Source organism: Camellia sinensis, chromosome 11, assembly GCF_055761805.1.
Source record: "Camellia sinensis isolate YWXY chromosome 11, ASM5576180v1, whole genome shotgun sequence".
NCBI classification, from domain to species: domain Eukaryota; kingdom Viridiplantae; phylum Streptophyta; class Magnoliopsida; order Ericales; family Theaceae; genus Camellia; species Camellia sinensis.
Genome location: NC_138971.1, coordinates 97,871,202 through 97,943,290, shown reverse-complemented (window position 1 = coordinate 97,943,290; position 72,089 = coordinate 97,871,202). Strand labels below are relative to the sequence as shown.

At 36.7% G+C, this 72,089-nt stretch overlaps 2 protein-coding genes, 1 long non-coding RNA gene and 2 pseudogenes across 8 annotated transcripts; 3 read left to right on the top strand and 2 right to left on the bottom strand.

Moving 5' to 3' along the window:
* The first annotated feature begins 21,988 nt into the window (after positions 1–21,988).
* Positions 21,989–31,559, top strand: LOC114282081 (uncharacterized). Its single transcript, XM_082894377.1, has 4 exons — positions 21,989–22,139; positions 25,418–25,534; positions 29,776–30,203; positions 30,661–31,559. Exons 1-4 carry the CDS (start codon positions 22,001–22,003, stop codon positions 31,336–31,338), a joined length of 1,362 nt encoding a protein of 453 aa, XP_082750503.1. The 5' UTR covers positions 21,989–22,000; the 3' UTR covers positions 31,339–31,559.
* Positions 31,560–34,800: 3,241 nt separating this feature from the next.
* LOC114282072 (transcription termination factor MTEF1, chloroplastic pseudogene) lies at positions 34,801–42,488 on the bottom strand (annotated as a pseudogene). Its single transcript, XR_014344262.1, has 2 exons — positions 41,533–42,488; positions 34,801–35,638 (listed from the first exon to the last, which is right to left on the bottom strand). The product of XR_014344262.1 is annotated as a transcription termination factor MTEF1, chloroplastic pseudogene (transcript).
* A 510-nt stretch (positions 42,489–42,998) lies between these two features.
* Positions 42,999–45,158, bottom strand: LOC145802495 (transcription termination factor MTEF1, chloroplastic pseudogene; annotated as a pseudogene).
* A 9,632-nt stretch (positions 45,159–54,790) lies between these two features.
* On the top strand, positions 54,791–58,987 carry LOC145802043 (uncharacterized). 2 transcript variants are annotated; one of them, XR_014344261.1, is made up of 5 exons: positions 54,791–54,894; positions 55,008–55,125; positions 56,765–56,810; positions 58,416–58,602; positions 58,912–58,987. It is a non-coding gene; the product is annotated as an uncharacterized LOC145802043 (long non-coding RNA). The 2 variants fall into 2 exon arrangements; XR_014344260.1 differs by lacking the exon at positions 58,912–58,987 and having other exon boundaries at positions 58,416–58,810.
* LOC145802042 (uncharacterized) lies at positions 58,986–62,705 on the top strand. Of its 4 annotated transcripts, none has more exons than XR_014344259.1 (4): positions 58,986–59,728; positions 60,329–60,442; positions 61,061–61,156; positions 62,355–62,705. XR_014344259.1 is itself a non-coding variant. In XM_082894375.1 (4 exons), the coding sequence occupies exons 2-4, from the start codon at positions 60,380–60,382 to the stop codon at positions 61,804–61,806; spliced, it is 351 nt and encodes a 116-aa protein (XP_082750501.1). In that variant the 5' UTR covers positions 58,986–59,728; positions 60,329–60,379; the 3' UTR covers positions 61,807–62,348. The 4 variants fall into 4 exon arrangements, 3 of the variants coding, with proteins under 3 accessions (XP_082750501.1, XP_082750500.1, XP_082750502.1); XM_082894375.1 differs by lacking the exon at positions 62,355–62,705 and adding an exon at positions 61,615–62,348; XM_082894374.1 differs by lacking the exon at positions 62,355–62,705 and adding an exon at positions 61,615–62,348 and having other exon boundaries at positions 60,309–60,442.
* The last annotated feature ends 9,384 nt before the right edge of the window (positions 62,706–72,089 follow it).

Sequence of the window (72,089 nt, the reverse complement as noted above, 5' to 3'; positions counted from 1 at the left end):
CGGACTGGCTTTGTTCAAATCCCTGAAGTCCACACATACCCGAATTCTGCCATCTTTCTTCGGCACTGGAACGATGTTGGCCAGCCAAGTTGGGTACTCATATGCTAGCAGGAACCCTGCGTCAATTTGCTTGGTGATCACTTCTTTAATCTTGAGAGCCCAGTCTGGGCGAATCCTTCTGAGTTTCTGTTTAACAGGCCGGGCCTCTAGGTCAAGTGGGATCCGGTGCTGTATAATCTCAGGATCGATTCCAGGCATGTCTTCGTAGGACCACGCGAAAACATCTTTGAAATCTTTTAATAAAGTGACTAAGCGCTCGCGCTCCTCCGAAGACAATGTGGACCCGAACTAGACCAGCCGCGGGTCCTTCTCAGTACCAACATTAACTGTAATGATTTCATCAACCAAGGGTTTAACAAATCTTTCCTGCTCTTGATCAATTAATCATTGTAAAACCGGAGGAATTTCTTCCTCGTCGTTCTCATCAAAATTTTGAAAGTCCTGATTAATACAATAAATCAAATGCACAGAAAAGTACTCAGAAACCACAACTATTCCATTCTCATTAATCACTTCCAAATCATCCGATTCCTCTGTTACAACAGACTCAAAAGAGAAAGAAAAAGACGACCTAGACAGGACTGTGGCATCCGGGTTGTCACCCCCAGGAATACCAGACTCAGACTCAGACGAGTTGGAACCTGATTTCGACTCGATAAACTCGGTGGAATCAGATTTCGGCTCATTACCTGACCCGGTGTGGCTTGATAAAAATCCCTCCTCGTACTACCAGATGAGGGAGGGTGCGATGGATGCATCCAAAATGTTTGGAGGTGGGCTCGCAGCCGTTTCATTCCCAATCATGGACACCGAGAAGTTATCCCCCAAGCACTTCTGTATAATCGGAGGATCTGAAAGTAGACAAGCCAGTGTTACCCCCACTTCAATCTCGGTGCTCTCGGAATCCACTTCCTTATACCGTTCAACTTTAGCTAATGGGTCTGTTTGCTCCTCGGCAATGTCATCGCCGGATAACTGCAGGTCAAAGAAGATTTCAAACCCTGGCAAACGACACTTCTCTACATTCAACCATGGTTCTGGGAAGCCGCAGAATGGAAAATCCTCCCCCTCTTGGACAAAGCGTCCGTTTAGGGTACCCTGGATGGGTCGGTGCAATAACTCATAAGGCTTCCCCGCCTGCTTTGCTCTGGCTCTCCCAGCCATCTCCTTGCCTTTCCTCACCCAGTCCTCTTTGGTGGGCAGATAACCCAAGCCAAAGGTATGCGGGTTGTGCGGCACTTCGGCCGATACTGCAATGCCTTTCCGGCCACTCTTCCCCAATCCCATCCCGGGGATGTGTTAGAGCTTGTTCATGAGGTACACTGACTGTGCACTAACATACAACCCTTCATCAACAGCTAAGATATTTTGTATGACCCAGGCCTCGGCTAGGGTAAAACCCGATAGGAACACATCCTCCATGCCATGCTCGATTTCCAAAACCGATGTAGACACTTTTGGCGGCAGATGGATTGACAAATTCCCAAAAACAATAGCCACCCCCTTCCCGTGAAGGTACTTCAACATCTGATGCAGGGTGGAAGAGACTGCCTTCACCTGGTGCAGCCACGACTGCCCTAGGAGTAGATTGAAGGTTGCGGGAACGTCCAAGATATGAAAGTCAATCTCGTGTTGTCCTGGACCAACCTGAGTCTGAATTTTCACAGTCCCCATCACCTCTCTGCTTGTGTTATCATATGCCCTTATCACCTGGGCTGTTGGCACAAAGTCCGCGGGCTTCAACCTGATTGCATATGCCGTCATTGACGGGCACACGTTAATAGCGGGTCCCGTGTCAACAAGAACCACCGGTACCCACTTGTTTCTACACTCCACAGAGATGTAGAGCAGTTTGTTATGATTCGCGCCCTCAGGTGGTAGTTCCTTGTCGGAAAAGGTCAACATCGGGGAAGCCCCACCCAGAAAAACCAATCCCACCAGCTATTCAAGCGTGGTGTCTATTGAGAGTTTGGCCTTGTCCATTGCCGATAGGACAACTTGTCTATGAACACGTGAAGCCATAAGCAGTCCCCAGATGGAGATGTCTGCTTGTATCTTTTTCAACTGCTTCAGCACGGCCTCTTCTTCAAGTAGCTTCTCTTTCTGCTTCTCCGACTCCTTGTCCTTCCCGGACACCTTTAGTTGATCTAGGTGCGGGGGCTTGAAATACCGCCCACTCCTAGTCATATGGTCAACTTCACCAATATACCAGGTATCATCTAGTTGATTGCTCGCCCAGTCCTCATCGGTGTGGGCGAGACATAGATCATCGTCTTCCCACCATATTCCATCAGCAGCTGACAGACACCTGTCCAGCTTCGTTACAACTGCCCTCGTACCCACAGCACCTTCCGTCCATGTGCTCGCAGCACGCTCTGTTCTTGTGCACACAGCACGTTCAGTCCCCATAGGGGCTTTGGCCTTTCTGGCTCTCTCAGAATCTTTGATCCCTTCCCGTTCAAACTGCTTCAGTGCAGCCTGCTGTTCAACATCTCTTTGACTCAAAATACCCAAATCCTGAGCGAAATTCTTGGTACCGGCGCTCTCTGGCGATGCATTCTGATTCCCGGCCCTTTCGGCCACAACTGATGTCCTTATCCCTGGCGGGCCCTGTTCTGGCTGAGATTCTTCAACAACATCTAGTTGGTCATCAAGCCACCCTGTAGCCTCTGTTGACCCATCAAAATCATACCAGTTGACTGTTATGTCTCCTAGATCTTGTTCGTTGAAAAACTGAAGGTTAGCAATGTCCTCTTCCAGATCCACTAAGTCATCTAGCCTCTGATCAAGTCCATCTTCCTGTACTACGCAAATCTCTGCCCCCATTGGCAATTCCACATTCGGCCTAACCTGGCCCACTGACATAATGTAGCCACCCGGATTGTATACCTCCTCAGCAGAGCTCCCAAATTCCTTAGACCTTGAATCACTAGTCCCACTTTCCTCTGAAGTCAACCCCGTTCTATCTTCGATAGTCACCACCACTGGTTCAGGTTGGGTTCGGGAGATGTCCAACATGCACAAGTCAGTGTTGTCAGGAATGAACACCTCTTGCTTGGGTAGGTGAGATGGGGTGATGTATATGCTAGGGTCATATGACACAACCCCAGTTTGGATTGAGTTGATGCGTTTGGGAGGTGGAGCTTGGTTGTGTGGTGGGAGAGGGTTGGTTGTGACATTCGGTTTCTCCGGAGGCACGATCACTCTGTTGTTAACGAGATCCTGAATCTCATGACGCAATCTATAGCACTGGTCGGTGCCATGACCATGCTGTTGGTGAAACGTGCAGTATTTAGCTAGGTTGTGGGAGGGGGGAAGTTTTTCTGGCAACTGCCGCAGCTCTAGGGGCTTCAAGTGCCCTTTCCTGATCAAAACCCCCAAAGCCTTGGACAAAGACATGTATAGTGGGGTGAAGGTTCTTTGGCCTCGAGGTGGGTACTTGGTTGTTTGTGAGTTACTTCCGGACACGCCGGTGAATGGTGTAGCTGCTAGGGTTCTTGGGGTGGTGGTGGTGACCATGCTCACATCTGAAGCTTTGGCAGCTGCAGCACTGCTTGTGCCTGCATTCGTACCGCGGTTGAAAATCCTCCTGGGCTGCTCTCTATCATTGTCAATCAGGCCTTGCTTCAAGGCGTCCTCGATCTGCACCCCAATCTCATGTAGATCTGCAAAAGTGAGGAGGGGGAGGATGATCATCTTCTGCATAAGCTTAGGCTGGAGGTTGCGCACAACCATCCGTATTTGATCTTTGTCAGTCGACCTAATGGTCATCATTGAGGCTTTGGCCCTCCAGCGGGTTACGAAGTCGGAAAAGCTCTCCTTCGGCTCCTGTCTAGTCGTCTCGAGATCACGAGTTGTGATCTCGATCTGTGTATTGTAAGAGTATTGAGCCACGAAAGCCTCGGCCATCTCCTCCCAGTTCCTCTTGACGGAATCTTTTAATTTTGCATATCAAATGGCCGCTTCACCCGACAGGGTCCGGCCGAACAAAGAAAGCTTCTATAATCTGGTGAGGCCCATCGGCCTTAGTATGTCCGAAAACAGCCGCAAATGCACCATGGGATCCCCAAATCCATCAAAGCGGTCAATATGTGGCATCTTAAACCGGTCTGGCAGCGTCACGGCCGAGTCGGTGTACCCGTCCTCAATATCTGGAATGGACTTCACACCCTGAGATTTCTTGAACATCTTTTCAAGCTTGCTCACTTTCAATGTTGTAGGGTCCACTTCGAACTCAAAGGGAGAATCTGGTAGCTTGGTAGGCGTTTTGGATAGCTGGGGTAGGATTGGGGGCGGGGCTGGCCCTGTCGAAATGTCTGTATCTTCCTGGGCATTTGGTGTCTCCCCGGGTATTGGAACCCGTGGTGGGGGAGGAGCTTGGTGTGAAGCAGATGCTCTGGTTTGCTGTTGTAGCTTGGTAATTAGCTCTGCCTATTGGGCCATGATCTCAGCCTGCTGTTTGGCAAATTCTGCTTGACGAGCAGCGTCCTGCTATATGGTTTTCATGCTCTCCTAGACCTGACGCATCATTTCTTCCATTCCTGCCATATTGCCCTGATCTAGCTGAACTACTGGTATATCTATATCTGCAGTAGACTCAGAAATCTCAGCCTGACTACTCAAAGACCACTGATCTGGCAACTGCGGTACCGATACACTGCGCCTTATCGACCTCCGTCTGGCAACCAGGGGTAAAGAGTGGAACACTGGTTGTCCGTCTATCAGATCCTCAGATCGATGAAGTCTACGACCTCTAGTCCAAAGTGCTTGGGGAATATTTGCTTAGTCGGAAGTAATTGTGCTAAACTACCTAGCAAAATGATAAATAAAGCATAATAAGGAAATAATGAACAGAAAAATGGACAGCATAATAACTAAAGTAAAGACAACACACAGCTGGCAAACATATGCTGAATGAACCGTTCTTAACCACTGATCACTGTTCCTGAATCACTGCCCCGAATCTGAATTTGATACCCACAGATATAACTGATTCTTAAAACACTGATGCCCGCAGGCCTGATACCCAGATTTGCAGACTGATACATGCATTCCTGTAGAGACGCACTCTAAAAGCACATAGCAAGCAAATGAGAGCCAAAACACCCCTATGGAGGGGTAGGGTTTCCCTGTCCTATTTTGTCAGGAGCTAGGGTTTCACTACGCACACAGCAGTTTCAAACAACCTACAATCGGCTAAGCAACCTGTCCTAGTTTGGAATGGTCATTATGGATTCCGATATGCACTAGGTCGAATGATCAAAAAGGGTATCCCGGTAAAAACCGGGGTTTGTGTTCCCATCGTGGCAGAGCCCGTAACCGGTCGACCTTATGGCACGCCGCCTCCAGCAAACCGGTCAGGAATAGTAGATGGCAAACACGATGTCCTAGGCGCACCGATGCAAATGCAATGGAAAAAAACACATAAGTGTAGTCAAAACAAGATATCCTGAGTTCGAGTCAAGTTCTCTAACTCCCTGGCAGAGTTGCCAGAAACTGTAGGCGAGCCCGAATGTCTTGGGAAAATCCCGTTTCGTTCATTGGGCTTACTACAGTTCAGATTCAATGTCACGGTTCTGAATCTGATCTCGCAAAGTACAATGCAAGATCAATAAATCACCAAAGAGTCCAAATCCGGCAAATCATTTTGGAAGACTGATTTTTATAAAGAAGTGTCAAACATGGACTGCTTTGCCTAATACAGAGTCGCCACCTAAATATTTTATTTGGGAAAATTTAGGAAACCCTGACTTATGCCCAAGGCCACGTGTCCGTCATTACCAAAGTTGCCTCGGCTTGGGAACTTGGGTACGAGCGAGGAAGGTCATGCGATGAGCACCCCCGCTCGCCCGATCAAAGATCGGCCTTTACTAACATGATATCTTGTTTTTGAAAATACATGTGTTCTTATTCCGGTTATTAGCCTAGAATTACTATGTGATGCGCACAACACACAAGGATAGACTAGATCGCCTAAGTTGGAACAAAACATCTCATGTTCGTTTATTTGAAAATGGTTTGAAGATGCTACTCGCAAGTAGGCTAAGACGTGGATTTGCCACCCTCAAGTGGGCTTAGAACTCGCAATCAATGAATTGTCCCAATTCAAGTAATCTAACCTTCACCCACAGGCATTCAAGCAGTTATATCACATAAGCAAATAGCCTCATGGCAAGCATGCTATCATGGCAGTCACTCACACACATGCAAGGATCTTAAAGCATAAATACTCACTGAGTACTCCGAGCCAAAACAGAAACCAGTTAGTGTAGACACCCCATTTTTGACCGACCTTAAGACTCAGACGTCACCAATTGAGCGCTTGGTGATGTTGCATATCGTGCTCGTTCAGAAGTCTCAGAGTCGCGGCCGTGAGCCCTGCCTCCGGATTTCCGAACCTTCTTCTGTGTCTTGTCTCAGTTTGCGAACCAGACTCAATTTTCTCTGTTTCTTTTCCTGTAGACCATCTCTCAGTGGCCGTGGGCTACATTTGGTGGCCATAGGCCATTTTGCCCATTTCGGAGTCTAGTTTCCGGTTTTTCGGGACCGTTGGCCGTGTGCCTCGGTTCGGGACCGCCTAACCATCTCCGTTTGCTCTAAATTTTGGCATGCATCTTATTTGCTCCCTTTTAAGGGACACTGGGGTCTGAGAAACCCACTTCGTGGCCGAATGCCACTTTCGGTGCTTGGCAGCCCATTTTTCGGGACCCCGAACTGCGCGTTTTGGCTCCCGAACGTTCGTTTTGCAACGGTTTTCGTTCGTTTTTGGCAGGTACCTCTGTTTTATCACTGGGAAGGTCACTGAAGGGTGGGAGGCCAGTAATTGTTGCAGCAACCAGTTATATATCCTCCGACGCCCGTTTTTCACACTTCCGGGCTAATGTTGAACACCTTGGGCCCATTTTCTTGAACTTTGAACCACATATTTGTGATGTACACACATGGGAGGACCCTAAAAGTTGGTGGCCGGCCACTAATGTTGCTTGACCCTTTTGAACCCCTCCTTCCGGGCTAATGTTGAACACCTTGGGCCCACTTTCTTGAACTTTGAACCACATATTTGTGATGTACACACATGGGAGGACCCTAAAAGTTGGTGGCCGGCCACTAATGTTGCATGACCCTTTTGAACCCCTCCTTTCGGGCTAATGTTGAACACCCTTGAGCCACTTTCTTGGACTTTTAACCACAGGGTTGTGTTGTACACACATGGGAGGACACCATCATGTGGTGGCCGGCCACTAAAACAGCTTGACCCTTTTGACCCCTAGCCGGCCGGCTAGGGGATGTGGCCGGCCGGCCACCTGCAACAAAAATACTTGGCCGGCCATGATCCTCACACTGTTCACTTTACAGCTGTATAGCTTTATCCCCCAGAAAATATCTTTATCCGGGGGATATTTTGTGGGGGAAAGTTTGCCTCCTTTTTTCCCCACCTTTACACCCTGTTTTGTTCCATATAACCAAGGGCCAACACTTATTTTGGGGGTTAGAAAAATTGCTTACAAGCCTTGTATTGCTTCCCCTCTCCTTCTCTCATTTTCTACCCTAAAACAACCAAGTGCTACACTTCATTCCTTCATCACCACCAAGCACCACCACCACCACTCCATTTCCAGAAACAAGGAGGGTTTCTCAGAGGTTAAAGGTGCTGCAATTTGGTCCAAGAAGCAACAAAAGACTTGTCTCCAAGGGTGAGTTGCCATTTCCCCTTTTTTAAGCTTTTCTTTGCAACATTTCTTAGCCATCTATGCTTTTTCATTTGAGCTCCAGCCATAACTGAAAGTGGCCCTCTTTTGAGCTCATTTTCACTTTTTCTTAAGGGCTAAACCCTGTTTGAGCCCTCCATCTTGCACCTGCTTCATTATCCCTCTAAAATGTCATTTTCTTGCATGATATTTTTAGCTTGTGTGTGATTTTTTTTGGAGCATGTTTTAAACTGATAATAGGATTATTTTGAGCCCCTCTTCAACATTGAAGAAGGGCTCAACACTGTTTGGGACTTCCATGTTGCACTTCCCTTTATATCCTCTTTTTGGTCCCATTTTTGCATGCCTTGGCAGCCCCTGATGTTGCTGTTTTTGGACCTTGGTCCGAACTAAAAACAGCTTTATTTTGACCTCCTTAACATGTTTTATTAAGGGTATTTTCTTTTTTGATGAATGTTTTGTATACCTCATGTTATAGCCACTTTTGAGCCTCATTCTTGCATTGCATTTCTAGCATATTTGTATACTGTTTTTGGGGCTGCCATAAACTGTAAAACATCTTATTTTGGGTCCCTCTTCAACATTGTTGAAGGACCCTAACCTGTTTGGGTCCAGCATCTATGAGCTTCTTCTTAATCTCATGTTTAGGGCCATTTCTTGCATGCTATTTTTGCCCTATCTTGGTTTACTGTTTGGCCATGATTTGTACTGGTAAAATGATAATTTTGGGACTGCCTAGCTTCTGTCTTTACACTTCATGTCCATATTGTGCATGCATTGCATAGCTATAGGCCATTTCGGGTGCCAAAATTCATATTTCGGGACTATTCCATGCATCGGGTGTACTTTCGCCTCGTTTCGGGGCTGTTTTCCCCACATTTCATTGCTGAAAATCCATTAGCATGCTTGCATACCATTTTTGCCACATTTGCATTGCATATGCCATTGCCTCGGTTTGCGTGCCCGTGTGCACGCATTTCGAGGCACTTCATTTTCATCCATCGGCATCCTATGTGAGTGTGGCTAAGGCTCCCTCATGTTGGTATAAGCCCATATCATGTTTTCATGTCATTTGCATTGCGTATGCCATTGCCTCGGTTTGCGTGCCCGTGTGCACGCATTTCGAGGTACTTCATTTTCATCCATCGGCATCCTATGTGAGTGTGGCTGAGGCTCCCTCATGTTGGTATAAGCCCATATCATGTTTTCATGTCATTTGCATTGCGTATGCCATTGCCTCGGTTTGCGTGCCCGTGTGCACGCATGTCGAGGCACTTCATTTTCATCCATCGGCATCCTATGTGAGTGTGGCTGAGGCTCCCTCATGTTGGTATAAGCCCATATCATGTTTTCATGTCATTTGCATTGCGTATGCCATTGCCTCGGTTTGCGTGCCCGTGTGCACGCATTTCGAGGCACTTCATTTTCATCCATCGGCCTCTTATGTGAGTGTGGCTGAGGCTCTCTCATGTTAGTATAAGTCCATGTTGCATTCCATACCACATTTTCATGTCATTTGCATTGCATATACCATTACCTCGGTTTGCGTGCCCGTGTGCACGCATTTCGAGGCACTTCATTTTCATCTATCGGCCTCTTATGTGAGTGTGGCTGAGGCTCTCTCATGTTAGTATAAGTCCATGTTGCATTCTATATGCCATTTCCATGCCATTGCATTGCGTATGCCTTTGTCTCGGTTTGCGTGCCCGTGTGCACGCATTTCGAGGCACTTCATTTTCATCCATCGGCATCTTATGTGAGTATGGCTGAGGCTCTCTCATGTTAGTATAAGTCCATTTTGCATTTCATATGCCATTTTAGCCGTATTGCATTGCGTATGCCATTGCCTCGGTTTGCGTGCCCGTGTGCATGCATTTCGAGGCACTTCATTTTCATTCATCGGCCTCTTATGTGAGTGTGGCTGAGGCTCTCTCATGTTAGTGTAAGCCCATATCACATTTCCATGTCATTTGCATTGTGAATGTCATTGCCTCGGTTTGCGTGCCCGTGTGCACGCATTTCGAGGCATCTTTTTTTTTATAGCATAGTGCATACTAGGTTGTATCTTAGATTGCATTACATATGCCATTGCCTCAGTTTGCGTGCCCGTGTGCACACATTTTGAGGCATCTCATTTTCATAGCATTGAGCATGCTAGGCTGCATCTTAGTTGCATTCATGCATATCATGCATATCGCATCGTGTTCGGAATAGGAGTTAGCCCGGGCACGGGAAACGAGGTGCATATCGTACTCCGAGTGACGGAATGTGTCTCAATTCCCCAGTCACCGACACTCCGGATTATCCATGATGGAGTTAGGTTTTGTTGTGTTTATACGTGCATTCATCCTATATTGAATTGTGCATTTCGACTCCTCGGCCATCATGCCTCGATATGCGTGATTGGTGGCACGAGGATCGAGGCATGCATATATCTGTGAAAATACATTGCTATGCTCCTTTCCTGCTCTCTGTTGCCGCAAAATGAAGAATCAACAACTTTTCGGAGCTCGGCACGCTTTCCAAGAATAACTGCTAAACAGAGGCTAATTGGGGCATCCCAGTGGATTTCCGCGCAAGGCAGCCCAGACATGCATCATCCATCAGGAGCAAGGCAGTCCTTGGCTTGCATGCCAGTTTTACAGTTTTCTTAGTTAATTTGTTAATTAATTAGGAATTTGTATATTATTCGGACTGTAATATTTGGACTGTAATATTCTTTCATTCGGGACTGTATATTTATTCGGACCCTCTGCGTGAGGGCATAACTGTAATAAGTTTGCGTGTGTGTGTTGTATGTCTTCCAACCCCACGTCTTTCTCCCTTTTATTTACCTGCTTATGATGATTATATTAGGGTATATTTCAATTAGCATACAGTATGATAGCATGTTTGCATTCATTCATCTGTTTTGCATGCACCGGGCTCGGCGCATCATACTAACTGCATTGTATTTTCAATTCCAAGATTGAATACATGTTAGCTGTAGCATTCCATATGCCATGTTTAGAATAGCCGAGCCTGCTATAGTTGCATTTTTGCATGTGTTGCATTAGGCATTTTTGTATACTTAGGATCATGCATGATTTCTAATGTAGTTTCTATTTTTGCTTGGAGTACTCGGTAAGTTCTATGCTTTAGCATCCTTGCATGCTTGTGAGTGACTGCCATGAATAGCATGCTTGCCATGAGGCTATTTGCTTATGTGATATATCTGCCTGAATGCCTGTGGGTGAAGGTTGGGTTATTTGGATTGGAACAAATCATTGACTGTGAGTTTTAAGCCCCCTAGATAGTGGCAAAACCATCTTTCCTAAGCCCACTTGCGGGTGGCAAAATCTGCATTTTAAAGCCTACTTGCGAGTAGCAAACCATCTTTCAAATAAACAAGCATGAAATGTTTTGTTCCAATTCGGGTGATCCAGTCTATACTTGTATGCTGTGTGCATCACATAGTAACCTAGGCTAATAACCGGAATAAGGACATACAAAGTTTTCAAAAATAGATATCATGGTTAGTAGAGGCCGATCTTTGATCGGGCGAGCGGGGGTGCTCACGAAGTGACCTTCCCCAATCGTACCCAAGTTCCCGAGCCGAGGCAACTTTGGTGATGACGGACACGTGGCCTTTGGCACCGAGTTAGGGTTTCCTAAATTTCCCATTTAAAAACATTTAGGTGGCGACTCTGTATCTGGCAAAGCAGTCCATGTTTGGCACTTCTTTCAAAATCTGTTTTCTCAAAACGATTTGCCGGATTTGGACTCTTTGGTTCAGATTTAGAACCGTGACAAATTTGAGAGTCCTGAACTGTAGTGACCCCAAAATGAACAGAACGGAAGCTCGTTCCTCCCGGGGCGTTCGGGGACGTCTACAGTTTCTGGCGACTCTGCTGGGGACTTAGAGAACTTGACTCAAACTCATGATATCTGTTTTTGACTACACTTCTGTGTTTCTTTGCATTGCATTTGCATCGGTGCGCCTAGGACACCATGTTTGCCATCTGCTATTCCTGAACGGTTTGCCGGAGGCTTGTCTTGTCAAGGCATGACCATAAGGCTGACCGGTTGTGGGCTCTGCCAGTATGGGAACACGAACCCCGGTTTTACCGGGGCACCCTCTTTGACCATTCGACCTAGTGCATATTCGGATCCATAGTGACCATTCCAAACTAGGACAGGTTGCTTACCCGATTATAGGTTGTTTGAAACCGCTGCGTGCGTAGTGAAACCCTAGCTCCTGACAAAATAGGACAAGGAAACCCTACCCCAACATAGGGGTGTTTTGGCTCTCACTTGTCTGCTATGTGCTTTTAGAGTGCGTCTCTACAAGAATGCATGTATCAGTTTACAAGTTTGGACATCAGGCCTGCGGGCATCAATCAGTATTTGGGAGTCAGCTTTACCTGTGGGTATCAGACTCAGATTTTGAGGCCGAATTTTGGGGCAGAATTCAGTAGAGGGCACACTCATTCAACTATGCTCGTATCTGTTCAGATGGAATCAGGCTGAGATGCTGTCTGTTTTCTCTTTTGCTAGGTAGTCTGGGAACCATAGCTTCAGAAGGCTCCGATATCCCCCAAGGTTCATCGGACTTGTGCTGATAGACTTTGTCAGGTCAGAGATTCAGTTCAAGGGTAATCAGTGTTCCTTTACCAGAGGCAGGGTAAAAAGGGCTAGTCGGGCACAAATCACCGGTCAGCAGTTACCAGGTCAACGGCCCTTATCCACCCCACCAGTGAACAGTCAGGCTGAGGTCTCAGTTTCTACTGCAGGGACAGATACCAACCAGTCAGATGGATCAGCAGAACACGTCAGGGATGGAGGCAATGATGCGCCAGATGCAAGAAAGTATGAAACTCATGCAGCAGGATGCTGCCCGTCAGGAGGAATTTGCCAAACAGCAGGCTACGATCATGGCTCAGCAGGCCGAGCTTATCATCAAGCTGCAACAGCAAAGCGGTGCGTCCGCTTCACAACAAGTTCCTCCCCCAGCAGGAGCTCCAGCACCTGGGGAGACGCCGAACGTCCAGGATGATGCGGACATTCCAGGCGGGCCGGCTCCGCTCCCAATTTTACCTCAACTATCCAAAACACCTACCAATCTACCAGACTCTCCCTCCGAGTTCGAGATTGATCATACAGCTCTGAAATTGAGCAAGCTTGAGAAGCTCTTCAAGAAATCCCAGGGGGTAAAGTCCATCCCGGGCATTGAGGACGGATACACCGACGCAGCTGTAACTCTGCCGGACAGGTTCAAGATGCCTCACATCGACTGTTTTGATGGGTCAGGAGATCCCATGGTCCACTTGAGCTTGTTTTCAGATGTTTTGCACCCGATGGGCTTGACAAGATTGCAGAAGCTCTCCCTTTTTGGCAGGACCCTGTCGGGTATTGCGGTCACCTGGTACGCCAAATTGGAGGATTCAGTAAAACGAAGCTGTGAAGAGATGGCCAAGGCCTTCGTCGCACAATATTCATACAATACCCAAATCGAGATTACGACCCGTGATCTTGAGACGATGAGGCAGGAGCCGAAGGAGAGCTTCTCAGAATTCGTGACCCGCTGGAGGACCAAGGCTTCAATGATGACCCTTAGGCCCACTGACAAAGATCAAATTCGGATGATTGTGCGCAATCTCCAGCCCAAGCTAATGCAGAAAATGATCGTGATCCCCTTCCCTACCTTTTCAGATTTGCATGAGATGGGAGTGCAGATCGAGGATGCTATGAAGCAGGGCCTCTTTGACCAGGAGAAGGAGCAGCCCAGGAGGGCGTTTTCCCGCAGTTCGAATGCAACCACCAGTGGTGATGCAGCTGCAAGATCTTCTAATGTGGGCATGGTTACTACCACCGTATCAAAAACAGCTACCCCATTCACCGGTGCGTCCGGAAGTAGCTCACAAGGAACCAAATATCCACCCCGAGTCAAGAGGGTTTTCACCCCGCTTTATATGCCTTTGTCAAAAGCTTTAGAGGCCTTAATCCGAAAAGGACATCTGAAGCCATTGGAACAACGGCCTTTACCTGATCCTATCCCTGCAAAGCATGATCAGACTAAATACTGCGCATACCATCAACAAACCGGTCATGGCACCGACAGTTGCTTTCGTCTGCGCCATGATGTACAAGATCTGTTTGACAACGGGGTCATCCCCGCACCAGGTCCCGCGAAGTCTATCGGCACTTGATCAGTGAACTTGGGGGATAATGTGATGTGATTGGGGGGGTGAACCACCTGCGGGCAGCGCTCAGTTTACTCCAGATATGGTGGATGGCATGCACTGTTTTGAACATTTGCGAATGTTAGCTTTTGTGCTTTCTGACTCGGGTATTGAGGCAGTCTTGTCGTTTTGTTTCGAGTTTGTCGTTTTATTTTGAGTCAGTCTCTTTTGTTTTGGGTCTGTCTTGTTGCATCGAGTCAGTCCTGTTGTATAGGAGTCAGGTGATTCCAGGGGGTGTTGCCTCGGGCATCACCATTTTGTTTTGTGTTTGTCTTTTCATTTTGTTTTGAGTCTGTTTCTGTCAGGGAGCCAGTTATGCCAACAGATTCTGAACGAAATAGCAGTGGTTTTTCACGCTCTTGTGTTTGCCTCGGCCGTGTGCCAATTATGCCAGAAAGTTTGAATGAAACGGCGGTACTTTTCGCCTACTCTTCTGCACCCCAAAATCATTGCATTGACCTAAGTTTTTCGAAACTTTTTTTTTTTAAAACACTGCGGTGAAAACGAAGAGAAAGGAATTCCTTGGGATTTACAAAACTTTGATCATTTGAGAGAAAGAGAGGCGTGCTAAGCCCCTTTATGAATGAAATCATGCTTGTTAGCGTGAGTACTGGGAAGGATCCTGGCTTGATCCAGATTGGTTCTACACTATCTTCAGCGCGAGCGATTTGTCGCTTTCTTAAAATTTTCAAAAACAAAATGTTTTGCGCAGTCCTGCGAAGACTTGTGCGGAATCGCTCTTGAGATTGTGCAGCTTAGGATCGCTCTCAGCCTCGAGACTCGACCCCTCTCCTTTCAAAACCTTGAACTCGAATTCAGAAGGTTCAACGGTCAACTACGACGTGAGGCCTGTGTGGCCCGATTTGAAGCATCCCTTGAACAAGAGGCCAGGAAAGTCAGATCAAAAAGATCAAATCTCATCAGGAGAAGTTTACGAAGCTAGAACAGCAGCCATTCTCCTGGATTCAGATAATTTCAAGATCTCAAAACCATTTGGCATGGACTCGTTACGCTTTTACCCTTTGAGAGGCTCGCTGGGCCGAAAACCCGAAAGGGCGACCTAGGCAAAAGTTAGAGCAAGAGAAAAATACAAAAAAAAAGAAGAAAACAAAAAATGCAAAAGAAAAAAAAGAGAACAAAAAAAGAAAAATGCAAAGAAAAGAACAAAAAAAAGAGAAGAAAAAGAATTGAAAAGAGAAAGAAAGAAGAACAAAGCTCGCAAGGTTGAAAACCCGCAACGGGCGCCTTGGCAAAAGTTAGAGCCTAAAAAGGGAGAGGTTAATACCCGAGTGTACCTTAACCCCGAACTACGTGAGGCTTGATTCCCATCTTTGGGATACGTAGGCAACTTCATTCTGAAGTCCAGCCGTAAAACAATTCGATTGTGTCCATGCGATGGTTCTGATCATCTTTGCTTTCTCTGTATCCGAGAGTTTGGTTGTGTTCGTCGCTCTGAGGACTGCCTACAATGCGCTGCGGTGCCATTCAAACAAGGGGCAACTTTCCGTTGCCATTCAATGCGCTGCGGTGCCATCCAAACAAGGGGCAACTTTCCATTGCCATTCGATGCGCCGTGGCGCCGTTCAAACAAGGGGCAACTTTCCGTTGCCATTCAATGTGCTGCGGTGCCATTCAAACAAGGGGCAACTTTCCGTTGCCATGCAGTTCCCCTCAAGCAAGGGGCAATTTTCCTTCGAATCCGAGGTTGTGCATCTCGAGAGTAGGTTCCGTGCTCGTTGAGCAGTGGTCGTTCGCAAAAATAGTTTTTGAGAATTTTTACTGAGGTTGACTAACCTTCTCAAAAAGTATTCCATTTTCAAAACTGGACCATTTCTCGGACCCAAAAAGGAAAACTCTCAGTGCTCACAGCCTAACTTGCATGATTTTAAATCAGAAAATTGAACAAGCATGCTAATCTAACTCTCATTTTGGTCAAAATTTTTTAGGAGAAAACTAAAACAAAAAATGGTCAAAATGATGAACTAGGGGCACAGTTGAGTCAGGCTTCCTGTCTTTCCCATTGTCAACATACTTGCCAAGAAAGGCACCGTATTCGCCAGAAAAGGGCACAACAAAGGGCAGAAAGCTCTCTCATCCTCCAAGCAGTGAGGTATCAAGGCGAGTGCGAAGCACGAATTGGAATGGATCGAGATGCTACATTCCCTCATCCGGCGCATCGACAGATGTCACCGAAGGAAATAGCCGCGAGCTGATTATGTTGGGTGTGAGCTCGCAATTTCCTGTTCATCCATCAACCACCCAGGGGAGGGATGAAAAATGAGAGAATGAAGAATAGAGAGACGTGCGATGAGAGGAAAAGTGAGAAGAGGGCTTTTTTAGAAAAATAGAGCTTGAGGGCCGAGTGATGTGAGGATCACAAATGAGAGAGGGTGGGGAACAATACCCGGTGAAACAGGCTCCCTGTGCATGTCTGAGTGTCGTGTCTTTTTGTTTTATCTCGATTCTTGTTTTGAGTCGTTTCGAGTGTTACTCGATGTGTCTAGGTTGCGTGCCTTTTATTTCCTTGTTGAGTTGCCTTGCTGTGTGCAGTCGTAAGCTCGATACCCGGTCAAAAGCTCATTTATCAATTCAAAAATAAAATCGTTTTGCGCTCCGAGTGCCGTGCCGTTCTCCACATCTGTACAAAATAAGATTCGTTCTTTCATAAAACCGCAGGGTTCAACCCAGGTCATGCGAGAACAGTAGAACTAGGACCTATTTGAAGCTATATGGGTTCCAGACTACAAAGCAAAAGCAAAAGAGGAAATGTCGAGCATCTGAGTTTGTTTCAACTCCAGCAAGTTCCAAGACTACATTCCGTGTGTACCTCTTCAAGTCTTGCCAAAGCTCCGAAGTATGAGTGTGCCTCTACCTCAAGCTCAAGATCAAGTCTGCTTCAAGCCAAAATGGCGATCAAGTGCTCTCCCTGAGTACCATTCCCTGCTAGAGGCATCTTGGTTGTGTTCGCAATGAGTTTCTAGGAGACCAACTGCGACGGTGGAAACTAGAGTTCGAATGGCTGATGCCTAGAACGCAAAGGTTCGGGATTTCCGAGACTAAAGTCTGGTTTAAATACCCAGAGGCGTGTCCTCGGCTTGAAATCTGTATGGAAGCCCCATAGGTTGAGATAGCGTGTATGCACCTCAATTCTGGATATTGAACCAACCTAGTCTGTCACCCCGTTGGAGAATAGGGAAAGTTGTGAATATGATCAGGAAGAAAGGCAACATCCAAAGTGTTCTACGTGAAGAACCCTTGTCAGTATTTCAGAGCCTTTATACTGTGAGTTGAAGGTAAGTGTTTGAAGAGCACGAGGAGAGATCCCCGTCAGAGTGGAGCGGTTCATCGCCACTCACCCCATGAGGTGTTTTCTAAAACGCTGTTTTGTCTATTTATTGCTTTTCTTAAGCATTATGTATTGTATTGCATTGTACCTATCAAGTTTCTTTCTCACTCATACACGATATTGTATGTACAGTTCATTCAAAGAAGTTCTGTTTAAGATCATTCATTTAGTGTATCAATCACACTTCATACATTTAGTATATCAATCACACTTGTTCACTTAGTGCATCTATCCCACTTTGTGTTCACATTTAGTATATCAATCATACTCTGTTCACTAAGTGCATCTATCACACTTCGTATTCGCATTTAGTATATCAATCATACTCTGTTCACTAAGTGCATCTATCACACTTTGTGTTCACTTTCAGTATATCAATCATACTTTGCTCACATTGTGCATCTATCACACTTTGTGTTAATTTTCAGTATATCAATCATATTTGTTCACTAAGTGCATCTATCACACTTTGTGTTCCCTTTCAGTATATCAATCATACTTGTTCACTAAGTGCATCTATCACACTTTGTGTTCCCTTTCAGTATATCAATCATACTTTGCTCACATAGTGCATCTATCACACTTTGTGTTAATTTTCAGCATATCAATCATACTCTGCTCACATAGCGCATCTATCACACTTTGTGTTAATTTTCAGTATATCAATCATACTTTGCTCACATAGTGCATCTATCACACTTTGTGTTCACTTTCAGTATATCAATCATACTTTGCTCACATTGTGCATCTATCACACTTTGTGTTAATTTTCAGTATATCAATCATATTTGTTCACTAAGTGCATCTATCACACTTTGTGTTCCCTTTCAGTATATCAATCATACTTGTTCACTAAGTGCATCTATCACACTTTGTGTTAATTTTCAGTATATCAATCATACTTTGCTCACATAGTGCATCTATCACACTTTGTGTTAATTTTCAGCATATCAATCATACTCTGCTCACATAGCGCATCTATCACACTTTGTGTTAATTTTCAGTATATCAATCATACTTTGCTCACATAGTGCATCTATCACACTTTGTGTTCACTTTCAGTATATCAATCATACTTTGCTCACATTGTGCATCTATCAGACTTTGTGTTAATTTTCAGCATATCAATCATACTTTGTTCACTAAGTGCATCTATCACACTTTGTGTTCACATTTAGTATATCAATCATACTTTGTTCACTAAGTGCATCTGTCACACTTTGTGTTCACCTTTAGTGTATCCATCACACTTTGCTCACTTCACCCTTTGTATATGAATTACACTTTGCTCAAATAGTGTATCTATCACACACTCGCTTTGCTCACTTAGTGCATCTATCACACTTTGTGCTCACCTTTTTGTGTATCAATCACATGTTCGCTTTGTGTATCTATCACACATGCACACTGTATTCGCAGTGAGAATTCCATAATTTTCTTACATCCTTTCTGCACGAGGTGTAGTTTGGCTCGAGTTTACTTGCTTGCCTAGCACTCGCTTAAAATGTTGCATTTATTTCGCATAAGTGCTTCATTACAGCTCTCTTTGCATGATCATGAGTGATAACCGGCTTCGCGTAGCGTATAAGTCCAACTTTCAAAACCGGCCTCGCGTAGCGTATAAGTCCAATCTTCAAAATCTTCTTGCATATCATTTGCATTTTGCCCCTGCCTGCGGGCACATCTTTGTCTATCCTATCTGCTCTGTCTAAGTCTTCGGCCTTGTCAAAAATGGGTCGTCTTTGGGCTTTGACATTCACTCCCGTCATTCTTATGACTTCCGAGTTCTGTCAAAGAGGGGCAACTGTAGACACCCCATTTTTGACCGACCTTAAGACTCAGACGTCACCAATTGAGCGCTTGGTGATGTTGCATATCGTGCTCGTTCAGAAGTCTCAGAGTCGCGGCCGTGAGCCCTGCCTCCGGATTTCCGAACCCTCTTCTATGTCTTGTCTCGGTTTGCGAACCAGACTCGGTTTTCTCTGTTTCTTTTCCTAAGGGTAGGGAGAGGTCCCATAGACCATCTCTCAGTGGCCGTGGGCTACATTTCGTGGCCGTAGGCCATTTTGCCCATTTCGGAGTCCGGTTTCCGATTTTTCGGGACCGTTGGCCGTGTGCCTCGGTTCGGGACCGCCTAACCATCTCCGTTTGCTCTAAATTTTGGCATGCATCTTATTTGCTCCCTTTTAAGGGACACTGGGGTCTGAGAAACCCACTTCGTGGCCGAATGCCACTTTCGGTGCTTGGCAGCCCATTTTTCGGGACCCCAAACTGCGCGTTTTGGCCCCCGAACGTTCATTTTGCAACGGTTTTCGTTCGTTTTTGGCAGGTACCTCTGTTTTATCACTGGGAAGGTCACTGAAGGGTGGGAGGCCAGTAATTGTTGCAGCAACCAGTTATATATCCTCCGACGCCCGTTTTTCACACTTCCGGGCTAATGTTGAACACCTTGGGCCCACTTTCTTGAACTTTGAACCACATATTTGTGATGTACACACTTGGTGTTCCCAAATCGCTAGTTTATATATATATATTAGCATATGTCGTTATGCGCAGAATGAACAAATAACTTAAAATTAATTTCAAAATTAACAGTAAATAACAAATACACCTCTTGAATTTTGTTTAATACGAATTGTCTATTGTAATTTGAAAAATTATAAATACCTCAATTCCTAACTAGTCTCTTATACAATAATAAAACTATTTGAATTATTAATTGAAATATATTTCTAATATCATTAAAAATTGTTAATTGATTTGATATTTTTTAATAAAATGGGTAATTTGTTATGAAATTTTAAACTTCAAGAGACGAGATGCAATTTTCGGATTTTAGATTTTGAGTGATATATTTTGAATGATAAACATTTGGAGAGAAGATTAACTTAAAATCAATATAGTTAATGAGGATTTTAAGAACAAATTTTGTGAAATAGTAATGTGTGGAGGATCAATCAATTAACCAAAATAGATTGAACAATGATTTAAAAGCAAATGTGTGAATAAAAGTTATGATACATTTATACATATGAGCATATATTTAACATCACAAACGTATATTATTATTTACAAATACATTAACATACATATGTTTGGACATGTAGATACTCAAGGCTAAAGATCAAACAAAACCAAACCAAGCCTTAAGTCCTTATAAAACATTCTTTTAAATATAAATATTTATATCAATTCCCAATAATAAAAAGAAACAAATATATGAATAAGTGTAAAATTAACCTGTTCTAAAATACATATTGCGTTAGATTGCTGGATTGTGTAAGATTTTGCCTTCTTCTAAAATGCTCCTCATGTTGAATGGTATTTATATTTTGCCTTAAATTCAACTAATAAATTTGCATTGAAATATTCAAGCTTTTAAAAGATTAGTATGTATATATATCTCAATGCTAAAAAATTTCCGTACTTAATTTTCATTACATGATATAATTAATATGCTTAAATATTGTTTTTAATTGTAAAATCTAATATATTTTTGAAATAATATGACTGTACCTAAATTAAAAGTTGAAAGTAGTAACTACATGACCTTCAATATAACACGAATTAAAAAAAAAAATCTAAAATAAGCATAAATCAAGCTAAAATTTATATTTTTAAGTTCCGATGTATGCATGTGTTAAATACTAGGGTTTTATATTGTTAATAACAAAAATCGAAATGTTTAGGTTATGACAATCCTTAGGATTGGAGTTCTAGAGAGAGGGGGAGCCATTTCAATATTAGCCTTTAATTATAAATTAGGTGCATCTAAAATTTAAAAATAAATAAATAAATAATTGTATTTCAGTTTGGAAACCAAACAAGATTTTTTTTTTTTTTTTTTCAGTCAATATGAATATTTACAATATAGAGAAGCCTAATCAAACTAAGAAATGACTATTTTATTTATTTATTTATATTTTTTCAATTAGTAGAAGTATACAATATAGAAAAGTCTAATCGACCTAAGAAAGAGTTTCATAATGGAAAAGAAGTAAATGATATACCAAAGCCCCATAATAAGAGAAAAATTATTAATCTTTGTAATTAGTACTAAGGATCCTAGTCTTCGAAGGGGAAGTGTGTAGGAGTGGCCAACTGAGCTAGCCTAAATTGATTCACAAAACTCAATATTGAAGTATAAAACTTAATCCACATAAATTGGTAAGTATAAAACTTAATCAAAATAAATTGGTGATGTGAGCTTGCTTATGAGATAGATATATATACTAGTTTAATTGCTTGTTCTCATTACATGGTCGATTATTCAAAAAGATAAAATAATAATTGTCTTCCAAATCTAATAATAGATATTTTAAGTTAATGCGGTGTTTGGTTGGAGTTTTTGAGGTGGGATTTGGAAAAGGAATGAGAAATGTAATCCTATTTATGTTTGGTTATAATAAAAAATATATGGGAAAAGAAAGAGGGTGAGAAATAAATAAAGAAATAGGATACCTTTTAGGACATCAATTCTATTTTATAACCAACACAACCAAACATAGTTGAGATTTGGAATTCTATTAATTCTTTCTCCTTTTCCTTTCATTTCCATTTCCCTTTCCATTTCCCTTCCCAAATCCCCCAACCAAACACAGCGTAAGTGTTTACATATAATCATCATTTTGTTGATTTATGCCATTAATGTTTCAGATTTGGCTATGTATTTACTGGCAAGCAACCCTAGATTAGCATTCTCCAAGTGGCAGGATGTCTTTCATTTGGAAATACTAGCCCAAATGCCGTCTGCTTTTCGTAACGGAACAAAATTAAACATCTGGAAGCGTTTTATCTATTATTGTAAGTCTCCTGGCTATTTCCCTTTCTCATGATTTTTATGCTGCCTTTTACACATTTATTAGTTTATTTATCTTCACACAGAAAAACAAAAACAAAATCTATTTAACTCTTGTGTAGTTCAAGAGTAATGTTCCACTTACTAAATTTTATACCATATTATATTTATTATTTCATCAGCTAGCACCTCATTAGAGATAAACATGTATGAGTGATAAGAGCTATTATACTAATAATGTGGTAAAAAAAGAGATGATAAATGTAAGGGCAAATTATACCTGTGGTCCTTATGTTTTATACCTTATGTCATTTTAATTTCTATATTTTCTATTGGCTCAATTTTGATCATTAATGTTAGATTTTGTGTCAATTTAATCCAGTTGATAATGTCATTAGTGTATTTGATGAAAAATAATCACTGAATTGATTAACATACTGAGTTAAGTTAAAATTTTACTCTTAAAAATATGACACGTGCCACTTATATGCGTATTTTTTACAAATAAAAAGAAATTATAAGAGTTATTGTTAATTGGTTCAAATTTAGATAAAATTATAAATTCAAATTAAAATTAAATTAATTAAATTACTGGAACTAAAATGATATAAGAGTTAAAATATAAAGACATAATTTACCCAATGTAAAATGGTATAAAAAAAATGTGGCTAGGCTCGTGGGGGCCTACCGCTGGATGCTAATATCATAACATGATCATTTTGGAGTATTGGCTGCCACGAGGTCAATCGGTGCTACTCATGGTGAATATTTGGACCGTTGGACCACATGATATTAGCCCTGTTTGGTAGAGCTGTGGGAAAGTGCTTATAACTTATGCCTTAACAGCTTATAGCTTATAACTATGAACGTAAGCTGATTTCTGACTTATAAATTAAGTTTCTCCTGCCCACTCAAAGAATAAGCTGATTTCTTACTTACAAAAAATTATAAATTGCATTGTTAAGCTAAACCAAATACATCAAAATAGCTTAAATTAAGCTGAAAGCTAAAATAAACTGAAAAAAAGCTGCACCAAACAGAGCCATTGTCTTGAAAGGTTTACAAGCTCCACCAAATGTCATTGGAAGGACTCTGGTTACCATTGGAAAAACACCCTTTGGCTCTATGACGTGGCATTTTGGGGGGCAATATGGTAAATTTAATAAAATTAATAGTCATTCATCATGCTAAAATTTGGCAAACTACTTCTATCGTTTCAAATTTGGCACAATTGATAGCACTATTGGAGCATTTTGTACTTATCCTGCCAAATTTTAACAACAGCATGATGGCTAACATCTGCAATTGATTTAAAGAATGTGAAGTAATTATAGAATATTAAAATATATATAATGTATTTATCTCATAAATATTTTAAAATATATTTAGGCATGGTTGGGGAAGAAAAAGGCTAAGCTTTTTTTTGTTAAAATAGTCACAAAAAATAAAATAGACTTTTTAACCCAATAAAACAAAATATCACATCTAACCCATAATCATTACATTTTTTCTCTCACAAAAAAATTAAAAAAGCTAAAAACCTTTCCCAAACCAAGCTTTTTAGCCCCAGACTAAAATAGCTAAAAAAATTAAAAAGTCAATCCATTTTCCAAACCATATCTTAGAGTGTACAAGTTGCATTTCGAAGAATATAAAATATTATTATTATGAAGATAATCATCGAATAGATTGTGTTCAGAAGATTCAAGATATGTTTTCAAAATGCCCACGAGATGTTAAAAATTGTCTGATATTATGAATTTAAAATTTTAATTAAAAAAGTGTGTGGCACGATTTTAAGAGTATCCACAAAATGTGGGTGTTTAGGGGTGAGCATGGTCCGGATTGAATCAGATTGGGGTAAAATCAGGACCAATCCGTTATTTACAGTTCCTGAAAAATTGGAACCAATCCAATCCGTTTAAATCATGGAACCAATCCGAACCAATCCATTTAAATACGGATTGGATCGGTTTAGGACCACGGATTCACATAATTAAATAACAAAAAAATATATATATATAACGCTTTAATTTCATAAAAACATAAACATAGCGCTATATTAATTCCACAATAGCAACATGTCTTTCTGTAATAGCGACATATTATTCTAGAATTTAAACAACCATAAGAAAATTGGTTTCACCATAAGTATTTAGACCATTACAAATTAAAATTAAAAACTAACAAACAAAAGTAATAAAAGAAGATATGATGCGGGTTTAGGTCTGAGTTTAGTTTTATATGGAATAAGAGAAAATACTATGGGGGAGGATGTATAATAAAAATATAGACTATTTGTATACGGTCCGGATCGGTTCCAATTTGGAACCGTGGGGTTCATTCCGGAACCAATCCGTGGACTACGAATTTTTAATTTTTCAATCCGAAACCGAACCACGGATTCAAAAAACCAATCCAAACCTATCAAATTAGACTAAACTGGATCGGATTACAGATTTTACAGATTCTTTACTCAGCCCTGTTGGTGTCCACCACGAAATGCCTCAAGTCCATGTAAGTGTCCGTTCTTCTTTAGGCAAAAAGCTATGTCAACAAACCATCCCCTGGAGATTTTTTTTTTTTTTTTTTTGGTAACAAAAAGAGGAAAAATCAAAGGGAAAAAGAAAAAAGGTAAAAATAACCTCTAGATTGTGATATAATCCCATGCTAAATTATCCACAATCATATTACTCTTAATTTAATGAAATGGCATATCTGTTTATTTTGATAAAGCAAATAAATCTTAGAATAAATTATACTATTAGTTCATGTAGTCTAACAGAAGTATGACTTTAGTCGTTATAGTTTTAGTCCTTGTGATTTGAATCTCATATTTTTAATTTTATTGCAATGTCACATATCTATCATATGCGGTTGACATTTTGAATGGAAAAAAATAAATAAATAAAAATAAAATAAACTATATGCCAAACTAGAGGGGTCAAAATAAAATTCAAAACAAACTATAGGAACCACTAGCATAATTTATTCATTATACCAGTGACCTTTATAATTTCTTTTGAATTTCAATTTGGTCTCTCTAGTTTTGCATGTGCTCTTTTTCCGTTCAAAATTCTACCAGTAACTAATGGAAGAATTATATTGTAATAAAATTAAAAGTATAAGGTTCAAATTGAAATTACGAGGAGCAAAGTGATATTTCACTCAAACTAGAGACATTAATAATGTAATTTACTCAAACTAGAGAGATTAGTAGTGTAATTTACCTAAATTTCTACATGGAAAGTGGTGTTCACATGTGGAATCATATATTTTTCAGTTGTTCCGGTTCAAGAGGGTCCTTTTGTCTTCAAATGTTCACCGAATGCTAGTGAGGACCCGGAGAAGCCAATTCAAAGTTCACAAATTCGACTTTTTAGAAAAGACTACTTATCTGGTTTGTCAGAATTGCTTATCTTCTTCTCTGCTTTTACTTATCAGTCTTGCAAGTATATATAAAGCTCTACTCACTAACTTGATCCAGTGAAATATAATAGTTAATCAACCTGGTTCTCAAACTACACACCTTTAACTGTTTAATAAATAAATAAAAAAAAAACTAAACACCTTTAACCTCCGTTCGGGAAGTGGATTAGTTTTTTAATTTTTTGACTTTTTTTTAACTATTTTAGCTTGGGCTAAAAAGCTTAGTTTGTGAAGGACTTTTTGGCTTTTTTAATTTTTTTTTTTTTTGTGAGAGAAGAGTGTAATGATTATGAGTTAGATGTGATGTTTTGTTTGTTGTGAATAAAATAGCCAAAAAAGTTCTTGCCAAACAGAGCCCTAGTTTTAATTTTAAATAAAAAATTTAGGCTCTGTTTGGCAGAATTTTCAAATTATAATTTCACCCATTGATTTGAGTGTGTTGTTTGCTTTGAGCTTTTAAATCACAATTCTACACTCATTTCTCAAAACTCAATTCAAAACATATCATTACTTTTCAAAACTCATAACCAAACACATAATTCAAAACTATTTTCAAAACTTAATTCAAATCAATATTTTAATTTTGTTAAAATTTTAATTTGGTTAAACTACAAGGACTATTTGCATAATTTTCCCTTTAATTTGGTTAGATTTTTTTTAAGGTAAACTATATTAGTAATCCCTATGTACGAGCACAAAATAATTGTCGCTTGTATAATCCTATTGATCAAACTTACGTTCCTTCAAACGTCATCGTAAGACCTGAAATCACAAACGTCAACTAATCGGCGAGTGTATACCAGAAATCCCTCCAATGCTTAAGTCAGCAAATAGACTAAGAATGAAACAAAAGCTTTGTAAATTCGGTAATAATAATTGCAATACTTGAAATTAGGGTTTGGTTTGAGCTTTTGTAAGTTTTGCATGGCACAATCCTAGTAGGATTCTAATTCTCCTTTGTAGAGTCCTCTTAAGAATCACATTCTTAAAGAATAATGCTCATCCTTTAACATCTTTCTCATTGCAAGCCAATTGAGATGGCACAACTCTTTACACAACTTCCAGCCAAGTAGTCGAACTACCTTGCTCTGTCCGCCTCTGATTTAACTGTGTAACACGCAGCGCCATGCAAGCCTAGCACGACGCACCACCATGTTTAACGTTGCATGGCCTTTCTCCTAGCCCAGTTAAAGCTTTACTACCAATTACATTTGACCACCTTCCCATATAGCTCAGTCAAACCTTTGACCGCCATTAGAAAATAGCTCGGTCTAAGAACATTAGCGTTTACCTATCCAGTCAAACTTCTTTGACCGATTTGACCTTCGTGCGGCCCAAACCAAGCTCTATCTAAAGCATAGCTCAGTTCACTAATGCGGCCCAAGTCTTAAGCCCACTTCAGCCTAGCTCGGCCCAATTTGTGTTATACAAATTACCCTCTCACCTTATATTTTGTCCTATGTGTCATTTTGTTCTTTATACTTTCAATTTGATTAATTTTGACTAGTAATTTTAAATTGTGTCAATTTAGTCCAATTAATAATATTGTTAGAATTTTTGACATAAAACAATCATTGAATTAGTTCATGTTAACTCATCAAGTTAAGCAACTTTCTAATTTTGTTTTTAAAAGTTTGACACATGCCGCTGTTGAGTGGATTTTTCATTAAAAAAAAAATTTGAGTGGATTTTTCATTAAAACAAAAAAATAAAAAAAAAACATGTTAACAATTGTAATCAATTAGTTCAAATTGACAAAGTCATTAATTCAAAGTCAAAGTTGAATTAATTGAAACTATAAGAACCAAAATGATACAAAAATCAAAATATAAGAATTACTAGTATAATTTGTCCCTTTTTTAATAAAGTCTAAATAATACCTCACTTCCCATTTAACTATTTTAGATAGCGTGAGTGGCAAGGACTATTTAACGCACAAATGGGGGATCAAAATTGACAAAATCAAAAGATTAGCAATTAAAATGCAATAAAACTCATAATTTGGGAATTATTGGTAGAAGATAGATAATTTCATTAAAATAAAAGTCAACTATGTGAGAAAGTCAACAACACACAATAACAGGCGCACAAGAAGTCCGACCAACCGGGTGTCACTAAATCAGGCGTTAGCCGACTATAGTTAAATAAGTTCTAATCCAAATATTAGAAAAGACTAAATGAGAATATGGTTTGATCCATACTATTGTCTAAGAATTAGACCGTTGCAGACTTAAAAGGGCTGTTTGTTACACTTTTTAGGATGTGATTATAATTTATTTTAATTTAAAAGTCTGTGTCAGACTGTTTGATATAGTTTCTACTTATAACTTATTAGGTAGAAATAACTTAAATAAGTTTTTTTTTTTTTTTGATTATTTAGAAGCTGAAAAAGATATATTTTTAAATTTTACTTTCTGATTATCAACTTTTAACTTAAAAAAAGTTTCACCAAACAGAGCCAAATATAAAAAGATTTATAATCTCTGAAGTATGCATTTTATGTCACTTTTCAATGTGTCAAATTGATCCAACTGTCAAAATTGTAACAAAATGATAATAAAATATACCATTCATAAAGTGTGTTGAGTGACTTGATTCCTAAACAATGACGGAAGAAGACTAAGCATATTACAGTGTTTAGTAGGGGTGGACAAATATGAAGTCGCGTCGGATTAGGGCTGAGCCTAAGTTAAGAAATACAAAAATATCTCTTGCCGAAGATCGACCCTATACATAAAAATCTCTCTCAAACTCGTCCCTAACATGGTATTACAATCCCAAGTTCATCCAAGAAAACCATTTATTAAATAAAAAATATATTATAAAATTAAAATTAATAATTTGTAATTGAGTTGACACAAAAACTTAATATTTAGTCATTACATTTTAACTATAGACTAAGTTAGATATGTTTTCCATCTTAAGTAAATATTTTCTATATAAAAATAAATAAAAACTAAGTAAATTATATGCATGTATATACTGGCTCATGCTAGAAATTATAATACATATCCTCAAAAAAATTGTATATCATATATAAGTTAGGACATTTGTAGTGTTAATTATCACAAATATCATAACTAAATTCTTTTGAGCCATAACTATAATATATATATATATATATATATATATATATATATATATATATATATAATGAGTTGTAACCAAAAACAATATAAGGCATAGCTGAAAACCTTTTGAATTATAACCAAAATAATAATAATATGTCATAACCAATATTAAAATGAATCATAATTAACACCACAATGAGTCATAATCAAATCATAACCAAGTTATAAATAAAATCACAATGTCATAACCAAATATCACAAACATCATAATTGAAACATATAATACACACTCCAAAAAAGGGTATGTATTATAAAACTGTCCTATGTATATATTAATGCTAGTAGCATTCCTAAGTCCAACCCATTTATTAAACGAAGCTAAAAAGTCATTCCGGCCTTGCCTTATGAGCCTATATATCAATCGCAAACCCTTAAAAAAGCAGACTGGAATGTCTGACCAACAAGCCGGTGATCAATTTAACTCAAATACGGATATTTTGGGAAGAAATTGAATGACACAAAACGGGAATAGGAAGAAATTGAAAAAATTAATATTTTAAAGTGACACAAAACAGATATTTTGGGAACTATATATGCAATTTAGATGACACAATTGAAATTAGACCAATTTAACTCAAATACGAAAGTTTAAAGACAAAATTGACAAAAAAAATATAACTTAGAGAACCAAAGTGACATAAAGCACATATTTTTAAGAATGATAACAAAACCAAAAACAAAGAACAAAGAACACAAACAGAGGACATAACAATTCAAGATGGAAAACCATCATTATTCCATTGAATTTTCATGTACCCTTGCTGAGAGTTGTATTATGTACAATTAGTATGAACCCCAACTATCACCTTGGCACTGTCTTCTAATTCTTAACAGGTTTGGCACTGTCCTCTAATTCTTAACTGGTTTGGATTTTTTTTTTTTTTTTTTTCTCAGTGAAAGTTAATTATTAGTTCTTAACTGGTTTGGATTGCTTTCTTTCACAATTCGACAGAAATTACAAGCAACTAATACTCAAAAAATGGTTCAAAAGATAGTTGAAATTCTGCAGTAGCTACTTGCAACTAACTGCACACAACTTGATTATAAACTTACTTCATTCTTGACTTCATTCTAATTGTAGTGCCATATGTCAAGCACATTCAAGAGATAAAATCAATGCATGATCGCACAAAATTGTTTGTGAGAATGTTTTGCTGGGGACTTCAGGGTAGTCCAGAACATTCATCAATCCTTAAAAAGGCCTTTCTATTAGGGGCAAAAAATGGGATTCAAGAAATAGTAGAAGAGATCTTAGTGGTATTTCCAGATGCAATTTCTTATGTAGACGAAGAGGGGCATTCTGCTCTCCATCTTGCAGTTATGTGCCGTTGTGAACATGTTTTCAATTTTATTATTCAACAAATGAGAGTGAGTAAAAAGTTACTGTTGAAAGTAGACAATGGAGGCAACAATATCTTGCACTTGGTTGGACGAATGCCATATCAACCACAACTTGAAGTTGCTTCTGGTGCAGTTTTACAAATGCAGCGTGAATTGCAATGGTACAAGGTAATACATTTGTTTTGTATCTAGGCAAAAAGTTCTCAAGTTTATATTACATCTTGTTTTTTTTTTCTTGAATTCCCTACAAACAAGAGTTAAGTTGTTATTTATCTCTACTATTACAAAAGAAAATGACAAAATGGGGAAAAAACTATAGGGAAGCTCAAGACATAATAAATAATAAATTATTGATTTTCAGCAAAATTTGTATGAATCATAGAAGCGTGCGATTATTCTTTTTTATTATTGTGTCATTTTCTTTTATAGAATTTCGTCAACTATTTTACCTTTCAGTACCCAATAATATTACATGCATAGGAAAGTATAAATACAAGTGCTCTGAATAAATCTGAACATTTTTTTGTGCACTTTTTAATGACATTTTTCTGTGCATGCATAATTATTATTTATTGGGATGCACCATAAACTTGCTTTCACATTCCAAACTAACTTGATGGCGTAGGAAGTAGAAAAGCTGGTGCCGGTGCAGGCAACAACAACATTGAACCATGATGGAAAGACACCTATGATGGTATTTGACGAGGACCATCGTCGTATGATCCAATCTGAAGAGCAATGGATTGTAAGCCTGGCAAGTGCATGCACTGTTTCAACAACAATCATTGGCACAATAGCATTTTCGGCAGCCATTCAAGTGCCGGGGGGAAACAATGATAAAGGCCATCCAAACTTAAATAACGAAACCAACAATAATACAGGCCATCCAAACTCAAATAACAAAACCAACGAATCCACCTTCAGATTATTTGCCATATCAAATGCAGCCGCGCTATACTCGGCCATCTCCACATTCTTAATCTTTTTATCCATCTTCACTACACGCTATGCAGCAATTGATTTTCTATATTCCCTGCCCAATAGATTAATAATTGGCCTGATTTCCCTGTTTGTCTCTATAACATCCACTATTATAGCTTTTGGTTTTGCCCAATATTTCATGCTTTTCGAAGAACACGAAACTTGGAAACCAATTTCAGTGGTCATAATGTCCTTTGCACTAGTGACTTTGTTTGCTTTCTTACAATTTCCCCTCCTCCTAAATATGATGAAAACCACATATGGCCGAAGCATGTTCAACCTTTTAGATGGAAGAAATAGTCGAAAAGGCTTAAGGTTTTGAGCTTCCTTACATGTACGTTGTATCGAAGTGGAAATGCAACATTGCTCATTTCGTCGATGCCATAGTGAAATACGCAAGATGAATAAAACTCTCTTCCCCCTTTCTCCCTCTTTGTGATATTAAATGTGTGCTTGTGGGTAACAATCGTAAGCACCCCAATCAAGTGTTTAGTGAACCTGATTATTGCTAAACTGTCTCTAATGTATCAAGTCTTTTGTGTTCGGTGCTGTGTTGCTTTAGTTTGTTATTGGAGCATACTCGTACAAGCGTTTTGTTACATTACAGCAATAGCCTCCTGTGTGTGCTGAAATTTAACCAATGCCACAACCTTGGCCAATATTATCATGCCACATGGCACCTTGACCCGAAGTTATACCACATACATACCCAAAATCTTTAACCCACATGGTTCTACTAAAAAATACATCTCTACAACTTCCCCAAGTTCTCATGCCACTTGAGAACTCTAGAGGAATGGAAATTCTTCAGTGTGATTAAACTCAAGCACTTCGAAAACACAATTGTCTTCGTGATTTGCCCCTAACATTCTTCTTTTGAATTCTCGTGCCTCTCAACGTGAGCATGTCATGATACCATTCACCAAACTATTTCATAAAGAGTGGATTTATCATCAATTTACTCTTTTTTAAATTAAAAAAAAATCAATATTTAATATTTAAATTTTAAATTTTACCAAATACTAACATAATGGAAGTACTTTGAAATGTGAGATTTTTTTATTGTTTATTTTTTCAACTGAGTTGAAAAATACCATAGTATCTCATAAAATGACATCGATTACAAGTTAGTAAGTTTTGTTACTTGATCCAATGTAAAATGATAATAAAACACCATTGACCACTAACATTTTTCTTTACCCAAAAAGTGATCTGAGAAAATAATAATAATCAGTGTATTTAATTTTAATTTTCGTAATTCAGTTTTTTAAAAATTGAATTTTTTAATTTTTATATTTTTTTGTTTTTAGTGAATATTTTTAAAATTTCAAAAAAAATTTTACTTTGTTAGATACACCTTACTTAGATGTATCTAAATAAAAAAATATTTGTGAAAAATATTTTAAAAAATTAATAAATACACAAAAATACAAAAAATAAACTAAATTTTCATATTTTTTTTGTATTTTTGATATTTAGTAAAAAAAAAAAAATTCACAAATGTAATATTTTTTAAGCATATTTATATTACATGTCTAAAAAAAAATTAAAAATTGCTTAAAATATTTTTAAAAATTCAGTGAAAACAAAAAAAAAAATATGAAAAACAAAAAAATAATTTTTTTTTATAAGTGAATTCTAAAAACCGAAACCAAACAAAGTGATAAAATTCTTTTTAATGACTTCGACAATTGCTTAATCTTACTTCTGTCAAAACATTCCAAAACCAGAATTTTCTACTACATGTCCTTAGAAAGAATGAACATATATGGATTTAAATAATTTAGAAACATAACTACAAATTTATAATGACCTTGGAAAATTTAAACTTTTTATTATTATAATTCAACCCCAATTGAATTTAAATAATTATAATAAAGCTCACAAGTTTTCCCATAGTTACTGGTTTGATATTGGTTGCGTCTCTATTTTAGTATCCTACTAGCTAGGCTTAAATCAACTGTATTGACACTGAGAATCTAAAAGCCTTGAGCATAAGGCAATTACAACTTGGATCTTATACACTTATACAATGTAGAATTAATTGTTTAAAAGTCCTATTTACAAATGTTATGCTATCTCAAATCTTATTTAAGATTTTTTAAACTAATAAATCCTATTTAGTAAAATTGAATCAGTTTTTTTTTTTTTTGTTAAAACTAAAAACATTATCAATTTTGCATAGTAATATTCTAGAGAATTGTTTCACTAACTGATAAAAACAACAAAAGATAAGATTAAACGTTTTTGCCTTTCCACTTATTGATTTAATTTCACTATCCAATAAAACTAATAATAAGATTAAGAATTGTTTCATCATGTTTCTTCTTTCAGTTTTGCACAAAAAAAATAATTCAATTTTAAAAAAAAAAATTTGCACAATTTTTTAAAAAAAATTTCAATTTGAAAGTCGATGTTTTAAAGTGATGAAAATCAAAATAAATGTCAAATCGTCATATTTCTTTATAAATTATCATAAACGATAAACAATCATTGTTTAAAAGATAATTCAGACTATTAAGAATTTAATAGAATTTGAATGTCTAAAAAATTTTAATTAAGACTTAATGGAATATAATTTCATAAATTAAAGATTTACATGTAAATGCCCTTATAATGTATTACAATTCCATTAAACACTAGCTCAGGTAATAGAGAAGTGAGTCAACAATGTCTTAACATTATGTGGGATATATATTGTTCCATAAAAGGAGGAGAAGGCAAAATCAGTTTCAAACAGATGGGATGCAAAAGTCAAGTGGAGCATCACAGTAACCACCTCTAGATGTTTGGGCCCATTATGATCCATATCCTATGGCCAGACCAGAGTTTTTTTTTTTTTTTTAAGAACATGAGAAATATTATATTAATAAAAAATAATAACAGGACATAATCAAGACCCGAACGGCCATTCCAACCAAACAACAAAACAAAAAAACTAACAATCAACAAAAAGGAAAACCGACAATGCCAGACCAGAGATGTTAGGTCATGTTTGATTCACAATGCTAATAGTGAGGTATTAATAATCCTATCAAATTAATGTGGTATTAACTATCCCACCCCTACCCCATTACTAATAATCCTACAAATTTGTTGGATTAATTATCCATTGGATTAATAGTCCTAAACCAAAATGTCAAAACAAACATAGGATGATTGGGCCCACGGATTAATAATCCTAATCCCATGCTTTAATCCTTCCAATCAAACATGCCCTTAATGCCTAATGTTTTCTACATTGGACTCCAATGTGGGATGAGGGCAACTTGATGCATTTTGGGGGCTAAAACTGAAACTTCAAATACACGACATTAATAGCATCGGGATGCTTTTAGTAATTCTTCTTACACAATAAAATTTCTCATCACACTCCATTTCTCCTTGCACAATGTACAAAAACTTAAATTATTAATTTTATCTTTTCACAATCAGCATAATACCAATCACAACCCTCATTCTTACATCCCAAACCTAACAAACCCTAACTCTATTCTAAAGTTTTTAAAGGTGAATGCATACCTCGAGGCATTTCACCCCTCGTGAGGCGAGGTGTAAGTCTCAAGGCATTGAGACGTAAGCATTTCAAATTTTAACTTTTAATATTAAGTGAATGAATTAAATATTTTTAAATAGTAAAAAAAAAATTAAAATATAAAGGTGTAAATACTTTTCGCCTTAAGATGTTGAACCTTTTACTGTGTATGAGGAGGTTTTCCATCACTAAAAATGAAATTGATATTCTTAACTTTAGTGATTGAGCTTCTCACTAGACCACTAACTGTTTTTTTTTTTATTTTATTGACCATTTACTTAATTTTTCTTGTAGAATATAGTTGCAAAAATGAATTCTTTTTTTTTTTTTTTTATGTGTAAATAATCTAATAGACTAAGTTTAACAAAAACCCAAAACAACCTTTGCATGTGAGTACTCTTCACATGCTTATGCACAAAAAAACATACAAAACACACCTAAGGCGCATGTCTCAAACTGTGATGCGCAAACCTTTGGAGAGTAATACTTCAAAATCAAAATCTTGATACGTTTTACCTTAGTCTCAAAGGCGAGGCGAGCATTGAGGTGAGGTGAGTCTCAAGAAAGCCTTTTAAAACTCTGCTCTACCCCACCCCCCAATCACCACCTCTAGCAGCCATGATCGCCATCTTCAACCACAAACATCTAGCCTTGCTCCCACCAGTGACCTCTACATTGCCACCCTCTCACTGTCGCCACCTCTAACCATCGTGATGCCCTCCTTCCCAACGCTCTTCCACAATCCCCAGATTTGACACCTACCCTTCAGTTTCATCACCTCCCACCTCTCCGACCATCACAATCCCCCCCCCCCCAATCGCTTCTCTCTTTCATCAACACCCCCCCCCCCCCCTTTAGCCCCTCCCTCGTCACCAATCCTCCTCCCCAACTCCCTAGTTCGACACTACCCTTCATCATCGTCACCTCCCACATCTTCCATCTTCTTTTTCTACCTTTACCTTGAATCTCTCTTTCTTTGTAGTACACAGTGTTGGTTTTGGAGGATGAACTAGGTTGCGCAAGGTGATGGATTGTGAAAGTCTAGGTCGTGCTATTCCGGGGTGCTGGATCATCAGCAGTAGGAGACCTGAATTCAATAAATAAATAAATTAACCCTCTACAAATTTTGCTTCCCTAACTAAATTCGAGTTTCATTATCCCTTTATTCCACTAAGTTTAAGCCCCAAAAATTTAAGATTTAAGCCATCTGCAAGGTTTTAAAAAGTGGCCGCAACCGTTATGTAATAGTTGTGATGGTTACCGTCACCAGTTATGGCGGCTATAGCAGTGTGACAAAAATTCACAACCGTAATGACCGCTACCGTTACATAAAGGCCGTAACGGCTGTTACATTGCCGCTACAGCGCAGTTACAGTCACTACAACGGTTACGCTTGTATTTTTTAATTTTTTTTTTTTTTTTATAAATTTTGTATATAATGTTATTTTCTCATTCAGTGTGTTGTTTCATTTAGCTTGAAAACTAAAACATTTCGGAAACATAAGGGAGATGGAAAAACAATTTGGAAACATATGAAAATGTTTGGAACAAAAACTAAAGCCTAAATAAATGTTTATACATTCTCAATAATTAAATCACTGAACATAATATTTTTTATAAATTTTGTAAGTAATACTATTTTCCCTTTTGAATGTCCATACATATTTTAAGTAAAAATCTTATTTATACATGTTTTGAATGCCCAATCTTCAAGATTTCATTACTTTTTCATCTTATCTGCTAACATCTATTTCTCTTATGTTAAATTTATTGAACAAAATTTAGATTTCATCTTATGTACTTTTACATTATTATGTCGACATTTTGTATTTTAAACTTGTTTTTTTCTTCTTTTTTTTAATAAAACCAAGATAATCACATATATATATATATATATATAAGAAAGACTACACACAGTTTAGCCTTCTGATAGGGCTGCTTTTGCCAACACATATGAGCCACCTTTACATTTTGTCTAGGGACCTTAGTAATACAAACATAATCTAACATAATACAAAAATAACATAAATCTTGCAAAAAGTTTGTCAGGTCCGATTCCGTCTTATTAACGTTTTGCAACCGCTGGATTAACAATAAAGAGTCGGTGAGTATGGTAGCTGCTTTCACATTGTTCTGCACACACCACTTTACTACTTCTAAGCAAGCTCTAGCTTCAGCTACCAAGCTCTGGCTTCAGCTACCAAGGCTGACGATGCAACAAAGGAAAATTTCATCCATGCAAACTAGTTTCCTTTATTGTCCATTCCAACCCAAGCTGCACCCGCCTTGACCGTAAGTTCCTTCCACGCCCCGTCGATAACAAACCAGTCAAAACAGGGATGTGGGCACCAATTTGCAGAATTAGATAATACAAAAGAATCACCAGGTGAAGCAACACCCATGTTACTACGATTTGTGAACAAATCATTAATATCTAATATCCTATTCTGATCATGTACCCAATTCAGAGAGCTAATTAATCTCAAAACATGGTCTTCCACCACATTCTCAAATGTAGCTGTATTCCTATGAAGCCAAATACCCCAGAAAACCTTAACAGATTCATGAATTGCATCATCATCATCTGGTGCCTTTTGGAACCATTGTCCCATCCAGTCATGAACTAAACATCCCTCCCCATCCTCAAAATTAAGGCCAACACTAGACCCTCGCCAAATGTGTTTAGAGAAATACATTGGAAACAAGGATGCTCTAATGATTCCTCTTTAACACCACACCTTGAACACACAAGATCTAATGGTATTCCCCAGTGGACAAGAAGATTTTTGACAAGTAGGATTCTATGTAAAATCTTCCAAACAAATAATGCCCATTTAGCAGGCAAATTTAATTTCCACAACCTCTTCCAACACCGACCACTATCCCAATTACCCGGATGATGCAAAGTCTGACACTCTTTCATAACTGAGAAAAAACCCGACTTAACTGGATACTGTCCATCCTTGGCCAGCTGCCACACTCATTGATCAAGTTTACTAATTTGGGGAATATGTATATTCAATATATTAGTGACCATATGTTCCGAAAAGAGGGGCCCGAATCAATGGTTCTCTCCACGATTTAGTATCCTGATTAATAAGATGTGCAACTTTAAAAGAGCTGAACAACTTACCCATCCCCCTTCCTACCATCTCATTCTTTAAAGTAGGAATCCATTGGTCTTCAAAAGGATCAATATTCTCATCATTCCCCACAACCCACCCCAGTTCTTTTTTAAGAAGATCCTTTCCCATAGGATACTCCATGCCCATGAGCAACCTGACTTAGGTGTGGTGTAGCATCTAGAAACACACCCTTTGAACAATATTTTGCCATGAAAAGTCTACTTATAAGAGATTGGGGAATCAAAATGATTCTCCAAGCTACCTTAGGCAGCAGAGATTGATTCAACAACCCCGGATCTCGAAATCCAAGACTAGCTACTGCCTTAGGTAAGCACAAACTATCCCAGCTTTTCCAAATTATCCCCTTTTCACCTGAATGTTTCCACAGAAAACTCCCCACAATACTGCGAATTTGACGGGTGAAATACACCGGAGCCTTAAACACAGATAACAGATAAGAAGTAATTGACAAAAGAGAGTGTCTAATCAGGACACATCTTCCGGCAAATGATAGAGGACTATGTTTCCACCCCAACAGCTTAGCAGAAAATCTATTCATATGACTAAACAAATCTGCCTTATGAGAACTAGCACCCAGAACCGCTCCCAAATATAACCCAGGTCTATCAACTAGTTCAACCCCAAGACACTCGCTAAGAAAAACTCAATGAGCTGGACTCATGTTAGGACTAACAAAGAGACTGGATTTATGAAAATTAATCTGAAGACTCAATTGGTGATAGAAGGCTTGCAGAAACCATTTCAAACACCAAATCGTTGCTAATTCCAACTCCATGAAAAATAAACAATCATCTGCAGAAAGGAGATGAGAAATAACCTGTGCATTACGACAAATAGACATCCCCGTACAAACACCCTGGGACGCAAGAACATCTAAACCCAAAGATAAGGCTTGAGTCACCAAAATAAAAAGGTACGGAGCCAATGGGTCCCCTTGTCTCATACCACATTTCGACTAGAACCATTCAGATTGTTGAGAATTCACCATAACCGAAAATGAAACAATTGATATGCATTGATAAATCAACCAAATTCAATGTGAACTGAACCCCAAAACCTCACTAAATGTGATTCTGGAATAAAAACATGCCTATTTGTATATTTTCTTAAAGTTGTGCGAAGAAATAAAAAATTCACGGTTTCAATTGCTATCACCATTACACCCCACAACTGCATCAACGCTATCGTTACCATTATGGTAACCACCACCGTTATTTAAAACCTTGGTCGTCTGATTTAGACCCACCATCAACCACCTACAAAAGGTTTCCTTTCTTGATTTGAATTTGGTTCGGATTTTTACGAATGAACAAACTTAATTTGTTTGGACTTTTCTGGCTAAATGCCTAAAAGTTGAACAAATTAGTTTTGTTCCACAGAAAAAATACAAATGTTTCAAATTTGATCGGCCACATAAGTTCGAAAATTTTAAGTTTGTTTCACACTGGAAGTTTGAACAAAGTTTTAAACAAAATTTTGATGGATTATACTTTCTATTCTTTTTTTTTTATTGGCATCAGGATGTCCAGATCAAAGTTTGACTAATTCCCAGGGATGCACAGGCCCTCGGCAAAGAGTTTCCCGCAAGTGCACTGCAGCTCATTCAAGGGCTTTTTCCCAATCCAATAGCCCCAAGGAATTGTTAGTACCTAAGAGATTCCGATCCTCAAACCTTGGAGGGAGCACACCCGCAAGACCTAAGGCCTTGCCACCAGGCCAACCCCTTGGAATTAAAATTTTGATGGATTATATATCAAATCACTTTCACATAGATTTCAATCAATTGCAAACTAATTAAACGTTAAATAAACAATTTTTACTACTAAAGCAAAATAAAAAGTTAGCAATGGATATATCTATCTATTCCATTATATATGTAAAGGGCTAAGTTGGCATTGACACTTTTGTGTCAAACTATTTTACTCCCAAATTACCTTTCTGTAACAAAGAATTGAAGCACAAGTTTTCTATAACTACCTATTCAATCTATAATAGCCAACTTCAACCCACAATGAAAATTTTAAGCACATCCATGCGGGTGTGCACAACCTCTAGTATATATATATATATACGGGATTATGGAGAGGGTAATGAGATAAAATGATAATTTTTTTAATTTTGGAAGACTGGAATTTTAGAAAACTGAGTGCAAGGAGATAACATTGTCGTGTAAGTAGAACTCTAATAACATAGTTTAGTACACAAATCTGGGATAAAACACCCTTCTTGCATCCTCAACAAGTTAAGGGCTCATATATCAGTGAACCAAGCAAAGCCTTCATACCTGTTTAAGTCTTTGCTAGCTAGCTTATGCCTCTGAGGATCACCCAAAAAGGATGAGTGCAGCGAACACAGGATGGACCCATTACTTGAAATTTAGCAAAAGCTATAGGTCAGAATAAACAACATTGTGTTTTGTTTTCCAAGCAATAACCACGACAGGGCCCTTACTAAGTTGTGACACTTACCAATCAGTCATATTAACTAGACTTATTTACCTACAGGTCCTGGCTGTAAATTTATTCGTAAAAACAAGAGAGACTGATAATTTTATCACTTGATAAATTTATCAATAGGACTTAATAGGCAATAAGCCCCAAAAGTAGGACCTATTGATAATTTACCCTACTAAGTGACCACATTATGCATACAAGACCAATATGGTGACGATTGATTACTGATGAAGGGTCAGGTATGTGGAAAGATTATAAAACCAGCTTCTCCATGACAGCAGTAGAAAATTGGGCATTCTAGTTGGATCAGACTATAGGAGTTTCTGTGACAAATATTGGATAATTTTAGACTAATTATTCTTTGCTGAGAGGAAACATGCATAAAAACTCTAGCTATCCTATCATCAAAAACAGAGTGCAAATATTATTTGAACAAGAACCATAGAAGTGAGCTTTAAGCTTCTAAACGTTTGATTACATAAATGACATCTCCCATCAATCACTGCCAATACATGCCCTCCCAATTATTCAACTCCCTAATAACTGAAGCCCAGATTTCAAGCATCAAAGAAGCAAATGATTTTAAGTCCATAACTTGAGGACAATCCACTATGGCAGTTTCCTCTAACAAAATGAATATTAGCGTTGAATAAATCGCAGAATCAGGTTCAAACCTTCGGAAAGTCTCAAAACAAAGGGTTTACTATAATACTGAATAAATGATAAACAAAGGCTTCTTTCCTGCCCCATTATCTCACATTATCATCCCCAAATTTAGCAGTATTGCTTGGTCATTAGTGTTCTGGTTTCCATTGGCACTACGAATTTAAATTTTACTTGAATGGTAAAGAATTTACTAATTTCATTTCAAGCTTGCCAGGAACAACAACTCATATTTGGATATTTATCAAGTTCTAACCTTGGGTAAGCTAAAATATAGCAACAACAAACAAGTGTAAAATGTGAATTACCACCAATTTAATTTTGTTAACTAGGTTTCTTACTAAGGGTTGACTATTAGTTCAATTGTTAAGACTAGGCCTAATAACCTTGAGATTATGGGTTCAAGTCTTAGGACCACCATTTTGTGTATTATGCTAAAGGTTAAGTGTGTACTCAATATTTTCCCTCTCAAACACACATTAATGTGTACTAAATGGGTGTTTTTTTTTTTTAAAACTGGGTTTCTTACTATAGCTTCTAACTTCCACTTCATGTCTAGAGAACAACTGAGGGAATTAAACAATTGTCTCTCATGAATAAATAAAGACGTTATATTGCACAAAAAATGTACATTTGACCATCAAACACAATGAGTCGTGAACTTTCACTATGGAAGCAAAGCATAAATAATATAAGTTGCAACTTGCAAGGAAACTTACTGTGACTGTCTCTGATCAACTAATGGCAATCGCATCTCAATCTACCGCATATTGAACTCCCCATCGCTAACCTTCAACATCTGCGGCAGTGAAAGAGACAACCCATTCTCCACCAAGAGCTGGTGCCGAGGCTTTATCTTCCCCTCCAAACTAAACGAAAAATACTGCAGAAACCTCTTTAGCTCTGCCAAATCCCCATTCATCTCCTTCAAGAAATACTCCACTTTCGGCCCAAAATTATTGGAAATACTAAACGTCAACAACCCCGGCGACCTCAACACCTCCTCATACGAAAAACCCAAATCTTGCAAGTAATTCAGCTTGGGCATAAGCATGTTTTCGACGCTTGAAACCAACAACAGTGTGCTCTGGCAAGTTAATGCCTGTTTCCCCACAAACCCAAATTTTCTAGGAAACGTAATGCGGGTCTCAATTGGTGATCTACACTGCAAATTAAGAGTCGGGCAGCGAATGGTCGATTTTCGGATATCGGGGAAAGGGATATTGACGTGGTTCAATAGGAAGTCGAAAACAGGATAGAGATCGGAGTAGGGATCGCAGGTGAGGAGCTGGGGGTACATGTCGAAGATGCGGCCCAAGGCAGAGCGGTCGATGCCCATGGACGAGAGGCATTTCTCGACTGATTTGAGGGAGTCGAGTGGGGCTGATCGGAAATTCGGGTTCTTGTGGAAGGCTTTGGAGGGATTGACTTTAAGGGTTTGGAGGTAGAGGAGCTTCTCGCGGAAGCGGAGGCCGGAGTCGGAGGTTGGTTGCGGCGGATCGGTGCGGTGGTGAGGTGGGGAGTGAGTGCGGAGGGAGTTTGGAGAGGAGTGAGGTAGTTGAGGGTTTTGGGATGGGGTTTTGGGGAAGGGTTGAGGGAGGGGAGAAGGGTTAGGGTTAGGGTTAGGGTTAGGGTTTGAGTTTGAGGATGAAGGAGTTGCAGTGGAATGGGCATTTGCTTCATTCCGTTATAACTTTCTCGCTTGGCAATATCCAATTGGCAAACTTTTAGTGACACTGCATTATGCATGGAATCTGGGTATAAGAACAAGAATAATGTTTGAGAGCCCGAAATTAGGGGCTTGAATTATGTTCAAAATTCAAAACGACGTCGTTTTGGGTTTTGATTTTTTTTTTTTTCTTCCTTTTCTTTTCTTCCTTTTCTTTCTTCTTCTTCGTTGAGTTGAACAGAGGCGAGAGAGAGAACAAAGAGGCGAGAGCGAGAACGCAGGTCGTCATCGGCATCGCAGCCCGTCGGCGTCCCAGCTCGTCGGCCGATCTCGCAACTCGTCCCTCGTCGGCATCGCAGCCCCGCCTCCACCTCTGCCTCTGCCCGCCGCCGCCTCCGCATCCACCTCCGCCTCCGCCTCCACCTCCACCTCCACCTCCGCCCGATTTTGTTGGCCCCTCCAGTTGAATTCTTCTTCTCCTTCTTCTCCTCCTCCTCCTCCTCCTTCTTCTTCCCCCTAATTTCGAGCCAAATTTGAGCCTCTATATTCGGGCTCTGTAGCATTATTGAATCGCAATCGCATCTCAATCTACTGCGCATTGAACTCCCCATCGCTAACCTTCAACATATGCGGCAGTGAAAGAGACAACCCATTCTCCACCAAGAGCTGGTGCCGAGGCTTTATCTTTCCCTCCAAACTAAACGAAAAATACTGCGGAAACCTCTTTAGCTCTGCCAAATCCCCATTCATCTCCTTCAAGAAATACTCCACTTTCGGCCCAAAATTATTGGAAATACTAAACGTCAACAACCCCGGCGACCTCAACACCTCCTCATACGAAAAACCCAAATCTTGCAAGTAATTCAGCTTGGGCATAAGCATGTTTTCGACGCTTGAAACCAACAACAGTGTGCTCTGGCAAGTTAATGCCTGTTTCCCCACAAACCCAAATTTTCTAGGAAACGTAATGCGGGTCTCAATTGGTGATCTACACTGCAAATTAAGAGTCGGGCAGCGAATGGTCGATTTTCGGATATCGGGGAAAGGGATATTGACGTGGTTCAATAGGAAGTCGAAAACAGGATAGAGATCGGAGTAGGGATCGCAGGTGAGGAGTTGGGGGTACATGTCGAAGATGCGGCCCAAGGCAGAGCGGTCGATGCCCATGGACGAGAGGCATTTCTCGACTGATTTGAGGGAGTCGAGTGGGGCTGATCGGAAATTCGGGTTCTTGTGGAAGGCTTTGGAGGGATTGACTTTGAGGGTTTGGAGGTAGAGGAGCTTCTCGCGGAAGCGGAGGCCGGAGTCGGAGGTTGGTTGCGGCGGATCGGTGCGGTGGTGAGGTGGGAAGTGAGTGCGGAGGGAGTTTGGAGAGGAGTGAGGTAGTTGAGGGTTTTGGGATGGGGTTTTGGGGAAGGGTTGAGGGAGGGGAGAAGGGTTAGGGTTAGGGTTAGGGTTAGGGTTTGAGTTTGAGGATGAAGGAGTTGCAGTGGAATGGGCATTTGCTTCATTCCGTTATAACTTTCTCGCTTGGCAATATCCAATTGGCAAACTTTTAGTGACACTGCATTATGCATGGAATCTGGGTATAAGAACAAGAATAATGTTTGAGAGCCCGAAATTAGGGGCTCGAATTTTGTTCAAAATTCAAAACGACGTCGTTTTGGGTTTTGATTTTTTTTTTTTCTTCCTTTTCTTTTCTTCCTTTTCTTTCTTCTTCTTCGTTGAGTTGAACAGAGGCGAGAGAGAGAACAAAGAGGCGAGAGCGAGAACGCAGGTCGTCATCGGCATCGCAGCCCGTCGGCGTCCTAGCTCGTCGGCCGATCTCGCAACTCGTCCCTCGTCGGCGTCGCAGCCCCGCCTCCACCTCTGCCTCCGCCCGTCGCCGCCTCCGCATCCACCTCCGCCTTCGCCTCCACCTCCACCTCCACCTCCGCCCGATTTTGTTGGCCCCTCCAGTTGAATTCTTCTTCTCCTTCTTCTCCTCCTCCTCCTCCTCCTTCTTCTTCCCCCTAATTTCGAGCCAAATTCGAGCCTCTATATTCGGGCTCTGTAGCATTACTGTTAACAAAAATATCCCCAATTTCAAAAATTCCCAAAATACTATCTCTCTCTCTATCGACTGCAAGCAGCGGCAAGGGGGGACGACGGCTGCCAACGAGCGACGACGGTGAGCAGCGATTGACGACGGCTAGCAGCGATTGACGACGGCTAGCAGCTGCAGCAGCAGTGGCGGTGCGGCGTCTCAGATACCTTTGCCGATACCTTCGTCGTTGGGTCGTTCGCCGTGGGCGACATTGGGTGTCTTTCTCGCTACTTTGCGAGTGTTTATTTTTTTTGGGTGCTTGTTCTTCTCTTTGGTAAGCCTTCTTCTCTCATGATATACAGAGTTTGGTGCATTGTTTCCTAATTTTGTTTATTTATTTCTCTTTCGGAAATATAGGTTTATTTATTTCTCTTTCAGAAATATAGGTTTTATTTATTTATCTCTCATGATATACAAACTTGGTTCTTTTGTTTATTTATTTCTCTTTCAGAAATTAATCGAATCGATTCGTAAACTTGTAGCTAACCTTTTTCTTTCTTTTTTGTCTTTTTTTTTTTTGGGTGTGTTGGTGACAAGTGAAACAACAAAGACTTACGTCGAAGATCTGATAATCTGAGAGAAACCCGCATCGAAATTTGTTGATTTTCGTGTATATTTTGCAATTTTGATATCTGGGTCGTTCTTCGATTTGTGATGGGTTGGAGATACAGGGCTCGTTTGTTCCTGATTGCTGCTGTTGTAATCATTTGGGTCACCGCTACAGAAGTCACCCAGGTGGTCATACTTCTTTCTCTAATTTCATTTCTAGTTTAAGGTTTTAAAATTCTATATTTGCAATGTATGTTCTGCAATTGTATGCATAGCTCATGTACCTTCATTTATATGGTGAAGTTTATACATTTGCCTAAGTTGATGAATTCTTGTTTGTTTTTGAGGAATTGCCAATGAGACTTGAATTAAAAACCTGAAATGTCAATTGGGATTCAAATAAAAAGTAAAAGATTCAATAACACTAGTTTGATTGTTAAAAAGCTTATTGCAATTATTCATTTTCGTGTGTACCCCCAGAAAAACTGGAGGAAAATAAAGCAAAATAGAAGTGAAAACTTAAATACTTTGGACTGTCTTGGTTTTTGGAAAAAAGTTGAAAATTAGGTCTCGGGCTATCATTTGCTTGCAAATTATTTACCTCCGTTTAGGTTTCTTGGCAACCAAACAGAGGATTAGTGTAAACTCAGAGGTTCTTGCTAACAGAAGTTTCACCCTTAAAAACATGTTTGCTTGGATCTAACTAGTGGAGGATGCTGATTTGTTCTGAAATTAAATTGTTAAAAATGTTGTTTGCTTGCATTGTCAACTTCCGTCATGTTGTAAGGTAATGAGATTTCCTTATTTTAGTTGCAAAAAAGAAAGTCTTTTTTCAGTCAAATGGAGAAGGAAAAGATTTTATTCCATGTGGAAAAATTTGAATTATCTTGAACTAACATGAAAATAAGATGGAAAATCATTGGAAGTTGGAACTAAGAAAGAAATATGCATTGGAGGTTGGAGGCCTGAACAGAGTTTTGAATTTTTTTTATTTTCCCAAGGCCCCTCAATAACCCTTCTCTAATCAGCCTATTGATATATGCCCAAGGCATGCACTTTAAGTACTGAAAAATCCTTCACTTTTCTTTTTTTTCCCTGATGAATTGTTGTTTTGTGGCATAAATATGCAAGAACTCATTAATTTAAAGTGGTGTTTCATGTGTCCTCAATTGACTGTAAAAGTATGCTTTATTTTTTTTTCTCCATTTTTTATTCATATGACTAATGAATTACTAATAAAAAAGGGCTTAACTGTTAAGGGAGGCTAATGCAATTATGTCAAAAGTGTAGGGCTAATTGTATTTTTCCTAACTTAAGGGAGGTGAGGTGAGTGTAATTTGCCCTTAAATATTTGATCCATCAATGTTTTTATATTTTGTTCCTCGTAATTAATTTTGCTCTTATGCATAATAGCTTTTTTATTATCTAAAAATCACACAATCCATAATTTCTATTCATTAGCCAGATATTAACTTGTATATACATATCCTTTTAACAGGGTATTTTTACAGATTATAAGCAACCATTTGCAGTGACCTATCTTGGAGTTTCTCTAATGGTAGTTTATCTCCCAATAGCATTCATTAAGGATTGGATATGTAGCATCATAAGAAAACGCTCTTGTAATAATGAGTCTTCTGCTGGATTTAGCTCACCTTTGAACTGCATTGCGGAGCGTAACATCTTTGAAATTGAACTTGAAGGGAATTTGAATAAAAAAGACAGTGAAGCAGACCTTTCTGCTCTAGAAGAGGGAAAGCCATTAGTTCCTAAACACATAGATGATGCAGACGTGTTAAAACAACAGAAAGAGCTTACGACCAAGGAGATTGCTGGTTATGGATTTTCTATTGCCCCTCTCTGGTTTGTTACAGAGGTAAATAACTGCTGTGTCTTAGTTTCTTCAAGATATCTATTTAGTCAATGTTGGTTTTTGAGTTTCTGAGTATAGCTGGTACATAAAAACCACCATTATTTCATGAGGGGTTCGTATTGGTAAAAATTTGTAAGAAAAGGAAAGATTCTTTCTCTCAATTTTATTCCCTCATCCTTCTAGATCTAGCTTTATGGATGTCCTTTTGATAGTATAGTTTAACAAAAAATTTATTCATGTATTAATCTTGCCATTTACACCTAACTCCAGAATTATGTGCATAAAACATTTTATTCCTGTAGTAGTGTTTTTTTTTTTAACTGAACTTGGTTTTTTACCTCAAATTTAGGTTGGATTGCTGTAGGGTTGAGGTTTTTATTTATTTATCTCTCATGATATACAAACTTGGTTCTTTTTTTTATTTATTTCTCTTTCAGAAATATAGGTTTTCCACTATTCGATTAATTTTGTTTACGATTCTCGATTTGATTCGATTCGATTCATGATTTCCAAACTTAGGATTTCGATTCACTATATGATTCTCGATTTGGCATTGTGATACTTGCGGTGGCATTCAAATCTAGGGAGGACCATAGAAAGCAGCTGGAATTGGAAGAAGCACGTAAGGCAGGTTTTGCACCAGCTGAGGTTGATGAGGATGGAAAAGAAATTAACCCTCATATTCCTTAGTATATGTCATCTGCACCTTGGTATCTTAATGCAGAGAGACCGGTATGTTTTCTTAAGTAATTTTGTTTTGTTACATTTTGTGTTTTGTGAAGGCTGGAGATTGCAAACTTTTGTTATCTTTCTTCTTGTTAGAGTTTAAAGCATCAAAGGAAATGGAAGTCAGATCCAAATTATACCAAATCACGGTATGACAGAGGTGCAAAAATTTATCAGGCTGAAAAGTTTAGGAAGGGTGCTTGTGAAAAGTAAGTGAAAGTTGTTTTCTTTCTCTTTCTTTCTATGTATGGTGCATGCATGTGTTCTCTATTCTTTTCATTAATTTTCGCAATGGCTAGTCATTGACATGAAGATGTAATCAATATAGATTTTAGTTGTGGAAGAGTTTCATGTAATCTGCTTGTTTCAGTACCAAGGTTTAAACTATGGAGGTTCTACCCTGCCTTATGGATGAGAACTCTGCCTTGCGGAGGGAAGAAGAGGTATTGGTGGGATGGGGATAGTGTGGCTGGGGTTGGTTGTGGTTAAGTCTTAGCGTATCATTTTGTTCAATGCATTGAAAATTTTAACATGCCAATTTTATGATGATTGTTAAACTGCTCACTGTACATAATTGGATTTATTTAATTATTCTTTTGATATCTTGTCTTGAGGAATTAACTGCATTATAGCATGTGCTTTGCACACTATAGGGAAGATTGTCTGGAGATGCCCTTGCTAGCAGGAGAGTTATTCATTACACGAGGCATAACTTGCTGTTACTGCTCATTAGGTCTTGTATAGTTTAGTTGATTCCATATCGTCACATAGTTGGTACCTTTGGGGGAGATCTTCAAGAGAGCTCTTCCTGGATTATGGAATTAATTGAATCTCTGAATGTAATTTTTTTTTGTTTTTTTTTTTAATAATTCGAGGTATCTCTCACCCACCTTAGTTCAATTGGACTCGAGTGACCTTATATTTCGAGCCTAAAACTAGTCCCCAAAGGCAATGAAGGTAACAACAGGATTAACCTCCAATGGCCCCTTGGTAACCTGGAACTTGAAACTTTAGAACTTACTCTCCAAACCCTTGGAATTCTCAAAATGTATATTGGGGTTCTCCCAAAATATATATTGTTAGTGCAATGTATCTAAACCACTTGTTTCCGAACAAAGTGGATGTCCGAACATATATTCTTGCTGTTATTTGTTTAAAACCATTGAATTGTTTTAGATCTTCAGAGTTTTGAAATACAGACCATAAATTACGTTGTTTATAGAAAGACATCCATGTTTGGTGTATTTTTAAAAATCATTTTTTATTTTTTATTTTTTAAAAATTATAAACTAATTTGATAGAAATTAATATAAAAATATATATTTTTTAATTTTTTAAAATTATTTTTGTCTTAAAAAAAGAAAAAAAACCATATGTAAGTAATGAATTTTGATTTTGATTTTGATTTTTCTTGACTAAACCAATTTTGAAAGATTTTCATAAACAAATTCTGAAAACTCAACAAAGTATTGTGCAGTTTCCATGTGTTTCATTCGGCCAAATTCTATTAAGAGTAATGTTACATAAATTGATAAATCTTATAATAACTTTTATTTATTTATTTATTAATGTGACACTTAATACATTATCAAAGTGAGTCATGTTTCAAAATTTAAATTTTTTTATTACATGAAAAATCAATTAGTAAATAAAGTTTATGAATTTGTGTAGTTTTGATCATATTATTGCGTGTATTATTATTCACTTGTTGTTTTCGAATTTCATTTAAAGTGACAATATGTTGTATTTGATGACTAACAAAAAAAATGTTGTATTTGATGCTATAGTAGTTAAATTTTTATGTTTTTTTGTAATTAACTTGCTCTTGGAAAAACTTGCCCTTCTAAATGTAAGGACACGTATCCCTTGAAATATTTTTGAACTTTATGCTTAGCCTCGTGGCCATGCACGTGTATATGGTTCTTTGATTTTTGCAAAACTTAGTTGGTACATATCATTTTTTTATGCTGAAATTCTGTGATGCAGATCAAGTGGATATGCCCAACTGCTCCTACTTGCCCAGCGGCTATACTTGGTGGATTCCCTCGCACTGCATGTAAGATTAAAGCTTAGATTTCTTCCAATTTTGAGATACTGATACAATTATCTAAAGTGCTTTTGTGGTTTCGTATTAGGGTTTGACATTAGAGAACTTTCAGAAGATAGTCCTGATGATTTTGAAGGTTTAGACACTTCAGTAGCGCATATTGCAAACTTCTTGTCAACAGAGCCTGCTGATAGTAAGTTTCTACCTTGTTACTTCATTGATTATAGGCCACTAAATTACTTAATTTCCATGTGTTTAGTTAGTAGTTCATTTATCTATCGTGATAAAAAGTTTCATCAACTATCATGAATAAATTACCACCGTGTTGATTAGGAATTCTATACTTTTTCATTTATTTATTTATTTTTGTATTACCTCATTTACAGTTAAACTTGGTATCGGGGGTTTTAGTATGGGTGTTGCAACTGCCCTCTACTCTGCAACTTGTTTTGCCCAGGGACAATATGGAAATGGGATCGATTACCCTGTTACCTTGAGGGCTATTGTTGGTCTAAGTGGTTGGCTTCCTGGTTCAAGGTATGAATGCAATATCTTCCTTCTCATTTCCTCTTTGTTCCTCTGTTATATGTACTGTTTTCCCATGTTGAAAATAACCAATTTACCAAATAAAATAAGATTCGTATGAGATGATTCTGAAATATCTCATTTGATAGCTCCCTCTGGCCATATTTGGAATTGTTTTCAAACTAATATTATATTGAGTTCCAAGGTGACCAAAATAGCTAATAAGTTTTGTACAGTGTCATCTCAGGTAGGACTCACTCATTGTTGATTCAAAAATCTTTTCGCAAGTAAAGATGTAATGTGTGCACCTTATAGTGCTCTTCAAAATATTACCATGCTTATTAGTCAACGGCAAGTTTATGCACGACGTTGAGGAACAAGATAAAAGGATCACAGGAGGCTGCAAGGCGTGCTGCATCTTTTGCCCATTTTGCTCTGTCACGGAATCTGTATGTACATTGCATTTTGGACTCTTTTTTTTTTAAAAAAAAGTTTTCTTGGGAATGATAAAGTTCTTTTCTCACATGTTGTTTGACTTCATGCATATAGCTTTAAACTAGTGCGAACTAGCAAATTGTTGCTCTTAAAATTTGAGTCTTCAATTTGCTATTTTTTTTGGTATTGGGACATCTACTGTAATTACCAGCTTGTTGCTCCTATTCACTGATAATTCATAGTTGGTAGAATTATATACATGAAAATTTTATTCCCGAGGATCCTTCTCAACCTCTCATTGGAAACCTACATGAGCATTAAAATCCCTTTAAAAACGCTCCGTTTGGTTTAGTTTTGGAATTATGATTTGAGTGTAAAGTTAACTCATAACCAAACACATAACTCGAAACTCTACACTATTTTCAAAACTCCACACTCAAATTGTAACCAAACACATAACAAAAAAAATTAAAATATTTAAAAATATATTTATAAAATAAAATGAATTTTTAATATTTTAAAAATATTTTTTAAAAAATACAGCACACAAATATATGAAACATAGTGCATATTAAAATAATAAATAAATATGTAAAATATAAAATATTTACCCTAAAAAAATAAAATTAAGAAAATGGTAATACAAAAATTTTATACTAGTAATAATCAAATTCGTTATTTATTTCTATTGATGCAGGGGATGAAGAGTTAGTGTGGTGAGAAAATGTTCGATTGTCTTCTGTAAGACAAGAACAATCTCTACAAAAATAGTAAGTTTTTTCATATGCTTCTAGCGGTTTCTGAATTAATTTGTTTTTTTATTTTTCAGGTCAGAAATTTCTTGGAGAGATGCAAAATATGGTCAAAGAATTCAAGAACTTAGTTTTTTCAAGTTTTTTTTTTTTTTAAATATACGTAATCACAGTTAAAAACTTTTTATTAATTTCTTTGTATATACTTTTGAACATTTAACTTTCATTTATGAAATATATGACGTTATTCCATTCAATATATGGTTGTGATTCAAAATATAGTATATAGTGTGTATTATATTCTAAAATGCGCATACAAAAAAAATAATATTGATTATTTTTTAAATATGTCGAATTCTTTTTTTTTATCACAGGCTTTATTAGTTATTAATCATACTTAAAAGATATGATCTAAATGTTTTTAATCACACTTAAAAAGTGTGATCTAAATTTTATTAATCACACTTAAAATGTGTGATCTAAATTTCATTAATCACACTTAAAAGGTGTGATGTAAATGTTTTTAATCACACTTAAAATGTGTGATCTAAATGTTTTTAATCACACTTAAAAGGTGTAATCTAAATGTTTTTAATCACACTTTAAAGATGTGATGAAAGCATTTTTTAATGACACTTAAAAAGTGTGATTAAAAATGCATTTTTAATCACACTCTCAAAGACCACACTTTAATAAAACTTAAAATGTGTGATTAAAAAACAAACATCACACAAAAAAAGTGTGATCTTTATCTGTATTTGTAGTAGTGATCGTTCTTTGAGGGTTGGTTTGGGAAGTGGGTTGGTTTTTTGGCTTTTTTGGCTATTTTAGCCTGGGCTAAAAAGCTTGGTTTGGGAAGGACTTTTTGGCTTTTTGGATTTTTTGACTTTTTTGTGAGAGAAGAGTGTAATGATTATGGGTTGGATGTGATGTTTTGTTTGTTGTGGCTAAAATAACTTATTTTGTCTTTTATGGCTAAAATAGCCAAAAAAAGCCAACAACCTATCTTCCCAAACGGAGCCTGAGCCATGTTTTTTATGGATGATCTCAACGTGTAGGATTGTTTTTTCATGTATTGAGTTGATGATGCCGAGGGAGTATATAGATACTAGTTTTTTTTTTTTTTTTCCTTTGGTTTTGTTGTTGTTGTTGACGACGATGATGATGATGATGATGAAGAAACAAATTGCAACAGATAGGGAGAGAACACATGATAGTCACAAAATTAAATAGATAAAAAAAATATGCTCTATAAATTTCAACAGATAGGAAAAAATTAGAAATTCCAACAGATAAAATTTTTTGAACGAATAAATTTCAACAGATAGGTTTTATTTGGATAGATATTTGAACAAATAAAGGAAATTTGAATTGAAAAGATTAAAAAATTAAACATATAGGGTAAAAAAAATTAAATAGATAGGGAAAAGTTTGAACATATAGGGGAAAAACTTAAATATATACGGAAAAAATTTGAACAGATAGGAAAAAAAATTGAACAGATAGATATAAATTTGAACAGATAGTCAAAAAAAGCCAACGACAAAAATTAAGGAATAAAATTGAAAAATAAAATGTCTTTCAAAACAAACACAAACAAAAGGACTTCTCATCGGAGTATTTCACAAATAGAGGATTTCTCACCAATAAAAATATCCACTGGACTTAATACCTTATACCCTCTTTAAGTTGGACTTTTCAACAATTATCTCTTCTTTTTTTTGTAATTAAGTTAACACAAATAATAAAATATCTTCAATTATATGTTCATTTTTTTTATACTAAAATATGTTGGTAAAGAATATTAATTAATGGTAATATCATTAATTTTTTGTCATGGCAGAAGTTGATGGATTATGATTCTCTCCATTTTAAAATTATAATGGGAGTTCTCCATTGCATTATTCAAGGAAGTGGGGACGCTGCTGCGCAGCCCGCGCAGTAGCGTCTGCTGTGCGGTGATTTGGGGTCATTTCGGGGTTCATTTTGATAATCCGAACCGTTCACATTTTAGAATACATCAAGTCGAATATATCTATAAAAAATCAAGTTAATCGGATATCGTTTACGCATTCATCCACTCACATTTGTATCTACAAAATAAATACAAATGTATTTTAGCTTGAATACAAATGTGAGTGGATGAATGCTTAAGCGATATCGGATTAACTTGATTTTTTGCAAGCATGTTCTACTTGACGTATTCTAAAATATGAACAATTCGGATTATCAAAATGAGTCATGAAATGGGTTCAAATTACCGCACAGCAGACGCTGCTGCGCAACAGTGTCCCCATATCCATTATTCAAAGACTTGTAAATATTTCTTTCTAAATTAAAAATCTAAAGGCTTGTAATGATTCTTTGTAAATTTTAAATATTGATTAATTGTCATGATTATTTCACAATCCTTTGATCGTATAATAGAAATTTTCCTTTATAATTTTATAATTGAGAGAATCTCAGTCCGAAATTGATGTAGTATAAAAAAAAAATTTTGATTGAGAGTTATATATACTTTTGCCCCTTAAAAAATTATATCTATTTATAAAAGAAAGAATTTCCATTTTTAAAGAAAGAAAACAGCTTTACGGAGGCTGGCCACGTATGTATGACCACTACTACAAAAATAGTTAAAGATCACACTTTGACAAAAAAAAATATCTCACTTTTATTGAAAGTGTGATAAAAAAAATTAGATTGATATTTTAATCACACTTAATTTGATTAAGTGTGATAATATTTGTTTTTTATGTCACTTTTCAATTAAGTGTGATTATATATACATTTTTTTAATCACACCTTCTAATTAAAGTGTGATTACATATATACTATTACTTTTTAATCACACTTTTTAAATAAGTGTGATTATATATATATTTTTAATCACACATTCTAATTAAAGTGTGATTATTTATATATTTTTTAATCACACCTTCTAATTAAAGTATGATTATATATACACTACTACTTTTTATTCACACTTTTTAAATGAGTGTGATTATATATATATTTTTTAATCACACATTCTAATTAAAGTGTGATTATTTATATTTTTTTAATCACACATTCTAATTAAAGTGTGATTATATATACCCTACTACTTTTTAATCACACTTTTTAAATAAGTATGATTATATATTTTTTTTTTCTAATTAAAATGTGATTATATATATATATATATATATCTTTAATCACACATTCTAATGGAAGTAAATAAATAAATAAATAAGAAAAAAGCGCTAAAATGAAATTTTGGGCGCCAATATTTTTTCCCCAAAATTACTATTTTGATGGAACATCACAAGGTTTCAATCTCTCTCTCTATCTGATGATGATGAAGGCCAAATCAATTGCTAGGGTGATCATCTCATCTCTTCTCTTTGGTTGCTAGGGTTACTGAACCAATCGACTACTAGGTTTGCTTCTTCTCCTCCACTCTCTCCCTCTCACTCTCTCTCTCTTCTGAATCTAAAACTATTTTCCGAATCTTTGAAGCTATCTAATATCTATCTATGTTTTTCTCGCATAGCCCTAAAGTTGTTCAACATCAATCGGTTTAGGGTAAACGAAAGTTGCGACTCTTATTTTTGAACAGAGCTTCGATTCTTCTTCTTCTTCAACATAGCTTCGACTTGCAGCCCTAACAGGTTAGTTTCGACGTTTCTTCTTCTTCTTCTTCTTCTTCTTCTTCTTCTTCTTCTTCTTCTCTATTAAATTTCACCCTGACAGCCCTAACAGGTTTCTGGACTGTTAAATTTCACCAATCGAAGCCAATTAGTTGTTCGCATTAGGCAGTACCAGTGAGATTTTACTTCATTCTTTCCAAATGACCTAAATATGAGCAAATAGCAAAATGAGGAATCAGTAAAAACCAAATTTTGAATCCTTTTTTTTTCTTCTATATTTTCTGAAATAATTTTTATCTTTTTTTTTTGTTCTATATTTTCGAGCGAATTTCTTAGAAACAGAGCATTTTAATGGACTATTTTAAACACTTGTCTGAGTTTCAAAAAACTCGTTTCATGAAAACATCGAAAACAATAAAGTTTTTATAACTGATTGTAATCTGTTCTGATTGTAATTGTTGCTTTATTCTTGCCATCACTACGCAATTGCGTATTATTTTTTTAATCTTATTATTTTATTAATCATCTTTGTTGAAATTAGCTGCTACTGTTTCTTCTTCTTTTTATTATTTTTTATTTTTATAAGTAATGATGAAATGGGTATCTGTTGTGGTGGATGATTGGTGTTTGTTGTAATGCCTCTTAAAAAAATTATTTTCAGTTATTTGACAATTTGTGATGACAAAGGTTTGAATTATGGAGAAAGCTATATCAATGGTGCTATGATGTATGCATATTATATATATCTATATATATTGGCAATAAAAGAAAAAATGGTTTATTAGGCTTTCATGAGATAATTGATAGTGAGGGTCTTGGTTAGTAATAACAGGGTAAAATTTATGTCCAGTGCTTTGACATAGTGTGAGATTGAAACACAAATTGTCCCAATCTAATATATCAAATCTAAAATTTAAACATTTTTTTTCCTAATATAGTTTCGATTGATATTCATGTTTTTGTTTGCTTCTGTTGATCAATGAAAAGGAGCCAAGCATATGAAGCTAATATCAAGCTATCCTCTGCCAACCTGCCATACTGCCACAGCTATAGGGCAATGTAAAAACAGATGATCAATGCTTTCCTCATTCATCTTAATGCATAATGCTAATTGCTAAGAGATCCATTTGAAGAACATAGTGCCTAATTGAAGTAGCAAGCCTCTAACAATGGGTGGCTGATACTTTAACTGAGATAATGAAAAATCATTTCAACTTGTTAGTTGGAAGTTTAGACGGTTCTTGAAAAAAGATAGTGAAAAAAATAAATAAATATCCCAAGAGTCAAGACAAAGAGATAAACCAAAATTTTCCCTCTCTTTGGCATTTCTTCTTTTAGATTGATACATCTGTCCACTTCAATGTGTTATACAATGTTGATTAGATTTTTTAGATTGTCTTTTTTATTCTTGAAATTTTATAATAGCAACGTGATGATAATCAAACTTTTACTATTTTAAGTCTTGAAATTTATTCAAATAAAATCTTATTATAAAAAGAAAATGATAGCATTCCGCTATCTAAAAAATATTCAGAAGTTATTGTAGTTCATTATTATTTTTTTTAAAAATGTTTGGCTTGTATGATAGGAGTGCGAGTTCATTATTTATTTATTTTTGATGGTTTGTTGTTTAAGACAACTTCATTGAATGCACAAATAGGATGAAGCAATACTAATTCAATCTGATTGACTACATAATATCAAAGGTAAACTCTTATTATTCGTCCATTTTAGTTCCATTTGAATATCAATACTAATTCCATCCTTGATCATCATGTTCAAATCCTTTCAGGTTATATCCATATCTATTTATCTAAAATGAGCTACTTGATTGATATCTTAGAATTGAGTTTGTATTTTGTAATATTGTTAATATATAATTGGACAAGATTTTTTTCTCCTCCTTCATGGATTCACACAGCAAGCATCATGTGTTCATGTAGGTCCCATCTTTTCCAAAAATAATGGTGGTCTCATTATTTTTTGAATATAGTGGGTCCTACATGTGCACATGGTGTTTGATTCTGTGCATTGACTTGGTTCTGCTCTTGGGTTCAATGCCTGTTTGTTACTGACTATACATTAAGATCATTTTTTTCCCCCTGTGAAATATGGCATAAAATTGGAGTAATGAAGGCATACAATTTGCATACTGGCATCATACTTGTCATTGATCATCCCTTTTTCTTGACATATATGTTCTTAGGATTAATATTTTTTTGCATTTACAAGGATATGGCAAAAGGTCACAATTAAATAAAGATCTTCAAAAAAAAAAAAATTTGAGAAAATATTTCCTTATTAATTAAGCCGAGTTACTAGCTTTGAGTGTAGTGAGTACTTGCTGGGCTTAGCTTGAATAAAGGTTGCCTTCCATTTTGTTTGTGATAGTATTAACTCATGCTTGGCATCTTTGATGCTTAACATATCAAATATCATTTTTTTGCAAGTGGGGTTTTATATCTAGTCTGAGTGGGGTCGGTCGGCTCTCTAGTGCGTTCGGTGCTCTAGCAAGCCCAAGCACTCGGTGAATGAGTCAAAATATGAAGAGTCTAAGGTATAGACTGAGGCAAGCTCATCTACTCAACCAGTCTGCTCAACAACAAGCACTGTGGCTTGGCACCCTCGAGTCCCAATTCGCCCAAATGAGCCCTTGTTCGACCATGGACCATCATACCTCATTTCCATAGGGTATGCCAAGGAGCGACCAGGAGCATCGCTCGACCAACATGCAACTCCTTAATTGATCTTAGAGATAGAGGGTCATTGATCAAATACTTGACACGTTGAGAGATATCGTAGCTACCATCTATGTAACTACGTTATGCCATGATACACCCTCCGAAGTATAATACCTAACTTTGCAGCACTCATGATACAACCTCTAAGGTCTGAATCATGTAAAGATAGGCCTGATACCTCTACTCTGTCCAGGCAAGGAGAACCAGGCACCTGTCCATTAGTGAGCTTGTTGGTTACGAAAACTATGCAGAAGAGTATAAATTTTAAAATTCAGATCTTAACTCGTGTTAATAATGTTCTAGATGGTGAATAGGTAGAATTGTTCCTTTGTAGCTCTTCTTGCAAGCCAAACTATGAAATAATGATAAAGACAAATTTTAGACTCTTCACCTAATCTCATAAGGATAAGAGTTATATATAATTGTGCTTATAGGTTTAGCATCTTTCATATTAAACATTTCAAGCGTCCATTCAATATACTTCACTCGTGACAACCACAACTGCTTAGCTTTCCTGTCACAAATTATTTATATTCCTAATAGTTTACGTGCATCTCCTAACTCTTACAGGTCAATTGTCTTGGATAATTCCTATTTCAGCTTGTTAATCATCTTCACATCATGTCCCGCTATTAAATGCCATCAACATAGAGTAGAAGGATTATGAAGTTGAATAAAATTCATATTGAGAAAATCACTTGATATGATGACTAAAGTTGTCCCTAAAGAGAAGTTTTTGTTCTGCACAAAGTGGCCGGTATGAGCTTCAATTACAATGTTACGTGGTGGTTTTCTCTCTATGGACTAGAGGGGGTGATTGTTGTGGGTCCAGCCCATAATGGTACTAATTGCATTGGATAGAGAGTACAGCAATTTGTCGGATAATAGCTTTGGAAAGATGTATATGATGACTTCTTTCGAAAACTATTATCTGGCCATTATGCAATGTAATTATTACTATTATGTACTGGAATCACAAGTAGTGCATATTAAAATGATATGTTTTCAATTTCACACTTCTGTTATAGTTGAGTCATTTTACTCATATTGTTAACAAATTTTGCAGCTCCAATCTAAAGCCATTGGTATTGGACCAAGATATCGTGAAAAAGATATGGACAACATGGCCCAGATATTCAGGCATGAAGAATTGATAGAAACATGGTATACTCAGTTTTTTGAGAGGTATAAAGCTACTAAACCATATAGGTTATCATTTGGGGATCGGGAAACAGACAAGCGTACACCTGAGCTGATGTCTACTTATCTTAAAACCCTCAAGAAGCATAAGAGAAGACGAGTAGCATTTAAGGAAGATGAAACTAATGGTTTTGGCAATCCCATGTTAGAAAATGGATCAAACATGCTCCGAAATTCGGTTTTAAATGACAATGATGCAATTGATGATGATACATATTTTTTCCCTGAAACGATGTGTCCATTTAATTGTGTCCCTGATAGTGCTCTTCCTCACATAAACCGAGTGGAAGAAAACCACAAAGTGGATTTTAATGGTGTTCTTGATATGCTGCCCCAAATTATGACAAGGAGCCCTATTATGATTGAGAGGCTTGGTATTAGACCAGAATACCTGAGCATGGAACAATGAGGGAATCAATGTCGTGGAAAAAATGGATCTCATGGAAACAGGAAACTTCTCAGTCAAGAGCAAGCATCAGAGATGTCTAGAAAAGTGATAGCTCGTGTGCTAACAAATGTGGGGTTTGAAGCTTCTTCAGAAGTCCCAATGGAAGTCTTGTCTCAGTTGCTGAGTTGTCATATTGGTAAGCTAGGCTGTATCTTGAAAGTCCTTTCTGATAGTTACAGAAACAGTGCTCAGCCATCGAACTACTCAAGATGTTCCTTCAAACAGCGGGGTATAGGTGAGTGAAGCTGTTTTTATGTTATAAGCTTGAATTTGATTGGTTTTTTTTATTTACGTTTGTTTAGTAGACTATTGGCTTTGAATTTCTGATAAAGTAGAAATGAACTCTGAAGTAGGATATTGGTGGAAAAAAATTATTTATGCAGTATATATGGGAAGCAATTTGTTTGAATTCCTCTTGGGTTGACCTTGAATTCTGTTCTAGGCAGGCTTGGTCTGGTTTAAATTTTATCAAATCTGGTATCAAATAGTGAACTATGTTACTTTATTTAGGTATATATGATTTTTGTCCATGGAAAATTGGAATCAATGTTGTGCTATTTTAGGTATGTTATGCATGTTTGGGATCTTTATGTGCATGATAATGTGCTCACATGTATCATTTGTTTTGTGACTCTTTCTACGTTTACTTCATTAGTCTCTCTCGTTAAGTTTTGATTCATGAACTGTCATTTCTTGAAAGTTGTTATATATCTGGCTTCTCTCTCTCTCTCTCTCTCTCTCTCTCTCCCTCTCATCACAATTATCTAACCTATTTTCCCCTTCTATCATTACGTATTTTCCCCTTCCATCATTAGTAATCTTGGGGCTTTAGCAGAGCTCGTGAAGGATAGTATGAGGAATTCTGTGCAACAAAACTCATCAACAAATGCAGGTTATCCAGTCACAGATAGAGTCACAGCAGCAGGCGCCCCTTCGACAACCCCAGCAAGTATGTCTATCTACTTTTCTTGCCTTTCTATAGGGAAGTGCTCTGCTTCTGGTTCTATAGTGCATGTAGTTGTTTGTGTGGTGGTTAGAATCGTGTGATTCACGATTCGATTCTTACTGTTTGATGTGATTTCCCACCAAAATGTTCTGAATCATGCTGTTGAATGAAAAATTGAGTGAAACTGATGCAGTTTGCATTTACAGTTTATAATATTCCTGATTTTTACTAGGGTCTTGGAATTTGTTGCTTTTAGTTTGGAAGATAGCAGTAAGATGATGAAAATGATTGCTCTGGTGGTGTGACTCTACAGATACCAAGAATGTGAATGTAACTACTATCTAATCATTATTACAGTGCTTTACATATGCTTTTACAAGGCAATTAAATGCTTTCCAGACTGGTGATATGTTATTTGGCATGTAAGAGACTTTGTTTAAATGCTGTATAGAGTTGCAAACTATGTTCATGTTAATGTTTACTACATATTGTTCTTCATTAGATGTTTCTAAACATGAAAGGACGATGTTTCAGAATTTGCTATCTTATGGTGTCACTTCTTACACATTGTCTTCCATTAAAATGCTTCTTAATAAGCAATCATGCCCTTGTTTTTCATAGGTTAATTTAAAACCAAAGGTTCCAACCAAAGCTGTATGTGCAGAGTATCTTGAGTTGAGAAAAGAAATATTGACTTTATTGAATCTTCAGAAACAGGTACTTCTACCTAAGGTTCATCTTGAATTTGCATCTTTTTTCATTGTTCAAATATTTATATAATTTAAGTTTGCAAATGTTCTGCTGTGCTTTGACTGATATTTCAAGGTTGTGAATTTTCTTTATTGTGCTTTGCCTTTTTATAGTTTATAGAATCCTTAAAGTGACTTTAGGCCATGTTTGGATCTTAGATTTATTGAGGGAAAGCAAAATGAAATAAAAAAAGATAGGAAACGAGGCTAAAGTAAAAGGAGTTAAATTTATTTATTTATTTTTTAATGCTTTATCTGATAGAAACAACTTCTTGAATAAACTTGCAATCTTCACATTTACCAGCAACTTATAGCAAATTAAACTAGTAAATCTCTAAATTCCTAACTTCCACAAACTTAATATCCTGTGAAGTTCTCTTGTTGCCTTTTGATTTAATATCTTGTGTTTCCTTCTCTTTGTTTCAGATATTGATTGTGGTAGCACTTGGGTTTCAAAGTTTGTCTGTTTTATTTGTTTCTAATGGCGGTATGTTAGACAATGACACATCGAATGGAATGATGAGAAATCTGCTCCTTTCTTTCTTTCTTTTCCTTTTGCTTATGTTCTTACTTGGGCCATTGTTTAGATTGAGAAGCTTTTTAAAGATGAAGCTATAGAAGAAAAGGGTGAGCGAGCTAATGTTTCTAGTCACTCTCAAGTTTGTAGTCAATGTTTCTAGTGACCTTCAGCAATTCGTAATATAAATCCCCTTGTTTATGTCAAGTTCTTCTTTAGCCATCCTATAATTTTTAATAATTTTAGAATTATACATATCATTCATGGCTCTGTTAACATTTGTTGTTATGCATAAGGGGTTTTGTCTAGTTCTACTCTGTGATGCTTATTCCCATTTTTTTATTTGTTACCTTCCCCAAGTAAGTATGTGAGATTTAGTTAACTAACTCCAAAATCCTATTTGTTCAGAATGATGAATAAATTATGGGCTCGTTTTATCGAGTATAGACCTTAATCTTGTTCGAGAATTTTCATCAGCGTTGGATATCACAACTTTCATCTTATTTTTTAATTGACTTTATTGTATTTTTCTAGATGGATGATGATTATTATTCAGAATATGTTGTTTCTAGCATTTCAATATCTAATGATTATCTTATGAAAATCCTGATAATGGAAGGGACTCAGTTTATTGGTGTGTTTTTGTCAGGACTTCTTGTAAAAGAAGGCCACCAGGTATCAATCCTATTGGGGGCAGTTTAACAACTGGATAAATTAAATTATTTTTGGTGTGATCTAAATGTAAGTTTATAAATTAATTAGTAAGTTTATTCATATGCTTCTGGCGGTTTTTAAATTAATTTGTTTTTTTATTTTTCAGGTCAAAAATTTCTTGGAGAGATGCAAAATATGGTCAAAGAATTCAAGAACTTATTTTTTTCAAGTTTTTTATTTTTTATTTTTTAATGTATGTAATCAAAGTTAATTTTTTTTTTTATTAATTTCTTTGTATATACTTTTAAACATTAAACTTTCATTTATGAAATATATGATATTATTTCATTCAATATATGGTTGTGATTCGAAATATAGTATATAGTGTGTATTACATTATTCAAATGCGCGTGCAAAAATAATATTGATTATTCTTTAAATATGTCAATTTTTTTTTTATCACAGGTTTTATTAGTTATTAATCACACTTAAAAGATGTGATCTAAATGTTTTTAATCACACTTAAAAGGTGTGAACTAAAGTCTTTAATCACACTTAAAAGGTGTGATCTAAATGTTTTTAACCACACTTAAAAGGTGTGATCTAAATGTTTTTAATCACACTTAAAAGGTATGATCTAAAGTTTTTAATCACACTTAAAAGGTGTGAACTAAAGTTTTTAATCACACTTAAAAGGTGTGATCTAAATATTTTTAATCACACTTAAAAGGTGTGATCTAAATGTTTTTAACCACACTTAAAAGGTGTGATCTAAATGTTTTTAATCACACTTAAAAAGTGTGATCTAAATATTATTAATCACACTTAAAAGATGTGATGAAAGCATTTTTTAATGACACTTAAAAAGTGTGATTAAAAATGACCATTTTTAATCACACTCCTAAAGACCACACTTTAATAAAACTTAAAAGGTGTGATTAAAAAACATACATCACACCAAAAAAGTGTGATCTTTATCTATATTTGTAGTAGTGGACGCAGCACACGGTGTGCCTCGGACTTGAAGAGTTGTATCATTTTCCATATATTTGTGTGGTGTTGTAGAATTTCGTTTACGAGGGGATATTTTATTCTAAGAAAATGATATATAAATTTATTTTTGTAAATTTATTTTTTTAATTTAATAATGTGATAGTAAGATAATTGATTAATAATTATATAATAAATTCGAGAGAGAATTAATTCAAATATTTTCATAGAGTACACATCATTAAATCTAAAAATAAATTTAAATTTTAAACATAAATGATAATACTGTTTATTTTATCTAATTTTTGGTGTGCGGCTGACTTTTGGAAAGTAAACAGACTTGTAGGCGAAACTGAGCATAGATATTAACAGCCTTGATACGTACTCCCGGACCAAGGGCTGAGCAAAAAAATGGGTAAAATTCGTAATTCGTTGCAGTTTAGTTCAATTTGGTAGATTTAGATTGATTTTTTGAATTCGTAGTTTAGTTTTGGATTGAAGAATTAAAAATTCGTAATCTACGGATTGGTTCCGGATTGAACCCTACGGTTCCGGATTGGAACCGATCCGAACCGTATACAAATAGTTTATATTTTTATTATATACCCTCCCGTATAGTATTTTCTCTTATTCCATATAAAACCTAAATATAAACCTAAACACGCATAATGTCTTCTTTTATTACTTTTGTTTGTTAGTTTTTAGTTTTGATTTGTAATGATCTAAATACTTATTGTGGAACTAGTTTTTTTATGATTATTTATATTTTAGAACAATATATCTCTATTATAGAAAGACATGTTACTATTGTGGAGCTAATATAGTGCTATGCTTATGTTTTTATGAAATTAAAGTATTATATATATATATATATATTTATTATTTAATTATGTAAATCCGTGGTCTTAAATCGATCCAATCCGTATTTAAATAGATTGGTTCGGATTGGTTTCATGATTTAAATGGATTGGATTGGTTCTAATTTTTTGTAGATAACAGATTGGCCCTGCTTTTATCCCAATCTTATCCAATCCGGACCATGATCACCCCGACCCAGACTCCACTCCCCCACACACATTTGTGAGGGCAACAATGCTCGGGACCACTAAAAATGGTACTCTAAATGCACCACTAGTGATGTGGCAGTGGACAGGGTCCACCGCTTGTGTCTTATTTTTTATTTTATTTTTTTATTTAAAGTGCTTGCCAACTCATTAGTGATACTTTAGAGCACCACTTGTAGTGAGATGTATCATTACCCTTTTTGAGGGAGAGAGAAAAAAATTAAATATATATATATATATATAATGAGTAGTTATAAATTAATTAGGGGTTGTTGAGGTTATAAATTTTGGGGTCCCAATATTATTCAAATATTAAATAAGATGACAGTGAGGGAATCTCCAAATAGATTTACCAAAATATATAAATAAAACTGAGGTAGAAAATATCAATAATATATTCGAGTGGTAGGAAGAGTTTAGAAAAACATAAAAAAATGGGAACAAGCTCCGGCAACTCCACAAGGTTCTTTACTCGCGAATTCAATCCCGCATCAAATGAAACCGGTCATCGTAAGTTGACAATGCTATAAATTTCCATTCATTCTTAACCACTTTTAATTAAATCTCATTTTTGTGTATGCGTGTTTGAGATTAACTTGAAAAAATTAAAAAACCAATTTGAGCCAATACTGGCCACTGCACCGAGCAATATTGGAAGGCGATTGGGAGAGAGTGAAAGAATTTTACAAGTCACATCCAGGAGCAGAGACAGATAGCATAACAGAAAGCAAGGATACGGCGCTGATGGTAGGGGTTATGTCGGAGCAGAAAATAGAATTTATAAAGAATCAAGTGGAGTTTGGAAGGGTGGATTTGAGAAGAGTGAACAAAGAGGGGAATACTGCACTTCATGAAGCTGCAATTGCTGGTCATTTAAAGGCTGCTAAGTTTCTAGTGGGAGAAGACAGAAGCTTGCTATCCATTTGTAATTCGGACGGGTATTTACCACTTCACTTGGCCGCTGCCTATGGTCAGAGGGAGATTCTGATTTATTTTCTGAGAGTAGGTGAGGAGCACAACCTACAGCTATCGGATTTGGAGTTGGATATGCTTATGTATCTTGAAATACACCAAGGATCCTAGAGTGTTTTTTTTCTAAAGTTTCTTAAAGTGGTGCATTGTATGATTGAGATTTAATGCTGAAAAATTGATGTGACTTGTCATTAAATCTCAACCACACAATGCACCACTCTAGGAGACCTTAGAAAAAAAAAACTTTAGAAGATCCTTGCTCCTTGAAATAACTGCCAGATTCTTTGGTAAGTACTACTACTACCGCTACTATTATTATGTGATACACCTATTCCTCACAAGTTTTCATGGTCTTTACTGATGGCTAGTATTAGGCCTGTGCAAATAATCGAATCAACCAATTAATCCATTCAAACCGACCGAGCTGATGGAATATTGCATGATTTCGACTGCTGCTAGGGTCAGTTACGAATTACAAACCTTGAATTTTTTGAATTGGCCGTCGGCCAACGAATTAAAGATCAGAAAATTCTTAAAACCAAACCAACCGTATATCTTGGGTTGTTTGGGAAGAGCTTTTTTTAGTTTTTTTTGGTTAAAATAGTACAAAAAGGCAAAATAGGTTAAAATAGTCAATAAGACAAAATGTCACATCAAATCTATAATCATTTTACTTTTTCTCTTACAAACATCACATACAACTACAAAAAAATTCAACTATCTTCTTAAACACACAAATTTTAACCTCCTAAAATAGTCAAAAACTAAAATAACCTATTAAAATAATAACTTTTTAAACACTCACCTTATATATTAAATATAAATTTTACAAGTGTCAAACTATATTTGGTTTACAAGATTACACCTTAACAAATTTGTTGGTCTTTAAGACACTGTTAGCTTGTCGTCATTTTTTCTCTCATTTTATGTCTCACAAATCTGCCAAACATCTCATCACCTATCCTAACCCCTCATTTCTCTCTCTTCAAGTCACCTCACAAATTAATCCTCACCAACCCTCATCAATTTGCATAACTCTCTCCCTCTCATCCCTACGTTGTTCTCTCTCTAAACCTACTCTTTCTCACCCCCATCAAAGATCTCTCTCACTTGGATCTCTCTTAATTCTATAAGCAATGTTTTACATAGCATACTGTTGAACTAACGGTGGTGAAGAATCGTGGTGGTCGACCGACGATTGTGATGAATCATAGTGGTCGACTGGTGGTGGTGATGAATCATATTGTCAAGTCTGATCTCCCTCACACCATCTATCTTTCTTTGGTCTCAAATCTCGCTACCCTGCGATCTTCTCCCTCGAAACCCCATCACCGATCTCCCCTCAAACTACTACTGTCGTTGGAATCTTTGTCTATACCTTAACTCCTCTATTTTTTGTGTTGTATGCATATGCTGTCGAAACCGACCTTAACCAACCGTTGATTTCTGTTGAGGAAAGACAGTTTCGAATCAGAATGGGTCGAAATCGGCCAAGATAAACATGAACCTGATACATTCGGTTCGGTTGATGGGTTTACAGTGAACCCGACCCAACGTGTGCACAAACTAGCTAGTATATATATTTATATTAGCATATGTCGTTATGCATATACTGAACAAATAACTTAAAATTAATTTTATTCACCCAAAAAAAAACTTAAAATTAATTTTAAAATTAGTAATAAATTATAAATATATCTTTTAAATTTTATTTAAAATACGAATTATTCATTATAATTTGAAAAATTATAAATATCTCAATTCCTCCTATACATATGATAAAACTATTTGGATTATTAATTGAAATATATTTCTAATATTATTAAAAATTGATTTGATACTTTTTTTTAATAAAATGAGCGATTTATTATGAAATTTGAAACTTCAAGAGGTGAGATATAATTTTCGAAATCACATGAAATAAATCGTATTTTAAACAAATCTCTATCCTAAAATTAAATAATAATATAAAATTTATTTAAAATGTATAGAAAAATAATTTAGAATGAATTAATTTTTAAACATTTCATTAGAATGTATGTGTGTGTGTGTGTGTTGTAGTTGTTACGCCATTAATTGTATTTTCTAAATTCTTAATAAAAAATAGATATTATAATTTAATTGGTAAAGATGGAAAAAAATTTAATAAATTACAGTAATTATATTTATAATTAAATAAAAATACGTTTTGTCCTATAAGTTTTTCAATTTTAGCTTATTCTATGTTAAAGTTTGTCCAATTATATAAAGCTAAAAAATTTCATTCATATTTTCTATTTAAATATACAAATAAATAAATTTTATTTGGATGCTTCCTTTAAATCTCAAATTAGATGCAATTTAGATATGGTTAAAATTTTATTTTTAATTTTCCATCAACAAAATTTTTAATTTACAAAAAATTAGATAGACCAATTAGTTTTTACCATGTATAGCTTATACCACATATTTTTAATTTTTAATTTTTAAAAGAAGACTTATATATGGTTAAACACACGGCATATGTATTTTTTGTCGTGGCATAAAAATTTGCACTGCTTATGTATTTTTTTAATTATGTTTACATGAGCCATGCGAAATTTCTTTTTTAATTAATAAATCTTCTATAAATATTTTGACGGCTAAAAAATTCTTATGGACTGTTTAGTTTTCAAAAATAAATATATAAAATTTTGAAGTAAATATTTTTAAAATTCAAATTAGATATGGATTTTTTTTTTTAAATTTCTATATTAAGGTTTTTAAATTTCAAAATCATAGATATGATTAGATGGACTGATATTTGTGTGCCATGTATATTTCTTAAAGTTTAAAAAAAATTTAAAAATTAAGAAATTTAGATTAATCCTTTGAAACTAATGAAAAATCCATTTTTCTTAAGAGAGATGCCACATCTCTTAATTGAGGATCCTAATTTCAACCCCAATGACGTTGTTAAGAATGATGTGAAGTAGTCTCACACTCCTTCTCCCCTCTCTTTTTCTCTCTCTCTCTCTCTCTCTCTCTCTCTCTCTCTTTCTCTCTCTCTCATCCTTAACCCCCTAATTCCATATTATTGGAGTGGGATTGGGGGAGCAAAATTAGGAGAATGAATATATGTAGATTAGTCAATCCTATATAAAATAGGAATTTATTTGATAAATAAAAATCTCTTAAAATTAGATGAACTCAATGAATACGACGCATGGTGCCTCTACGTATTCCAAAATTTTAAAATTCCTTCATCCCCTACACCATATTTTTTTATTTTTTATTTTCAATGAGATTTGAAATTTTGAGTGATATATTTTGAATGATAAACATTTGGAGAGAAGATTAACTTAAAATCAATATAGTCAAGAAGGATTTCAAGAACAAATTCTGTGAAATAGTATTGTATAGAGGACCAATCAATTAAACAAAATAAATTGAACAACGATTTAAAAACAAATGTGTGAATACAAGTTATGATACATTTATACATATGCACATATATTTAACATCACATACATATATTATTATCTATAAATACATTAATATACACATGTTTGGAAATGTAGATACGAAAGGAAGAGTGTGGAAAATGCATTTCTTATTATTAATCTTGATAGTACATACAAGTCGTATTTATAGAAGGTAAACTACTGCTGATCTAAGAAGATAACTAACTCCTAACAGTGTAACAAACTCCTAACAATTAGCTAACCAATTCCTAACTGACTACATGACACAACAGCTGAAGCTCTGTTCTTGACTGCTGGAGAAGCCATATCAGAAGCTGCTGCTGAAGCTGAAGTTGTGGCTGTTGTGGCTGGTGCTTTTGCACTAGAATCCTTATCACCCTCGTGCAAGCTGATGGGAGAGGGAGAGACCAGAAGCTTGGCTTGAAGATAGTGAAATCGTGAAATTGAGAGAGGCTTTGTGAAGATATCAACAATCTGATCAAGAGAAGGAATGTATTTGAGAAGTAGCTGTTTGGTAGCAATCTTTTCACGAATGAAGTGACAAATCCATTTCAATGTGTTTAGAACGAGTGTGAAACACGGGGTTGGAAGCCAAGGCAATAGCAGACAGGTTGTCACACCAAAGGATAGGAAGAATATGAGAGTGAAGTTGAAGTTCACTGAGTAACATGGTTAACCAAGTAAGCTCAGTTGTGGTGTGAGCAAGAGAGCAATATTTAGCTTCGGTTGAGGATCTTGAGACAGTTGGTTGCTTTTTAGCAGACCAAGAAATAAGGTTGGACCCAAGATACACACAGTAGCCTGAAGAACTGCGATGATCGAGAACATCACCAGCCCAGTTCGAGTCGGAGAAGGCCTGAAGTTCAAAAGAACTAGGACTGAAAGTGAGTCCATGTGCTAAAGTCCCTTTGACAAATCTTAACAGTCTCTTGACAGCAGCAAAATGAGCAATAGTGGGAGCATGCATGTGTTGACCAGCTTGGTTAACAGAGAAAGATAAGTCAGGCCTGGTGATAATAAGGTACTGGAGGGCACCAACAACACTGCGATAAAGCTCAAGTTGATCAAATGGAAGAGCAGAATTTGGAGCAAGAGAAGGTTTAAATGACATAGGGGAATTGCAGGGCTTACAAGTGGTCATACCAGCTTTAATGAGGATATCAGAAGCATATTTGTGTTGAGATAAGAAATAGGAATCACCATAAGCTTGTATAGATATAACCAAGAAATAGGAAATATCCCTGAGCTCCTTCATGGCAAAGGCAGTATGCATTTGAGCAAGAAGAGATTGAATATGAGAAGAGCTATTGCCAATAACCAAAATGTCATCAACATATACAAGAAGAAGAGTAATAGTTGAAGAAGTCCTTTGAATGAATAAGGAATTGTCACACTGACTATTAAGAAAACCTTGAGATAGTAAAAACCTGGAGAATGTAGAATACCAGGCGCAAGGAGCCTGCTTTAAACCATAGAGAGCCTTCTTTAAGAGACAAACATGAGTGGGATGAGATGGACTAGTGAAGCCTGGAGGCTGTGTCATGTAGACTTCCTCTTCTAATGTACCATGGAGAAAGGCATTGCTAATGTCAAGTTGCTTAAGAGGCTAGTGATAATGTAGAGCCACATACAATAAAATGCGAATAGTGGGTTGTTTGGCAACGGGGCTAAAAGTTTCAGTATAATCAATCCCCTCTTGTTGGAGAAATCCTTTTGCAACCAAACGAGCTTTATAACGAGCAATAGAACCATCAGAATTGTGCTTAATGCGGAAGACCCATTTGCAGCCGATAGCAGATTTAGAAGCAGGCAAAGCAACCAAAGACCAAGTACCTTGAGCAAAAAGAGCATTGTATTCGTCCAACGTGGTAGTGTGCCAAACAGGAGAGTTGAGAGCTTGCTGATAGGTAGATGGCTCAGTGTTAGAAAAAGAGGAAGAAGAAGCCATGAAGACTTGAGGATGTGCTTTAGAGCGAGTAATCATAGAATGACATTTAGTAGAAGGAGGAGGTAGAGGTAAATCAATAAAAATGGAAGAAATAGGAGTAGGAGTGGGAGTAGAAGAAGAAAGAGGACCTGATGGCAGAGAAGAAGAAACATACTGAGGTAGTGCAGACTGGACAGATTTAGGGAAGGCAGACTGGACAGATATAGGTAATACAGACTGGGAAAACACAGTGGACTGCAGAGGCATAGTGGGCTGCACTAGCACAGGAGATGTTGAAGAAGGGAAAGAGGAAGAAGAGGAATGAGATGTGGCAGCTGGTTGCAATGAACTAATAGAAAATAGGGAATGATCCATAGTTGAAGTAGGAGAAGGAGAAGGAGAAGGAGACCAGAAAAAGGATTGAAGCATAGACAAGGTCGAAGAAGTAGGAGGAGTAATAATGGAAAAAGGAAAAATATTTTCATGAAAGATGACATGACGAGATAGATAAACCTTACCAGAGGAAGGATCAAGACACCTATATCCTTTGTAAGAAGGATGATAACCAAGAAAAACACACAAAGTAGGTTTAGGTTGAAGTTTATGAGAAGTGTGTGGCTTAAGCCAAGGAAAACATTGACATCCAAACACACGCATAAAAGAGTAATCAGGTGCTTTGTGAAACAATAATTCATAAGGAGAAGAATGAGGAGCCTTAGACTTAGGCATTTGATTAATCAAATAAGTGGCTGCAGAAATGGCATCAAACCAATACTTAATAGGAATAGAAGAGTGGTGAAGCAGTGCAATGGCAGTCTCAGTGATGTGTCTATGTTTTCTTTCAGAGACTCCATTTTGAGGAGGTGTATAGGGACAAGAAATTTGATGGAGAATACCATGAGAATTGAAAATTTGAGTCATAGAGGAATTAACAAACTCAGTACCTCTATCAGTGCGAAAAATTTGCAAGTGAGTGGAAAATTGATTGCCAACATATGCTGTGAATTCTACAAATTTATCAAACACTTCACTTTTGTAATACAAGGGATAGAGCCAAGTAAATTTGCTATAGTCATCAACAAAGAGTACATAGTATTTATAACCAGAAAGAGAAAGGGAAAAAGGTCCCCATACATCACTGTGAATGAGAGAAAATGGTTTTTGAACAGTAGAGTTAGACAATTTGAAAGGTAATCTATGACTCTTTGCTACACAACAATGAACACAAGTAAAATCATCATCCTTGATTTTATTACAAGTAGAAGAAAGAAAGTGTTTGAGCTTATTGAACTTGAGAGATGATGGATGTCCCAATCTTTTGTGCCAAACAGTGG

Bases quoted from the DNA above. Each gene is read 5' to 3' on its own strand.
- LOC114282081 (XM_082894377.1), top strand. From the start codon at position 22,001: ATGTATTTACTGGCAAGCAACCCTAGATTAGCATTCTCCAAGTGGCAG. The intron at 25,535-29,775 runs GTTTGTCAGAAT...TTCTAATTGTAG, and splicing joins TAGAAAAGACTACTTATCTG to TGCCATATGTCAAGCACATT. The intron at 30,204-30,660 runs GTAATACATTTG...TTGATGGCGTAG, and splicing joins GTGAATTGCAATGGTACAAG to GAAGTAGAAAAGCTGGTGCC.
- LOC145802042 (XM_082894375.1), top strand. From the start codon at position 60,380: ATGCAGGTTATCCAGTCACAGATAGAGTCACAGCAGCAGGCGCCCCTT. The intron at 60,443-61,060 runs GTATGTCTATCT...TGTTTTTCATAG, and splicing joins CCCTTCGACAACCCCAGCAA to GTTAATTTAAAACCAAAGGT. The intron at 61,157-61,614 runs GTACTTCTACCT...TCTTTGTTTCAG, and splicing joins TATTGAATCTTCAGAAACAG to ATATTGATTGTGGTAGCACT.